This window comes from Lepidochelys kempii, chromosome 2 (assembly GCF_965140265.1).
Source record: "Lepidochelys kempii isolate rLepKem1 chromosome 2, rLepKem1.hap2, whole genome shotgun sequence".
NCBI lineage: Eukaryota > Metazoa > Chordata > Testudines > Cheloniidae > Lepidochelys > Lepidochelys kempii.
Genome location: NC_133257.1, coordinates 134,113,333 through 134,185,421, shown reverse-complemented (window position 1 = coordinate 134,185,421; position 72,089 = coordinate 134,113,333). Strand labels below are relative to the sequence as shown.

The 72,089-nt window shown below is 42.4% G+C and overlaps 1 protein-coding gene across 1 annotated transcript; it reads left to right on the top strand.

The window, feature by feature from the left end:
- The first annotated feature begins 15,004 nt into the window (after nt 1-15,004).
- On the top strand, nt 15,005-62,776 carry LOC140906133 (uncharacterized). Its single transcript, XM_073329638.1, has 4 exons — nt 15,005-15,893; nt 16,470-16,740; nt 62,126-62,233; nt 62,641-62,776. Exons 1-4 carry the CDS (start codon nt 15,311-15,313, stop codon nt 62,774-62,776), a joined length of 1,098 nt encoding a protein of 365 aa, XP_073185739.1. The 5' UTR covers nt 15,005-15,310.
- Nucleotides 62,777-72,089: the final 9,313 nt, after the last annotated feature.

The window sequence follows — 72,089 nt, the reverse complement described above, 5'->3', positions numbered from 1 at the left end:
CCTGCTACCCTCCTTCGTAAATGGCTAGTGGTAAATTAAGGCAACATTTTAACACTATTTCAGATTTTTCATTTCTTGAGACCCTCTAACTTGAGCCAGTGAGGTTTGGATAATGAAATGTGAGGCCTTAAGTCAATGTGAAACCTTTTCTGTCATGGTATAGCCCTGATGTCAGCTGTGAAGACAACCAGTTATCCAGTGTTTTTAAAACATACAGCTAAAACGTTGGGGAACTGCAACATATAACCTGTGAACTGGTAACTGGATAAGGAGACATTTCTTTTTAGTTCCTACCCTGGGCTCCCCATGTCCAAGAGTCATTACTGCTGAAGGCTGTTCAGTAGGTTTGTGAAATGAATTGCTGTTCTTAGATCAATGTAAAGGCTTGACCAAGCCAATGTCAGCCTACGTCAAGAATTATCTGGCCCATGCTCCTTGCGGGCTTGGGGGGTCAATGAAAACTGATACCCTGGGGTTGTAGTCAGAATACAAAGCAAAGGGTTTCTTGCATCTTGAGGTTCAAAACAACCAAAAGGAATGTAGCTTCCTGTGGCCTGAGTCATTTCAGCCCAGAATATAATTTTCTGAAGCCAGAATCTTTGAAGGGAAGAAAATGGAGGGTTTTATCTTGGTCTTGTTTTGTTTTCTCACATTAACCCTTTGTGTATGAGAGAGAATTTCTGAACATTTGCCTTTATATTGGTTTGTGATGAAGAAATTATTCCCAGTTTGTTTGTCTCATTGCCCATGGCTGAGTCACACTACAATGCCTGCTGTTTACAGCAGATATCTGGTGCCCATCCTGTTGGGGACCACTGGATGGGGTACATATGTCCTGATAGTAAGATGTAACTTCACTTCAGGTTATGGTAAATGTATAAGAATGGCCATATTGGGTCAAACCAGTGGTCTTTCTAGCCCAGTATCCTGTCTTCTGACAGTGGCCAATGCCAGGTACTTCAGAGGGAACAAACAGAACAGGGTAATTATCGAGGGATCCATCCCCTGTTGTTCACTCACAGTTTCTGAGAGTCAGAGGCTAGGGACATCCAGAGCATGGGGTGGCTAATAGCCATTGATGGACCTATCCTCCCTAACCTATCTAATTCTTTTTTGAATCCTGTTATAGTTTTGGCCTTCACAACATCCCTTGGCAATGGGTTCCATAGGTTGACTGTGCAGTATGTAAAGAAATACTTCCTTTTGTTTGTTTTAAACCTCTATTAATTTCATTGGGTGAAATGAAATTAATTCGTTCTTATGTTTATGAGAAGGAGTAAATAACACTTCCGTGTTTACTTTCTCCTCTCCAATCATGATTTTTATAGACCTCTATCTTAACGCCCCTTAGTTGTCTCTTTTCCAAGCTGAAAAGTCCCAGTCTTTTTAATCTCTCCTCATATGGAAGCTGTTCCGTACCCTAATCATTTCTGTTGCCTTCTCTATACCGTGTCCAATTCTAATATATCTTTTTTTTTTCTTCAGATGGGGTGACCAAAACTGCACACAGTATTCAAGGTGTGGACATACAATGGATTTATATAATGTCATTATGATATTTACTGTCTTATTATTTATCCCTTTCCTAATGATTCATAACATTCTGTTCTCTTTTTTGACTGCTGGTGCACATTGAGTGGATGTTTTCAGAGAACTATCCACAGTGACTCCAAAGTCTCTTTCTTGAGTGATAACAGCTAATTTAGACCCCATCATTTTGTATGTATAGCTGGGATTATGTTTTCCAATGTGCATTACTTTCAGGGTTGATAAATGCAAACTTAAACACATCGGAAAGGGCAGATCTATGCCAATGCTTAACAACTAAGATTACATATAATTTTAGAATGGCTGGTTCATGCTAAGCCAGTTGATGGCACAATCTGGCTGGCTTGAGTATACAAGATCAAGCTATGTTCAAACATTTTGTAGGTTGCGTGCTGCAGTGAAAATAGGGCCTAACTGGCATCCTTACTGACAGTCTCATTGAGGCCACAAATTAAGGAGACATGGAAACTTTAATTGCCCTTTTGCCCCAGGGACAGTCCATCAAGGTGAGAGTTGAGGCACATTGTTTGAACAATGGAGTGAAGTTTGAGCTGCCCATGCAGTGGATAAATAAGGTTTCTGGTTCCTGTGCTATAAATTTGGTTCATTTCACCACCGATAACGAAAAGGAGGAAGAAAAAGTAATTGCAATGCCAAAGTACTTCATGAATGAAAGACTTTTAAAATAATTGTTGTTCCTTTTTCCTTTGTGCCATGCTTTTTGATACTCTTTGGGGGGAAAGCCATATTTAAAAAGACACTGCTCTCCATATATTAAATAAAGGGAAGTTACATGCTTTATTTTATTAATCAAAGAAATGAGTTTTCTGAGTATAGTAAGCCAAATGCGGAGTTTTAACTCCATATCTTGAGCTAGCATACCTCAGTGACACCCACAACACTCTACTCATGGGCTTGTAGCAAAGAACGCATTCCTTACATAATATTTCCCATACTAAGTAATAGGCTTATGGCTGGTCGGCCCCGTCATGTTGCTATAATTGTTCAGCTATGCTTGCACTCAGATTTCTATCATAATAAGTACAATAATGATAATAATAAAACAACTTGTTGAGGGGGTTTTGTGGGTATGGAGCTACAAAAAAAAAAAAAGAAAGAAAGAAATTGGAGTTGTGTATTGAGTTCTCCTTTCCATGAAGCATATGTGGTCATAGCCAAAAACGGGGGATTATACCCTTGAGAGACAATGTTTCAATTCAAATGGGGATCCAAATAATAATTGCAGCCTGTGGGGGGTGAATCTTTAAAACCTCAAAAAAGCAGCTAGCTGGGCCAGGATTCTCTCTGGAGAAACAGGGAAATTTTACAATGGAGGAAGGATTTATTTATTTATTTATTTTTATTTTTGCCTCTGAAGGAGCTTTAATGTAGCATTCTTAGGAAAAAAAAAAAAGGAACAATATAAGGAGCTTGATGAAGTGCTCTGAAAATGAAACCAGATATAAAATATCAGCATCTGTCTCAGATTACATTCCAACTGAGAGAAGGCCTTTCAAATAAAAACATCAAACAAATAGAAAAACATTTAGAGGCGTTCTTGGCTTCTAGTCAAAGTCACCTTGCAAGAGCAGCAAGATGCTTACTGATTATAGACATTTATTCTACATCACTTCTCACTTTTTCTCTAATGATTTAAATATGTCTATTAACCCTAAAGACTGTTTTGATTTGAATGTCTTTCTACTTAATACAGGGGCAGAATTCAGTGTCTGCCTAAATTGTGACCTTACTTGCACATACAGACTGACCTTTTTTTTTTTTTTTTTTTTAACTACAGATCAAGAATTTAAGATGACCTTCCCTGGTAGTAATTTGCAGATTAAAGTTGTGACACAACAGTTATTTTCTCAGTTAGCTCAAATCCCAATATATCATGCTATGTTGTATTCTGGTAATGGTTGTCCGGATTTTCAAAAGTGATCGGCAATCATTTAGGTTCTGAAGTACATGGCCAGATTATCAGAAGAGTGAAACTGACAAAACCCAGTATGCTGAGCGATGTTGAAAATCTGGCCTTAAGTGTTACAATGGGAGCTTTTGGGTACTAAGTACTTTTAAAAATCTGACTATTTTAAAAGTCTGGTCCCACAAATAGTCCCACTGAGGGCTTGTCTACACAAACACTTAGGCCTGGTCTACACTGGGGGGGCGGGGAATAGATCTAAGTTACACAACTTCAGCTACATGAATAACGTAGCTGAAGTCGATGTATTTAGACCTACTCACCACAGTGTCTTCACTGTGGTGAGTCAGCTGCTGCTGCTCCCCCGTCGACTGCCTGTGCCTCTCATGGCGGTGGAGTACAGGAGTCGACGGGAGAGCGCTCGGGGGTCGATTTATCACGTCTAGACTAGATGCTATAAATTGACCCCACTGAATCGATTGCTGCCCGCCAATCCGGTGGGAAGTATAGACATACCCTTAGTTTATGACAAGCTGGGGTGTGAATCCACCCTGCAGTAGTCTGCTGTGGACTAATTGTCCATATGGACCCCACTGAGGTACATTAACAGTTGTAGTGCATTTTTGTCTAGTCCTCTTAGAAACAGGACTAGATCAAAATGCATTAATGAACTGTTAATGCTTGCCAACAGGATTCACATGAATAGTTAGAGCATGCCAGGCTAGTGCAGGGTAGATTCCCTATCCTAGCTTGTCTCAAACTAAGTGCTTGTTTAGACAAACCCCATGTGATGTTGTTTCAGATCTAAATCTAGGGCTAGATTCACAAAATAATTTATGCACTGCATTATTCAGCAAAATAGACAAGGCAACATCTGGTTTGAGGATCCCCTGGAGCTTTGGTATGATATAGGCACCTGGGTATGTAGATTGATGTGCACGTGCTCGTGGGTAGAAACTCAGGATCCAGAGTTTGGTGGCACCTAGGGTATCTGAGGACCTCAGTGGTGCCTAAATGTTGAAGTTAGGCCTTTTGTGGATCTACCCCTTAGGAATAATTTGCAGGAAAGCTGTACATGGCATTCCTGAGTATTTGCGAGACATCTACATCTCAGGTAAAAATTCCACATTATTTAAAAAATATGGGCCAGATCCTTAGCTGGAGTAAATCAGCATAGCTCTATTGACTGCATCAGTTTTACACCAGCTGAGGATCATCTGGCCTTCTCTATTTTTGTATAGTTGCTATTTTGCAACATGTTCAATATATTTGCAATTTACCTTTAAGACCTGGGATCAAATAATTCAGACCTGGTGTGAGGGGGTCACTATTACAGTGAGTTCAAAAGACTTGCATCCACTTATACTAGGGCCAACTTAGCCCCTTGGTCTGCCTTTGAATTTGTAGAATATAGTTTTCAATTGTTGCTGTCAAAATATTTGTAAACTTTAGGCCCCAATCCTACAGACACATAAGTATTTAACTTTGGCACATCGTTCCATTGAACATGGGGTTGTTTGCCTGGTAGGGAGCTTAGTGTGTAGTTTGTTCGATCTATGGATCTGTAAAAAGTTTGATTAGAATTTGCAAACATTGTCTGAAAAAGGAAGTATTGCCTCCTCCTAGCTGAGTATAGACAAGTAGCTTTCCCTTGCATCGTGGATGCAATTCGTGTAGGATCATATCCCTTCCATCAGTGTTAAAAAGACTCTTTCATGGAATAAAAAAAGCTTAGAAGTTGCCAGCTAACTTTCCAAATCCTCATAACTACATGTATTTACTTGATTCCCAATGGTCTTTTTTTATTTTAAAAGGTACCTGCAAATTGAAGATCTTGGATCAAATTCTTCCCTTAGTAATCAGTGAAATCCCAGTAAAACCAGTTAAATTCCCAGAATCAGTTCACGTGTGAAATGAAAGGCCACAGTGTAATCAGATAAAGATTTTCAAAACTAGGGGTCAGATTGGTTCATGAGTTTAGGTACCTAAAGATGCAGTTAGGCACCTGGTGGGATATTCAAAAGCACTACAGCACCTAACTTTCTTTTCAGGGTTTTTCAAGCAACTTCTTAAAATCACATTCTGGTTCATGTTGTGGTAATAGATAATAAGTCTGATCCTGGTTGTCTTACTCAGCCAAAGTTCCCACTGTAATCAGTGGAAGCCTTGCTTGATCAAGTGGGGGAGGATTGGGTCCACTACCTACCTTGACATTGCAGTACAAGGCTTAGCTAATATTTGCAAAACACGTAGGAAGCACTGGATGAAACAAGTTCAAAGTATTCTTATCAGTTGTGCTGTGGGTACAAACATTTCTGCAGAGCGCTATATGCTACTCAAGGTTATACTACATCACCATGTGCTGGATACACAGATAAAGGGAGTTCCCACTGGTAGAACAAGTAGCATGTATTTATCTCACCTCTGTACATTGCACCTTCACTCGTGCTTGGATAATTATCATATCAAAGATGAAAAGCCAGCAGCCCTGTATTTGCTGTGCATAGAATTTGGTTTCTAAGGTTATTTTTTAATGATAAGGTAGTTTTTTCTTAAAAAAAAACCCAAAAAACCTGGTTCCTAGGCAACTACTATAAATACATCTCCTACTGCTGAGAAAAAGAGAGGATGGAGAAGTCTTTCTCTCAAACGGAATGTAATTTATATCCCTGCAGATGATAGCACAGTGACACAAACCACACACAGTATGTGAAGGCACAAAGAGTATTGTTATCCAGGTTTTCTTAACTGTGGAAGTACATCTGGATTGGCTGCGTTTCCTGCAAAATATTTTAGTGGTTTCTGGCGAGACAGGTATTATAAGTCAAACTCTCGCTGGACTAGCTAAGAGCTGTACTGTGATTTAACTTAAAAGAGCAACTTGTTAGTGAAACTGGAGAGTAAAAATTATATGGTGAAGGCTCCCCAACAGTCTCGGGATATGTTACTTCATTCTCTGTTTAAAAATCTCAATATAGTTTTGTTGTTAAATAGAAGAAAAATAATGAGAATAAATTAAGGAAGAAACTGTATCTAATTATTAACTTTTGACAGAAAATAGTACACCTTTCTCTTCTCCATCCTGCTGTGTGGTCTATCTTTGGCTTCTAATTTTGTGCATGCTGCTGGCATTTTCTTCTCTTCTACTCATGATCTGTGGTGAAGACTCTTGAAGAGTGATTAGCTGATGGTAAGGGCGGGGCACTTCTGATGTCCTTTTGTCAGGGTGGAGGTTTCAGAGCCCCAGGGCTACTATTGTGCAGGCTCTTCCTCTGTCTCCCTCCAGTTTCTACCTGTACCTTTGTTAGGTGCAGTATGCCAGATGATCGTAGTTATTGTGGTTGGTCCCAAAAGGGAAGGTGGCCCTATTTCATTTGGAGATTTTTAGATCAGTAGCAGATTTCAAAGTGGATCAGGTAGTGAATGGGAAGCAGGTTGTGAAGCCCCAGCATGTTATGTTCTCTTTGGCTTATCAGATTATATGAGTTGAATCATGGCCATATGCACTGGCAGTTGCTTGTTTGTGAACTTTTCACTTAGAACAAGGTATAGAGAATTACAGTAGTTCAGTGGAGAGGTGACAAATGCATGCCTCTCCTTGACAGGTTATCCTCCGAGAGGAACAGATGGATTCTTTCTAGATAGAGAAGGTACTTTGGGTGACAGTCATCAGCATGACCCAACGCTTGCACCTTATCTTGATGGAGGAGAGAGTATCCATAGAGCAGGGACAGTGCTCCACATCAGGCAAGATCAGCGTTGGTCTTACTTGGGTCTGGGGTGTGTGTATGTGTGCGCGCGGGTGTGCACATGTATGTGTACGTGTGCATGCCAGCCTCGCTCTCCTGCTTAGCCAAGTAAGACAATGACATGGTCTAACCCTAAATATTTATCAAGTCTGACTGTCCACCTCATGAATAAGTTTCCTGCTATTTTTCTTCCAAACCGGAAGCTTGGATTTTTCTCCATCAATTTTAGTTTGGCTTTGCTGGCTGGGGAAGAGGTGTGGAGAAGACACATACGTGGTCCTGCTCTCACTCCAACCCTGCCTAACCCGTGTGGCATTGCTAGAACAGGAAATGAGGACTGTGACTGGCCCTGCATAGGATCACAATGTGGGAAAAGACTTGTGCTCTCTCTCTCTCTCTCTCTCATTCTTGAACACCTGTAGAGATCCAGTCACAGTCAGGCCCTTCATCTCTAAAAACCTGCCTATGATACCATACTCACACTGAGCAATACCGTTCTCTGCAGGAGATCCTACTGAACTCACTTTATTAACAATGAGGAAGGTACTACTCATTGTTAATAAAAATGTTAGAATTTATCCCTAACTAAAGTGTTCAATTTACCTCTGTCCTCAGGGGGTTTGAGAATATTTATTTTTATCTGTATCCCAGTTATTCCGTAAAGCCTGGCTTTCATTGACTTGGTGAACCATTCTTAAAATATGGCTTAATTCCAGTGTAGACAGGATCTTAGAGGAAAATTGTTCAGGACAGCAGCACTGACTGTAGGTATCTGATTTTCCTGACTCTCTGCTACTATATTATTATTCTTAATTGCATTAAAATAACTCTGAGATGAGATCATTTTAATTCCCTACTATTTTCAGACTTAAAACTAGTGAGGCAGTTTGCTTCTTGAATGACTTTTCTTGATTCCAGTGACCATCTGGTCAAATTCAGAGTCCAGAGAAACAAGAGCCACAGGAGACAGCTTAATTTGTTTTGTTTTTTAAACCTAGTAATTTCTGCTTTTAGCTCATGAGTGCTGCTTTTTGAGCAGAAGACAGCAAATTCTTCCATTGCATCAGTGGTCAGCTTAGCCATCACACTTCTGCTCATAGAGCCTTGGGGGATCTAACTAAACTGTTGTGCAGACAAAGAATCTGCGACATACAAACTATTGACCATATTTTGTTTCCATCTTTGGCATCTCCAGTACAACATGTGGCATTACTCCTCTTTCCCCCTCCAGGGTCTTATTCAATTCCCACTGAAGTCAGAGTATTTCCATTGGCTTCAGTGGGAGCTGGATCAGCCCTGGCATAAGTGGGAAAAATTGCATTGACTTCAGTAGAATTGTGTCTCTTTTCACCAGGACTAAATTTGATCCTAAGAATCTCTTTGACATAAATTAGAAGCCAAAGGAAGAGCAGTCCAAGTTTGTTTAACTGCACAGCTTTGAAAGAAACCTCTTATTTGTTTATTCTTCTCTCCTTGATCCATTTTTAAATCCATTTTTAAAATCATTCATAGGAACTATTGACTCTGGGTTTTTCTTGAATTTAATTTTTTTCATGTGAATTTAGTGCTGCTAAAAGGTGCCATAGTGTAGGGTTACCATACATCCGTATTTTCCCAGACATGTCCGGCTTTTTGGTTCTTAAATTGCCGTCCGGGAGGAATTTTTAAATATCTAAAAACGTCCGGGATTTTGCCATTATTATTTTTTCCCAAAGAAGAGTTGATCATTCAAGAAAGAGAGTGAATGTTGATCACTTGAGAGAGTGCCCGATTTCCACCCCTAGCTCTCAGCGCTTGCGCTGTGAAACAGCTGTTTTGCACGGCTGGGAGGGAGGGGGGAGGAGGGGGAACAGGGCACGCTCAGGGGAGGAGGTGGGGCTGGGGCAGAGATTTGGGGAAGGGGTCCAATGGGGCAGTGAGGGGGTGGAGTTGAGGCGGGGACTTTGGGGAAGGGGTTGGAATGGGGGCAGGGAAGGGGTGGAGTTGTGGCGGGGCCAGGGGTGGGGGGGGGCACGAGAAAATCACCACCCCCGCTCCCGTGGAGTGTCCTCTTTTTTGAATGTTCAAATATGGTAACCCTACCATAGTGACATAAATATAGTTTTACCACAGAATGAGTGCAGCGGTACAAGCTTAACTATTTTGACATGCCAAATGCTTCAGTGCTGATGGGAAAGGATCACCTGTAGGGGTGAGAACAAACACAGTGTGGACAAGATAGTCAATTAATCTCAAATGTGATGGTTTTGTGATATGAACATTTGCCCAAGAGAAAAAAAGAGTGGGAATAACTCATTTCAAATAAGTCACCTAAGGCCCATCAGATGGTATTAAATTTTAGTCTGGTGCCCTCTTGTGGTGTACTGAACCATCAAACTAGTGGTGAAATGCTGTGTATGCAGGTGCCTGTTCTTGGAAGCATCCAGAGCCTAGATCCTTTTTAAAAGCAAGACATATTTTTGGGCTCTACCTAACTTTGCATCCCTCAAGCATCCTCAGTCTGAATGATGCACGTGTCTATTTATTAGTCCGACAAATGAGTTTATTCATTATCTGTGTGACCAGAGAACTATTTTGTGCTATGACTTCTGAGTTCCAGTAACATGCAGGGGCAGAAAAGTTATGGGCTGTCTAGCCTGGAAAATAATTGGATTTAATAAGCAGAGAAGCCTTTTCCTGTACATCATTAAATCTGCCTAAACTATTTTACAAATCTTCTCATCTTCCTAAATCTGAACCACTCAGCCCTTGTAGCTTGGAATACAATAAAAGTTATTTATAAAGGTTATGCTCCTTCAGTGCACACTACGCTTTGCTCTTAAAGGGTTGGGGGAAGCAAAGCCAAGCCCTATCCACCCCACTATATTGGTCTATGCGCTTCTAGTATTTTTCATCTTGCACACTCCCCTTAGGCACAATCCCTACTTGAACTCCCCTTAGGGATGGTGCATTTCCACATTAAACCTTACTCATAGTAGTGCCTACTTGGCAATCTAGTGTGTTCTGTGCTTCCTTCTTCCAAACCCTCGCCAGTAAGGGTCAGTTCTTTTTAACAGTTGGTACGACTTTAATAACGAATGACTAAACATACCTTAGTTTTCCATTCTACTCACTAACACTCTTCCCATCTATGTGCTGAGATTAGTGAGAGGTGTGTGTTGGTTTGATATTATAAAAACTCAGTGCTTGTAATAGATGGAAGTGAGGGGTTTTAACTGGCTGCTTAGAGAACTAGCATCTCTTCCAATCAGTTGGAAGAGTACAAAGACAAGGAGCTCCTTTCTTAAATTTGGGAGGTATAAACAAATGTCAGGTCAACTGCAAGCAACTCTTGGCTACCACCAGCTGGTGCCTCAGCTGGGAAATAGTTAACTCCTGGCACCATGAAGTTAATTCTGTAAAACACTTGGCAATAGATTTGGTGTGGATTTTTAAGAGGAAATGTCTTGTTTGTGAAATTTGCTTGAGTGCCCTAGAGACTGACTTCTTCATGGAACATTGTCATGGGTTTCCTCCACGCTTCCCATCCACACTCCACAATGCTGTCCTGGAGGAACCACTCTTATGGGCTGAAGGTTACTGTAATTCAGTCTTCCCTCTCTTTCACTTCTTGGTGTTTCTGATGGGATTGGTAACAAGGATGCCAGATAGTGTTGGTTGTGATGGTGTTTTCTGGAATGTGAATTGTAAAAGATGATGTGAGCAGGAGGACCTGGGCTAGCTGAGTGCAGTATGCTTGGAGATTGCAAGGAAGAGATCTCCAACCCCAGTGGGGAAGGGTTAGAGGGCAAGAAACACTGTAAATACTTTGCTGCATGAGACTGTACTGGTGTTGGTGATGGGAATATAAATACATTCACATGAAGCTGCCACTTACTGAACAGATTCTGTGTGGTTTCTGGGGCCTCAGGGGATGGGGAGGGAGCACGCCCTGTTACAGGCACTATATCTAATTATAAATCCCCTCACTCCTCCAGTCACCTAGTTTGCATAAAAGATGTTGCACAAAATAAACATGCTTTTGTCTTGTTAGACTCTCCAAGCAACGGACAGTTCTGGAAAAAGCAAAATTTCCATTGAGATTCTAAAGTAATTAATGTTGTAGTAGAGTCCAGAGAACTCTTTCTGCATTTGTGAACCCACACTGTGAAGTTATATTGTATCAATAACTCTTTCTCCACACAGTGTATTATATATGCGGCGTCATCAGAGCAAGTGGCACCATGGGCCGTGGGTATCAAAGGCAGGGGAAGGCCGAGCCTTCCTAAACAAGTTGTGTGGCCCCACCCAAACTTCACCCTCAGGCCCCTTCCTACTTCCCAGCACTGTGTTGTGGGGGTCTGTTCCCCCTGGGGCTGGGGCCCCAGACTGGGACTAATGAGGGCTGGCCTGTGCGCCAGGGCTGGGGGGGGCCGCGCTGCCCACCCTCCTGGTGCTCCGGGGCTGGGGGAGGGGGGCCACGCCACCCTCCCGGCGTGTTGTGGGGGATGGGGGCTGATGGACATGTGAGGGGGCCTCTGGGCTTTGGTGGGAGGGGTGGGGCCTCAGGCAGAAGGTGTGGGCCAGGCCAGGGGCTAGCCTCCCCGAGCCCAGGGCATAGTTGTTGGAACTAGGGGTGCGGAGGTTGCTGCAGCACCCCGAGGATTGAAGTGGTTTCCATTATATACAGGGTTCACAGTTTGAGTCAATGGCTCTCAGCCCCCCCCACTCTAAAATTTGTTCCAGCACCCCTGGCCCAGGGTTCACCTGCTGCCCATGAGCGCCATAATGTATTTCTGTTTTTGTCTCTATCTTTTATTTAGTTTGTGAGGAAAGGAGGGTCTCCACTCCCGACCCCCACCCCTTTTTTTTTTCTGGCACCAGATGTTGAGTAAAAGAATCAAAGCTCACAGCCAGGATTTTTCAGAAATGACTGGTGATTTGGGGTTCTTCAGATTTTGGCTGCCTAACTTGAGACCCCTTAAAAAAGAGACTGCTTGAGGGGCTTTTGGAGGGAACAGTGCTCTGCTCTTTCTAAAAACCAGGCCTCTCTAAATTCTCTCAAGCTAGACAGGCAAAACTGAGGAACCCCAAATCAGCAATAGTTTTTGAATATCATGGCCAAACATTTTTTTTTTTTCATGGAAGGTTCTTTATTTTTAAACCAAACACACAACTACAGTCTGGGTAATCAGGGATAAATGCTTAGACTTAATACTAAGAGCAGCACTCATCTTCTCTCAGATTTTCAGAGTGCAAGAAACAGGGAGATGCTTCCCAGTTTTATTCTTAAGTATCCGAGGAGACAAAAACAAATGGAATCTCCAGAGAAGCCAGAAACGCCAGCCCCCGTCCATGCAAGTGCTCTAATCAGACTGATCCATAATTCCAGAAAACAACCAATCAAAAGGGCCTAATTCTTCCATCTTTTGAATAGTACCACGAACGCGCTCATTGATTTCAGTGGGACTACTTGTGGAATAAGGGACTATATTATGCAAGAGTAAAGGTGGCAGAATGGGCTCAATTTTACATTAGCAAAAGCCAGACTCTTCTTCTTTGCCCCCCTTGTCAAGGTAGCCAAGTTTGTGAAGTTTAAATTGAGACTGTGTGAGCTCTGACAAAAATAATTTGTATAAATACTGTTTTCCCTCCCGGGAATTTTACCCATCAAGTTTAATTAAGATTTTAAAATCAGAGAGAGAGAACTTGCCTGCCAGGGGATGTTTTCAAGTTTTCACAGCTCTATTTTTATTTTTAATTGAAATTTAGTACGTTGATTGATGGCACTGCAATTGAAATGGAAGTCCCCTGTTAATAGAACTAGTGCAGACCACACAGGCAGGGGACGTGCCGCTTCCCAGTACAGCCTTGTGCCTCATCCCTGACCTGGTGGGGTCAGACAGTACCATAATTCACTGTCCCTTTCCAGTCAGTCCTTGGCCTCTCTTCTGAGGCTGTCAAAAAGGGTGCCCATTAGTGCTAATTGTGATGGCGAGTTTCATGATCAGAATGCCTTACCATAATAAAATGGGCTGAGGGAGCCAATGAGTCTTGGTTCCTACTGACCCAGTGCTTTATATTGCTCACAGCTCAAGTTTTAACCTTTCGTAGATTTTATAGCCTTTAAGGCCAGAAGAAATTATTCTGATCAGATAGTCTGATCTCTTACATTGCACCTTCCATGGAATTTCAACAAGTGATTCCTGCATCAAACCCATAGCTTCTGGTTAAGCTAGAGCATATCTTTTAGAAAAACATCCACTCTTGATTTAAAGACTTCAGGTAATGGCAAATCCACCACATGCCTAGGGAGGTTGTTCCCATTGTTAATTACCCTCGCTCTTTCTGTGAGAAATTTCTTTGACTGTCTTCTTGATAAGAGTTTTCTGAAGTGTAATGAGAGGACCTGGATCGCGGGACTGGAAGATTTAACATGCTTACTTGGTTTTCTTGTTGTCAGTCTTTATTTTGGTCAATTAAACTGTGAGAAAAGAGTGTGAGTACCAACCTCAAGACAGACTGACAAACCTAGGGCACAAACCTCAAATTGGTTGTTTTTTCTAAACTGAGATTTCACTCAACCAACTGTGCCAAGTGCAAACTCCTCAGGCACTTTAACAGCCTGGACACAGAGTCACAGACATCCCGTTGGGTACTCTGATCTGTCTTGCCACCCAAGTGATCATATCTCTGTGATAGATGGCCCCTTACATCAAGAATCAAGAGGGTGAGAAAACCTGGATTTGTGCTGGAAATGGCCCACCTGTTGATCACTTTAGATAAGCTATTACCAGCAGGACAGTGGGGTGGGAGGAGGTATTGTTTCATGATTTCTGTGTGTATATAAAGTCTGCTGCAGTTTCCACGGTAAACATCTGATGAAGTGAGCTGTAGCTCACGAAAGCTCATGCTCAAATAAATTGGTTAGTCTCTAAGGTGCCACAAGTACTCCTTTTCTTTTTACCAATATTAATGTTACTACTAATATCAATGGACCAGTCACTTACCCCAGGTGAATTGTGCTTTAGGTCTCACACCAATGACACTTGTAGCCAATCCTATAGTAAACTATATGAAGATTTGTTAAATATGAAAAGGAAATTAGAGAGTTATTTACAAGGTTAAAGTAAGCAAACATAGATACATGAATGAGTCACAGTCTTTGCTTTCAAAAGCAATACAGGCTTCTATAATCCGCAAACTCTATTTGTCCACTAGGGCTAACCCAGGCTAAGCAGCTGGGGATCTCTTGCTTATGCCTAGAAAAACCTTGCTCTCACAGAGTCCAAGCAGCATAGAGAGCCTTAGTTCCTTTGCTTTCGGGTTTTTATCCCTCTCCTGCCATGAGCTCTGAGCTGCAAACTCAGCTGATGGGAGGAGTCCACTTGCATGACATATCTTCACGGGGAAGAGAGCAGAATAATAGTAAGAATCTTTAGTCCCTTTGTTGATGATTCCTCAGGCAAGATGTGGGGAGCTCCATTTGCAAGATCCAACAATCACTCATCTGGTATCAATGGATCTCCTTTTTTGGAAGAGGCATAACAATTTCTGAAGAAGAGCAGCGTTCACGCTAATTAATGTCCCTCTACTATATGGCGATTCATACAGGGATGAATCAAAAAACCATGGCTGGCCTGTGCTAGCCGACTCCTGCCCATGGATCTTGGGCTGTGCAGCTCTTTCATTGCTGTGTAGACTTCAGGGCTCAGGCTGGAGCCCGAGCTTCAGGACCGGAGCCCAAGCTCTAAGCCCTGGTCTACACTAGGACTTTAGGTCGAATTTAGCAGCGTTAAATCGATTTAAACCTGCACCCGTCCACACAGTGAAGCCCTTTATTTCGACTTAAAGGGCTCTTAAAATCGATTTCCTTACTCCACCCCTGACAAGTGGATTAGCACTTAAATCGACGTTCCCAGCTCGAATTTGGGGTACTGTGGACACAATTCGATGGTATTGGCCTCCGGGAGCTATCCCAGAGTGCTCCATTCTGACCGCTCTGGACAGCACTCTCAACTCAGATGCACTGGCCAGGTAGACAGGAAAAGAACCGCGAACTTTTGAATCTCATTTCCTGTTTGGCCAGCGTGGCAAGCTGCAGGTGACCATGCAGAGCTCATCAGCACAGGTGACCATGATGGAGTCCCAGAATCGCAAAAGAGCTCCAGCATGGACCGAACGGGAGGTACGGGATCTGATCGCTGTTTGGGGAGAGGAATCCGTGCTATCAGAACTCCGTTCCAGTTTTCGAAATGCCAAAACCTTTGTGAAAATCTCCCAGGGCATGAAGGACAGAGGCCATAACAGGGACCCGAAGCAGTGCCGCGTGAAACTGAAGGAGCTGAGGCAAGCCTACCAGAAAACCAGAGAGGCGAACAGCCGCTCTGGGTCAGAGCCCCAAACATGCCGCTTCTATGATGAGCTGCATGCCATTTTAGGGGGTTCAGCCACCACTACCCCAGCCGTGTTGTTTGACTCCTTCAATGGAGATGGAGGCAATACGGAAGCAGGTTTTGGGGACGAAGAAGATGAGGAGGAGGAGGAGGTTGTAGATAGCTCACAGCAAGCAAGCGGAGAAACCGGTTTTCCCGACAGCCAGGAACTGTTTCTCACCCTAGACCTGGAGCCAGTACCCCCCGAACCCACCCAAGGCTGCCTCCTGGACCCAGCAGGCGGAGAAGGGACCTCTGGTGAGTGTACCTTTTAAAATGCTATACATGGTTTAAAAGCAAGCATGTGAAAGGATTACTTTGCCCTGGCATTTGCGGTTCTCCTAGATGTAGTCCTAAAGCCTTTGCAAAAGGTTTCTGGGGAGGGCAGCCTTATTTCGTCCTTCATGGTAGGACACTTTTATCACTCCAGGCCAGTAACACATACTCGGGAATCACTGTAGAACAAAGCATTGCAGTGTATGTTTGCTGGCATTCAACCAAAATCCGTTCTTTCTCTCTCTGTGTTATCCTCAGGAGAGTGAGATATAATTCATGGTCACCTGGTTGAAATAGGGTGCTTTTCTTCAGGGACACATTCCTGCTGTGCTGTTTGCCTGTGGCTGAACAGAAATGTTCCCTGCTGTTAGCCACGGGGAGGGGGGAGGGTTGAGGGGGTAGTCACGCGGTGGGAGGAGGCAAAATGCGACCTTGTAACGAAAGCACATGTGCTATGTATGTAATGTTAACAGCAAGGTTTACCCTGAAAGAGTGTAGCGACTGTTTTATAAAATGTGTCTTTTTAAATACCGCTGTCCCTTTTTTTTTCTCCACCAGCTGGATGTGTTTCAATGATCACAGGATCTTCTCCTTCCCAGAGGCTAGTGAAGCTTAGAAAGAAAAAAAAACGCACTCGAGATGAAATGTTCTCCGAGCTAATGCTGTCCTCCCACACTGACAGAGCACAGACAAATGCGTGGAGGCAAATAATGTCAGAGTGCAGGAAAGCACAAAATGACCGGGAGGAGAGGTGGAGGGCTGAAGAGAGTAAGTGGCGGGCAGAAGACAGGGCTGAAGCTCAAATGTGGCGGCAGCATGATGAGAGAAGGCAGGATTCAATGCTGAGGCTGCTGCAGGACCAAACCAGAATGCTCCAGTGTATGGTTGAGCTGCAGCAAAGGCAGCTGGAGCACAGACTGCCACTGCTGCCCCTCTGTAACCAACCGCCCTCCTCCCCAAGTTCCATAGCCTCCACACCCAGACGCCCAAGAACGCGGTGGGGGGGCCTCCGGCCAACCAGCGACTCCACAACAGAGGATTGCCCAAAAAAAAGAAGGCTGTCATTCAATAAATTTTAAAGTTGTAAACTTTTAAAGTGCTGTGCTTAAAGTGCTGTGTGGCATTTTCCTTCCCTCCTCCACCACCCCTCCTGGGATACCTTGGTAGTCATCCCCCTATTTGTGTGATGAATGAATAACGAATGCATGACTGTGAAGCAGCAATGACTTTATTGCCTCTGCAAGAGGTGATTAAAGGGAGGAGGGGAGGGTGGTTAGCTTACAGGGAAGTAGAGTGAACCAAGGGGCGGGGGGTTTCATCAAGGAGAAACAAACAGAACTTTCACACTGTAGCCTGGCCAGTCATGAAACTGGTTTTCAAAGCTTCTCTGATGCGTACCGCGCCCTCCTGAGCTCTTCTAACCGCCCTGGTGTCTGGCTGCGCGTAACCAGCAGCCAGGCGATTTGCCTCAATCTCCCACCCCGCCATAAACGTCTCCCCCTTACTCTCACAGATATTGTGGAGCACACAGCAAGCAGTAATAACAGTGGGAATATTGGTTTCGCTGAGGTCTAAGCGAGTCAGTAAACTGCGCCAGCGCGCCTTTAAACGTCCAAATGCACATTCTACCACCATTCTGCACTTGCTCAGCCTGTAGTTGAACAGCTCCTGACTACTGTCCAGGCTGCCTGTGTACGGCTTCATGAGCCATGGCATTAAGGGGTAGGCTGGGTCCCCAAGGATACATATAGGCATTTCAACATCCCCAACAGTTATTTTCTGGTCTGGGAAGAAAGTCCCTTCCTGCAGCTTTTGAAACAGACCAGAGTTCCTGAAGATGCGAGCGTCATGCACCTTTCCCGGCCATCCCACGTTGATGTTGGTGAAACGTCCCTTGTGATCCACCAGAGCTTGCAGCACTATCGAAAAGTACCCCTTGCGGTTTATGTACTCGCCGGCTTGGTGCTCTGGTGCCAAGATAGGGATATGGGTTCTGTCTATAGCCCCACCACAGTTAGGGAATCCCATTGCAGCAAAGCCATCCACTATGACCTGCACATTTCCCAGGGTCACTACCCTTGATATCAGCAGATCTTTGATTGCGTGAGCTACTTGCATCACAGCAGCCCCCACAGTAGATTTGCCCACTCCAAATTGATTCCCAACTGACTGGTAGCTGTCTGGCGTTGCAAGCTTCCACAGGGCTATCGCCACTCGCTTCTCAACTGTGAGGGCTGCTCTCATCCTGGTATTCATGCGCTTCAGGGCAGGGGAAAGCAAGTCACAAAGTTCCATGAAAGTGCCCTTACGCATGCGAAAGTTTTGCAGCCACTGGGAATCGTCCCAGACCTGCAACACTATGCGGTCCCACCAGTCTGTGCTTGTTTCCCGAGCCCAGAATCGGCGTTCCACAGCATGAACCTGCCCCATTAGCACCATGATGCATGCATTGGCAGGGCCCATGCTTTCAGAGAAATCTGTGTCCATGTCCTGATCACTCACGGGACCGCGCTGACGTCGCCTCCTCGCCCGGTATCGCGTTGCCATGTTCTGGTGCTGCATATACTGCTGGATAATGTGTGTGGTGGTTGATGTGCTCCTAATTGCCAAAATGAGCTCAGCGGCCTCCATGCTTGCCTTGGTATGGCGTCCGCACAGAAAGAAGGCGCGGAACGATTGTCTGCCGTTGCTCTGACGGAGGGAGGGGCGACTGACGACACGGCTTACAGGGTTGGCTTCAGGGAGCTAAAATCAACAAAGGGTGTGCCTGTACATCAAGGAGTATTTCAGGCAGGACTGCACGGAGGGTTCCAATAAGAAATGGTGCACCAAAGTTATCGTTGTTATTGGAACAAGGAGGTTAGCCTGGCCTCTGATTGATACATGGCTAGATTAACCTCGCTGCGCCTTCTCTGTGACTGACTGCAGCGTGATCTAGACAGGGGAGGAGGAAAATGAGTCCAAAACAAATCTGGTCTATGTCTTGTTCTGACCCACTCCATCGATCCTTTACATCTTTGGCTGGCAGCAGACAAAAAAGGCGCGAAATGATTGTCTGCCCTTGCTTTCACGGGGGGAGGGAGGGTGGGAACGGGGTCCTGACGATATGTACCCAGAACCACCCGCGACAATGTTTTAGCCCCATCAGGCATTGGGATATCAACCCAGAATTCCAATGGGCAGCGGAGACTGCGGGAACTGTGGGATAGCTACCCACAGTGCAACGCTCCAGAAGTCGACGCTTGCCTCGGTACTGTGGAAGCGCTCCGTCGAGTTAATGCACTTAGAGCATTTTCTCTGGGGACACACACACTCGAATATATAAAACCGATTTCAAAAAAACCGACTTCTATAAATTCGACCTAATTTCGTAGTGTAGACATACCCTAAGACTCTGCAGAATAGGAGGGTCCCAGAACTCAGGCTGCAGTCTGAGCTCCAAAGTCTACATAGCAATGAAACAGCCCCATGAGCCAAAGTTGGCTGGCATGGGCCAGCTGAGGGTTTTTCTTTGCTGTGTAGACATACCCACAGAGTCAATGAAGCTCACAATGCAACTGCTCAAATAATACATTACAGTATGGAACTCAGACATTACAAGTAAGATTAATACATGCAGCAACTCACAACCACTTGAGAGTGCAAACACTAAACACTTTCTTATAATTCCCATACCCGGTTTATCAATATTAATCCACAATTGAGCCAGATGGATTCCAGCCATGTGTCTGTCTAGTTGAGACATGGGGACCTTGGCATGAGCTGGCTCCTGGTCTGCCAACATCACAAAAACATATATAGTGAGATAGAAAAACTAAGAGCAAAATTAAGAGAGACCCCATGGATTTTGAATGTTGTCTTAGGATAATGGTCTCTGGCTGCAACATGAATATCAAGATGAAGGAAAGACATTTCATAGCCACACAGATTGATCCTTTAACACAGTGGTACACAGAGGTTTTCCAGGGGCTACATCAACTCATCTAGAGATATGCCTAATTTTACAACCAGCTACATAAAAAGCACTAGCCAAGTCAGTACAAACTAAAATGTCACACAGACAATGACTTGTTTATACTGCTCTATACACTCAAATATAAGTACAATATTTATGTTCCAATTGCTTTATTTATAATTATATGGTAGGAATGAGAAAGTAAGCAGTTGTTCAGTAATAGTGTGCTGTGACACTTGGTTTTTTTATGTTTGATTTTGTAAGCAAGTCATTTTTAAGTGAACTTGGGGATATGCAAGACAGATCAGACTCCTGAAAAGGGTACACTAATCTGGAGAGTTTGAGCGCCACTGCTTTAATACATTGTAACGATTTTCATTTGTTATATCAGGGAGATAAAAATAATTTTATCCAATGGATGTTAGTGCAGGAGAGTGAGAGTTTCCTGATGTACTGCTAGCAGCCTATTGCAATCTGTTTGGGTTAGAAAAGCAATGGGCCTCATTCTCTGCTCTCTTGTACCAGTGTAACTCCACTCATTTCAATAGAATTAATTGCAGTTCTCACCAGTGTGAGAGGAGAATGAGGCTCAGTTTATTCTATGATGAAGTCGGGGCCCCATATGCACTGCACACACATACATCGTGAAAGTGCTGGGCCCTGCCTCAAACAATTTACAATCTAAGCATATGATGAGGAGCAACAATTATATTCAACAAATAAATGGGTAGAGAAGGGGGAGGGTGGCAAAGGAACAGTGAAATGATTATATTTAGTATAAGCAGCAGTTACCGCATACCAACTGATATCTACGTGAAATTATGGCACCAATATTCTCATCACAGTTTGCATATATGAATTTATCATCTGTCTGCTCTGAAAATATAAACAAACAGTTCAGCATTTCTCCAAGTCTATTAATTGTTTGTATTTACTAGAGACTGTATGGCTTGGTTGTGATTGGTCAGAGAAGTTACATAATGTTGTTTGTTCTTTGACTGAATGACTGTGCAAGCATTTCTGGTGCCAATTGTTCTTCATGCACCTTTAGATTTCAGTTTCTATGAACAGTCAGATGGGACTATTCACAAACATTTGTACCAGTAAAACTCAATCGCTTCAATAGTCACAGAAAGCTAATGCAAAAGCGGCGTAGTTGTGGTGAGCAAATGACTATCTGTGAGAAATGTTTTGCAGTATTCACCCAAATCTAATTGTGCACTTTGGCCTACTGGAAATCATTCTAGCCACAAAACTGTGTATATGGCCCAATGGTCTTATTTTCAGTGGTGCTGAGAACCAACTGTCATCAATTCAAACCTGGGTGTCTATGGTTAGACACCTAAATTTACTTTTAGACATATATTTAAGTTGCCTAAAGTCCATGAGGATTCGACAGCGGCTGGATCACTTGATGATTACCTGTTCTGTTCATTCCCTCTGAAGTACCTGGCATTGGCCACTGTTGGAAGACAGGACACTGGGCTACATGAATCTTTGGTCTGGCCCAGTATGGCCGTTCTTATGTTCTTATTGCTGTTTATTCCCAGCACCTCTGAAAAATCAAGCCAATTATTTCAGTACCTAACTTTAGGCATCATAGCTCCTGTTCCTATAGGGCATCTCATGCAAGTGCTCAAAGTTCATTGCACTATCAGGGTCTACTTTGTTTTTTGATGGCTGAAGTTTTACTGTTTTTTTATTTTAAATAACCTTTTTTGAGGTGTAGTCTTATGGTCTTTACAAAGGCAAAATTCCCAATGAAATCAATGGGAGGTTGTTTTTTTTTACTAAGCAATGCAGGAAGATGCCTTACATAGTCATTGTGCATTCAGCAGTCTGAGAAGTGTAAATTTACTATATGCACTGAGGTATTTGTTTATTTCTAAGCTGACCATCCCTGTATGCAGTATCTGGGCTTACAGAAAACTAAACAAAAACTGGGCCCAGTGCCCAGAGAAACCAACCAGTCCCTCAACTTCCTGCACAAAAACAATGCGCTGACACTTCATATGCCTGACCTAATACCACTATGCCTCTCCAGCTTGAACACTGTAGAGAAAATGACCCCTTTGGTTCATGCTAATGAGGGTTTCTTTGCAAAATTTGTTTTTTACTTTAATTTCATGCATGATAAGCATTATTATTTATTATTGAAGCATCTTCCAATAGAGTCTGTCTGCTTAGACAGTAAATTGGTATTTCTTATATCAGTAGTGATTTTGTTTTTATTCGTGTGTTCAAACCTGCAAATCCTATACATTTACATCACCTTCTTTACCGAGGCTGGTTTAGAAGGTCTGGCCTTGCACTCCTGAAACGCGGTGGGAATCTTATTTTTGGTCTCATAATTGAGTTAATTGTGGTGCCCTCAGATCAGTCACTGTGGGAGTAGCTGACAGCAGAATTTACAAATTCGATCTCTGCTCAGGAAATCCCCCAAAATAAGCAAGTCTTTTTTTTTTTTTTTTTTGAACAGTAAATCTTCTCTCAGCTCTGCAGAGAGTGGGCCCCAGCAGACGCAGAGGCAACTGGTGAGGCTGTGCAGAAAAGATCATACTATGAGTTTTGTTTAACAAATAATTGTGCTCTTTTTACATGGAGACACTGAAGCCTTTGATCACAAAAAAATGGAGCCTGTGGTTTTCTCTATTCACTGGTGGTTTTTTTCCCTTCTGTTTACAAATGACTGACTCACCACTGTGTGATCCTGAGGGGTGCACAATCTAACAATGGAGTGAATCAGCCAAAACAGAGTTACGTCCTGCTTTAAAAGAGCTGAACGTGCATATTCAGAAGCACCCTAGCTTCAAAAAGCAAAGTGGTAATATTGCTGACAATGAGATCCAAATGCAAAGGAGCTTGTCCTTATGATCAAGAGCTGTTGGTGCTCCCAGTAGGGATTTTGATTCCTGTGCCCCAAGATAGTTGCAAGCCTTTGGGAGGTCTTGCAGGAAGGAGACAGTTCCAGGCACATTTGAATGTCTGGAAAGCTGACATCATGGCTGGCAGGTACCAGGAAATCTGTGACTAAGGCGGATTAAATGGAGTTGCTGAGTTGCATGTGTCACAGTCGGAGGGACTGAAATCTCCATGGTCATGCATTGGCTCTGCCACAGGCATAGAAACACAGAGCTACTTCATTTAAGCAACAGTATATAATATTCTGGTAGGATACAGACATGATAATTAATACACAGCTAGATAATATCATAGGCCGGACTTCCCCACTGCCTAGCACTTTGTCAGTTACTCCTGTGCAAAATGAATACAAAGTGAGTGTAAAATGCTGCCATATCCGAAGGATGATGTTTTATACCCACTTTGCACAGGTATAAATAACTCCACAACGAGTGAGGCACGGGAGAATCAGGTCCAGATTATCAAAGCGCTTTAGACTCACTCCAATTTCTTGTGTCAGTGCTACATATGGCTCCGCTATAATTAATCTAATACTAAAGGGAATGACTGTACACATCGAAGGAAGAACACGCTCCTTTTAAACATGAATAGGAAAACCTGTTGATGCTCTGGGTTTTGTAAAGCCACTTGACTTTCTTCAAGTTCAAGTCCACAGTCCACATTTGTACTTGCAAAATGTGTGGTCATATATGCAATTTTTCATGCACACAGTGGGAGGCTGGGGTTGAAAATGTATCCCTAATACTCCAAGTTAAAATAAAGACCATGTCAAGTTTACTGAATATCTTGCTGGAATCCTTTAGAAAGGACAGGCTGACAAAATATTCACCAGAGACATGTTGGTGAGTCAGTTGTCTTTTCCTACTCAATTACAAACAGATAAAAAATAAATGTTTATATTGCTGTAGCTTTGAACACTGTATATCTGGAAAGAAGTATCAGTGGAGGTTTCAATTACTGTACCCCTTTGTATTGCCTCTCTAGCATTTGGCTCTGAATCTCCTTTGTTGCAGTAAGAGTGAAGGACAGTCATTCAGTGGTAGATTTGAAAGAGGCCAAGGAACTGAAAACACTTAAAATTATTAAAGTGCATTAATGTTTCTTAGACCCTGACACTCTCATGTATACACAATCAACATAATGCAGCCTTGATAACACACCCATTTACTCCTTCTTGGTCACTTGTCAACATTAATTACTCTGAGCTTTCTAGAACTTCATCAACTAATCCTTCAACATGTACTAAGAATTTTTTCTAACAAAGAACATGAAGAACTCACTCCTTCATGTTTTATTAGAAACAGCCCTACAGAATTCAGGGACAAACTGCAAGCAGAGCTGCCTATAGTATTAGTAATTATTTGTATTACGATAACCCCTAGAGGCCCCTATCAGGAACTGAACGCAAACAATTAAAAAGCAGACCCTTGTTTCAAAGATCTTACAATCTTCGCATATAATTAGACATAACAGGTAGATACACCAAACAAATGGGTGAGGAAAAGGGGGGTAGAAGAAACAGGAAAACAGTCATTTTTTACTACAATAAGTCGCAGTCACAGCACACAAACGCCTAGGCCCCGTGAAATTACAGCACCAATTTTCGCTACTTGATTATTTGTATGTGAAAATGTGAGCCATGCTTCGCTGTCAGTCTCTTCAGTGAAATGATGTCCCTTTACAGAGTTGTAGCTGGCATGAAAATCTGGCCTATGAATTTTTAAATTTTCCCCCCTCATTTTGCCAAGCAGGCAGCATTTTTCTAAGTGCTATCTTTGCCACACAAGTGGAGGCTATCAGCTGAATAACACCTCTAACGGAAGCTCCCAGAGGATCCTACCAAGGTTGAATTAAGTATAAAAATTCATATTTATTCTTGTTTGGGGTACACTAGGAACAGTGTTTCTCCCAAGCCAATATTGAAACTTAGGGGCCTAAGTTTGGCTGCTGAATTCCACTTTGGATATTCAAACGGTCATGTATGCACCAAATAGCCATTTAGGCATTGGATTTAGATCCCTTAATTTAAAAGCCTGCATTTTAAAAATTAACTCCCCAGATTTAGTGAAGGGAGAACTCTGCAGTGCTATTGCAGCAGGTTTGGTCCCAGGATATGCGAGCAAGTACTTTCGTTGTATAGCTTCATGCACTTTTATTAGCTGTATTGTTAATGCTCAGTGCCCTTAACTATGTGAGGGGTCCCTGGTTGTGGATCGCCAGCAGAGATAAGCTTTCCCCTACAGCCTGTATTTAGGCACCTATCTCCATGAGAGGATTAGAGCTTAGAATACACACCTCTTGTCAGCATCTCCCATTGCATAGCTTAGGCAGGGAGTCGCCTAGTATTCTGGTTTTTGTTGATCCTATTGTTAGGTGCCTATCTGTCCCCATCCATTGTATTGATCCAGTTCTTCAGGGTGGTGTTTAACTGCCTTAACCACAAGACCATCCTTTCTCTTCCTGCAGTCCCTAGACTCCTTCACTATCTGCCTTCCAACTTCTGTAACAGCAGAGGCAGGGATACCACAGACAATGACGTGCTTTGTTACATAACTATGATTTGTTCCCTGAGCACTATCCTTCCTGTACATTGAGTGAGGCAGGGGATCTAGGGGAGGGGAAATATGTGATCATGTAATTCAAAACTGTATCCTAATGCATATACAGAAGGGGGTTTAATTAAAGTTCCACAAGCAACCTTAATTCTGGCATTTCCCAATTTCAAGTGTCTCTCTTTGCAACCTTAACGTTCTTTAAATGTACACCATATTGAAAACATCTGCATTACATTCAATTGATATAATGCTACCATACCACCTGTTTTTGTCACCATGTTGGGAGACCATTACTCCTTAGGTTTACATACATTTTTAATAGTCAATAGAAATAAGGTGTTATGTGGAGTTCTGTGACACTGGTGACTGGTGTTCAAGATAGAAAGGTGCAAAAAATTATTTTTCTGAAATGGTTTTCAGTTCTATCACAACTGAACAAATGTACACAAATCACAGTAATAATTGTTGATATAGGCAAGTGTTGCATGCCTGTGAAGCCAATGGGGCTCTGTGCAGGCACAGATGTACACTTTTGCACATCTTATTTCAGGACTGGGGCTATAGTTAAGTAGATAACCTCACCAAGTAAATTTTCTTGATAGTCATTTCTTAGAGATAAGTGTCACATTCTGCCTTAAGCTGTCTGTCTGGAAGCAGTAACTTGGGTTTGATCCTCAGTCATTTTTAGTCTTTTCAGCTCTCTCCCCCATTCCTTTACTCAGGAATTATTGATGTCATTTCTCAGTCATCATGCTTCCTCTACTCAAACTCCCTGTGGCTGCTTCTTTCAAACTTCCTCCAGTAGCTTCTTTTATGCTTCCCACCTACATCTTGCAGACTTCAACAGTACAGGCAGAAAAACTAATAGCTGAATGACAAATGACATACATGAAAGAGACAAGGTAGGTGAGGTAATATCTTTTATTGGACCAACTTTTGTTGCTGGAATGTACAAGCTTTCGAGCTACACAGAGCTCTTCTTTGCTGAAAAACTTGAAAAATTTGTATCTCACTTATCTTGTGTTCACATATCCTGGGACTAACACGAACACAACAACACTGCAGATGGCATACATGACAGAGAGTGTGTTTGAAGAAAGAGTGAGAGAGTCTGATAACAATGAATACAAAAGACATTTTTTTCTTGATATGAATGGTAGGCTACAATATTTGTATCTTTCTCCATTGTGAGAGACATTTAGATGGGAAGAGATATACTAATGTTAGCAAAAGATGTGGTTTTAGCTCTGTGCAGTCAAAATTGTATTTTCTTTTCAATACTGTAAGTTGCCCTAAAATACACAACTGCTTCAGATTGAGTCAGTTGCTTTGTACTGAAGCTCTAAAGGGGGCAAAAGAGGAACAGCAGTTGCTTTCATGCTAATGATTGCTCCAGGGACATGCTTAATTTTGCAATTCATAAATATCAGTAGGCTCTACTTTATAAACATGATCCTCTGAAGATATAAAGGGCCCAATCAGACAAAGCCAGTCAGACCTTCTATATGTTTTTTTTTTAATACTTTGTGTCTGTCTGCACATTCTCAATCTTATGGTGGCCATTAGACTCTATTAATGAAAGCACTGCACTGAACCAGTCTCCGCAACTGGCAACTGTACCAGCAAAATGCTCTCCTGAGGAATACTGATTTCCCTTCTTGGCTGTCCTTAAACAAAGCTGGCATCTTAACCTGCGTATGCATTAGTCTCCGGAAGACTGCTCTACTACAGCTTTTTATTTAAGAGAGATGATTATTCTGTGCTTTGGGAGGGGTGCTATCTGAGACATGCATCAAGAGGATAGGCCTTTGTAATAGGCCACTGAACAGTAACTAACATGCAGAGAAATTGAATTAACATTTTCTCAAAAACCTGCACACTTTCCTACACCAGGCTATTTTGATGATTATCTGTTTCTCGCTTAAAAAAACCAAGAAGTGGTGGGGAAGCAGGGGGAGGGCACAGGATGTCATACTAAATTCCCTGGGGGTGGCAGTGGAAATCTGGCTAATTTCCCAATTCTATTAAAATATACGTTGAGCTTCAGCAAGAGCCCTGCAACAACTGCTTGGAATCCTCAGTGCTCACAGCTTTCAGGATGGGAGAGACGACTGGTGCCGGTGCCTCTGGTAAAGCTCACAGGAGAGCTGGGCAAATACACAAAAAATTATTCACAACTATTCTTAAAAACAAAACCCATGAATTTGCTTTGCTGATATTTGTGACACTCCCCGCCCTTCCCCCACACCCAATATGCACTTGAAGTGTGAGCGTACAAGGTTGTATTTACAAACCGGATCATGGGACTCAAAGGTGTTGTGACTGCTAGGATGAATAAACATTTGCTGCTGAAGTGTGTACACCTGCACTGGCATTTAAAAAAATAAATGACTGAGACTAGATGTAAGAATGCATTAGTCCTCAGCTGTGGTGAGATAGGAAACAGGTTGACAGGATAGTTGTATGTTTGCATGGCCATTTTGAAAAGTATGTCTGGGGATTTAGCAGCATGAGGATGAAGTTTCTTGCAGAGAATAATGAACAAACCCACTAAATAAAATGGGCAGCAGTAATCAGGTGGAAGAGGGGTGCAACCATAACCAGGAGAGGCTTTAAGTCATGGCAGCACTTCAGGCATGGTGTGGTGCACCCTAGTCATCCCGCTGTGTGCCTGGAGCATATCCAGGCTGTGAGAAGGTGGAACAACGAGACCCCCTGCAACCAATTTTTAGAAGTTGCATTCAGAGGCTTATGCTGCATTACATCCAACCGGAGGAGTCACTGCTCTCCATGCCACAAGCACTGCTTGAGCTTCCAGGCACCAGGGTTGAACAACAGAGGGAATGCTAACAGGACCACCACTGCCAGAGGATGAAGACTGCTGTAGCATCAGGCATACTGGTGATCGAGAAGGACCTGTGACTTGGACCTCAGGTGCAGAGAGAAGGTAATTGAAGAGCTTTGTAAATTCTGGCAGCATGGGATCAGGCAGAGAACTGTGATTGCTGGCAGTGCAGAAGCATATTTTGCAGAAGGGCCAGTGTCTGCTCAGGGAGCAGCAGGAGGAGGCTGGGGGTAGGGTAGGCTTTGTTGAGATGGTGGGTCTGAGTCTCTTCTTGTGCTGTGCGGGATTCTGTGCCAGTTTACCATGCTAGTTGGTGATTCATGTATTGAACAATACAGATCCTACTACTGTCTGCCTCCCCACTAAAGTGGGGTAGATGACTTGGTATGGAACATATAGGGTCTTCTTCCAATGCAAGCTTCCCTCTCCCCATCTCCTATGCACAGTCTGTCTACAACTGCAGTCCTTCCACTAACCATGACCTTTGTATTAAGTTTCAGGTTTTGGTTTGAAATGGCTTCAATTTTGGGACATCTGGATTCAAGGTTCTGGTCTTGGCCAGTCTATCCTTTTTTATTGGTCTGCTCCAAAGCCCATAAAAGTCAATAGACTCCAAATGACTTCAGTGAGCTTTGGATCTGTTTGTAAGAGAATATTATTTTGTAAATTTAAACAACAAAATGCAGTGTGTTGCTATTTTACAGGTGATGTTTTTTATTAGAAATTAAAATAATAGCTGTGAATTTAGACGTCAGCTATGGGAGATTCAGCTCACATGGTGTCAGGGCTGGGTCATAAGCAGCCAGTCCTAGTGGTCAGAGCCAGAGTCTACAGTCAGGAGTCAAGAGTAAGGAATCCAGGGTAAGAATACCAGCAGGTCAGAAGCAGGAGACAACCTGGAGATCACAACCACAATTGGAGGTCCGGAGCCAAGCCAGGTCGGGCTGCCAGGAAGTCAAGCTACGGGAGCAGGGAGCACAAGGTACACAGTTCAAACTAAGTGTTGTTTGGACAGCTTCCTGGCTTAAGTTGGGCCAGTGGACCAATCAGCTGCTCTGGCACTCTGCCAATGGGACTTCAGGGGCAGAGTCTCAAATGGGGGCTGGGCATGAATTCCAAACATGGCATGACATGTACTTCTTAGCTGACTTACTCAACAAACATCTTCAGAATAAAAACACTGTCACCAAGCTGATACAGTACATACCATAAAAATGAACCAGCTAGTGTGTATAGTGACCACCGGCTGGGGTCAGGATTGCTCAGGCCACATATTGCCAAAAGCTAATGAAGATTCTCTTGTAGCTCAAGCAGCAGAGGGCTCTGCTTTTGGAGAAAGAGGATATAAATTCTGTCCCTGATGTTGCTAAGAAGTGATGTGCAGCAATGACAACTGTGGCACCGTAGATGACTAATGATTTGTTACAATATCTATCAATTTTTGGCTCATCTGCACTTTCTGGTTCCAACCAGGATCAAAATGGGAAGGGCCAAAATACTAAGCAAAAAGCTGTTTGAATTTGTATTTCCAGTGTGAGGTGAAGCAGAAACTCCCAGAAATATTATGGAAACTTGTTCCCCCCAAATTTCCAACTCAGTGTTTTAGACTCAAGAAGTTTGAATGAGGTTCAGATGATCTTATCTGAACCAAGCCAAACCTCCAAATCTTTTCTATGTTTCCCACATTACCATAATCAAGATGATCTTTGAAAATGTGTGTGATGGGTTGGGTCACAGAAACCCCTTTGGGACTGTGATGTGCCTACACTACCTCTGAGCCTATTTTCCCTGCCAGCTTGGGACTTCAGTACCTTGCCATGTTTGAGCTAGTCATGCTTGCCTGCTGCAAACACAGATCTAAGTTTGAACCACGTCCCCCACAAGCTGCTGGCTTAACTGAAAACAGTTTAAGAAGTGCTCTGTCTCCAGCACACAGATACCCAGCTCCCAATGGGGTCCAAATCCCAAATAAATCCGTTTTACCCTGTATAACGTTTACACAGGGTAAACTCAAAAATTGTTCGACCTCTATAACACTGATAGAGAGATATGCACAGCTGTTTGCTCCCCTAGGTATTAATACTTACTCTGGATTAATTAATAAGAAAAAAATGATTTTATTAAATACAAAAAGTAGGATTTAAGTGGTTCCAAGTAATAACAGACAGAACAAAGTAAATTACCAAACAAAATAAAATAAAACACGCAAGTCTAAGCCTAATACAATAGGAAGCTAAATGCAGGTAAATCTCACCTCACCCTTTCCAATAAGCTTCTTTGACAGACTGGCCTCCTTCTAGTCTGGGCCCAATCCTTTCCCTGGTACAGTTCTTGTTCCAGCTCAGGTGGTAGCTAGGGGATTTCTCATGACTGCAGCCTCCTTTATTCTGTTCCCGCACTTATATATCTTTTGCAAAAGGCAGGAATCCTTTGTCCCTCTCTGGGTTCCCACCCCTCCTTCTAAATGGAAAAGCACCAGGTTTAAGATGGATTCCAGTACCAGATGACATTGTCACATGTCCTGTGAGACCCCAAGCCTTCATTCTTCCCGGCCTGTCTCACAGGAAGGTTTGCAAGTAAACAGAGCCATCTACAGTCAATTGTCCTGGTTAACGGGAGCCATCAAGATTCCAAACCACCATTAATGGCCCACACTTTGCATAATTACAATAGGACCTCAGAGTTATAGTTCATATTTCTAGTTTCAGATACAAGAATGATACATTCATACAAATAAGATGAATACATGCAGAAGAACATAACCTTTGCACAGATATATTACATGGCATATCTAGAATAAAACATTCTAATTATGTCATATTTACATTCATAAGCATATTTCTATAAAGTATTATGGGGTGCAATGTCACAATGTACTCTATAAACAGCCTCTGAATTAGGGTAATCTGAAATTGTTGCTGGGTGTGTCAGAAGTTAAACTCAGGACATCCCAGGAAAGATTTTTTTTTTGCACCCATGTTAAATTGTATGCTTTTTTCATAACACAACCATGCCCGCTGAGTCGTTTTTGGCAGGAAATCAATACTTTTCACTGAAGAGGATTTATTGATTCACTTTGTGCAGAAGCTACATTGATATAGGCATTGCAATTGTAAATGATGAATATAAAACTGTATTGATGCATCTTTTCAAATCTTTGCAAATGTAATTTGCAAGCCACAAGAGTGGCTACATTATAGTTACAAGACTGAATTCTAATGCTATCAATCATATATACAAAAACATTCATGTTTGTTTTCAGTTTTACCTTTTCAACACTTAATCTTTTGCCAAACTATGCAGCAGAATATTTAAGCATTTTCTATGGAAGACATAACAAAAATAGTACAATACTCTTATTTTCAGGAATGTTTCCTGCCGCTCCAGGAGAAGTCCTGGAGGACAGCATACTCGGACCACACATTGATCAGATCTTTGTATTTAGGAGCATATAACTGATGGTTCTGCACATCCAGATCAGCTGAGATTAACAGTATAAACTCTGAAGTAACTCTCATTGACTTGCTTTACCTTTTTTAAAAAGTGTGAATGTATTCCTCATGAAAGGTTGAAGACCGAAGTCCTCTGTTTATGTTCATAATCACGTCTCCTGTATCTGCAGGAGACTTACTTTCTCCCATCTACCCTGTCTCATCACTTCCTTGTCCTCCATTCCAAAAGTAGACAGTCTGCTCTGGATTAATCTCAACTATCCAAGTCATTAAGTTTTTGGGTTTTTTTAAAGTATGTATATCTATACCTAGAAGTTGATATTTGTGTTTTAGATACATAGTAATTTCCAGACTGGTTCAGACCTGAGATCCATGTAGCACAGTATCTTGTTTTCAACAGCTTCCAACACCAGATGCTTCAGTCGAAGGTGTAAGAACCCTGCAGTTGACAGATGTTGGATAATCTGTCCCCCACATTAGGTCTCATCCTAAACTATAATTAGAGATTGGCCTAAACCCTGAACTATAAATTTACTATCCTTTTCTATCACTTATTCTCCTAGTCAAAACTTCAAGACTTGCACATGTAGCATGTATGACAAATAACTACGTCATTTCTTATGCTGCTTCTCAGCCCTGGTTTTATTTATTCATTATGTGTTGTCTAAACTTCAGATTGGAGGGTCACTGGGGCATGGAATGCTTCCCCAACTTTTAGAAACTCAGTGAATAAACAATAATTAGTGTTTGCGTCAGTGAGAAACAAACTTTACTCACAAAATGTTAGAATAATATCGAACCCTTTGGGGATTTTGGTGCTCATTTTCTCTTGTTCAGGCAACTCTTTCACAACAGGGTCTAAATAGGCAAACTCATACATACTTAACTTTATTCGTGTGTGTAGTCCAGCTGAAGTTAATGGGAAGATTCATATGATTAAATTAAGCATGTGGATAAGTATTTGCATGATTGAGGCTTTAGTAGTCCAAGAAATAGGCTGGAGGATATTTTTTTTTATATATAGTTTGCAAAATTAAGAATTGATTCAACTCATTGAAGTTAATGATAGTGTTCTCATTGATTTCATTGATGACTGGGTCATACCCTATATGCATGAGGTTTAGTGACTTTTTTTAATGCTGTTTGCAGTACCATTTCCTTAATATTGCAGAGTTAGAGGGGGTTCAGAGAAGGGCAGAGAATGATTAGGGGAATAGAAATACTCTCATGAAAAGAGATTGAAAATATTGGGAGCTTTCTTCAAAAAGGACATAAGAGGCTGCATGGTAGCAGTATACAAAATAATGAATAGGATAGAGAAGGTAGAGCTGTAGTTTCTGTTCTCTGTCTCTCGTAATATAGGGCCAAGGGGATACACAATGAAATGGTAAGGCAGCAAATTCAAAACTTGGTAAAAGGAAACACTATTTCACAGAATGTGATTTAAAGTGTGGAACTTATTGCCATGTGTTACTGGTGCAAGAACACAGCAAGACTCAAAGAGGATTGGACACATATATGGGTAACAAGAATAGATAGAATTATAATAGTTAAAGCTAAGAAGTTTGGGAAAGGCTATAAACCCTCATGTTTGAGGGTTTAAAACAATCTCTAAATAGGGATTAGGATGAGAAATTCATGGGTGGGGGGCAGTTTATCCTACATCTGTCAAGCGTGGGGCTTCTTGTACCTTTCTCTGAAGTAGCTAGTGCTGGCAACTATCAAAGACAGGGTGCTGGAGTAGATGGATCATGATTCTGATGCAGTATGGAAATTCCTATGTAATAACATCCTAAATTGATCTCTTTTTTGTATGACTGGGTTACAGTATTCAACATTTGTTTTCTATGTTAACTGGTGCATTATAGTAGTTTAGGCTGGAAATGTATCTAAATGAAATGTTTTTCCTGTGACTGTCTATCTTGTCCTCACCTGGTAGGGAACTGTAACTAAGGGAGTTCATAATGAGAAATCGGCAAAGAGTTCTGTGGCACTTTATAGACTAACAGATGTATTGGCGCATAAGCTTTTGTGAGTGAATACCTACTTCGTCGGATGCATGTAGTGGAAATTTCCAGAGGCAGGTATAAATATGCAAGCAAGAATCAGGCTAGGGATAACGAGGTTAGTTCAATCAGAGAGGATGAGGTCCTCTTCTAGCAGTTGGGGTGAGAAAGTGTACCTGAGGGTCTCTCTCCTTCTGTTTCTCACATATACAAACTCCAGATAAGTGTTTGGAGTGTTGCACTTCAGGCTCAAGCTCTCCTTAGAGTAGTTAAGTTTGCTACTATACTCTTTTTTCCTCTTTGCAAATGGAGATATAGGAATATATATATATATATATATATATCTGTGGGGTGGCTATAGGCAACCCATTTTTTCTGTTGTATTGTTTTAGGTGTAATCCGTCTGTTAGATTACAAGGGGACTACAGGGCTACTGAGTTCTTGACAATAAAGCTACCAGTCTTTAAATACATCCCTGTGCTTTAAGTTTTTTTCTGCTTTCCCTCCAGTTACGTATCTTGGATCTCCTCCTTCTCTGTGTCTAATGTTCCTTTCTTTTTTTCCATCCCTCATTCTCTTCTCTCCCATTTGGCTCTGTACTTCTTCCCACTCTAATTTCTCCCTTGCCTTCCTGCACTTGTAAAAATGTCCTCTAATTCCCCATTACCACCCCTCTTTCCATCCCTTCTCTTTATACAACAGTGAGGGATTTCATCATCTGCATTATACACTTCCAGTACCAGGCTATTATTCACTCCATCACTGACACCAGGCCTTACTACATCTACTCTATGTGACTGTTTGTCAAACTGAGTTGGGAAATTTAGCTGTTGTATTTCCCCCTCCTCCAATACCAGTTGTACCCTAGTTTCCTTTCCTTCTCCAGGTCTGACTGCTGCCTAGTTAGGAAGTGCTCACAGGACTAGCTCCCAGTGCATTCTCTGGAGCCTGTAATCATGGTTACTGCCAGAAAACAGTGCTGTGTGGCGTTAAGCTTGTGACTTCTTTTGCTCCTCCTTGCTCATCAAGAAAAGGAGAGAAGAGCTGAAATCGGGATGACTTCTGATTCCAGCCTCTTTCCTTCTCTGTTCAATGGAATGGAAGGGAGTCATGTAAATGAGGAGTTACAAGTAGCCAGAGCTGTGTGGAGCTCAGTCACAGGAGTATAGAGGCAGTGGTAATGCTGTAGATCCCTAGGGAAGCCCTTTCAGACTCTACAGAGGATGTGGCACACAGACGGAAACCCGTGCTTTAGAACAGTGGCTCTCAACCTTTCCAGACTACTGCTCCCCTTTCAGGAGTCTGATTTGTCTTGCATACCCCCAAGTTACACCTCACTTAAAAACTACTTGCTTACAAAATCAGGCATAAAAATACAAAAGTCTCACAGCACTCTTTTCAGAGTAACAGCTGTGTTAGTCTGAGCACTCTATTACTGAAAAATTGCTTACTTTCCCATTTTTACCATATAATTATAAAATAAATCAATTGGAATATAAATATTGTCCTTACATTTCAGTGTATAGTATATAGAGCAGTATAAACAAGTATATTGTCTGAATGACATTTTAGTTTGTACTGACTTCGCAGGTGCTTTTCATGTAGTCTGTTGTAAAACTAAGCAAATATCTAGATGAGTTGATGCACTCAGTGGAAAGACCTCTGCATACCCCTGGTAGAGAACCACTGCTTTAGAATATCCGACATGATTCCAGACTTGTTTTAAACTTCCTTATCTTGAAATTGGGCAGGAACTCTCACGCAATTTCTAATTAAATCCTCCAATTTCCCGATTTGACTCCAACAACCTGGGTGTATCCCTTTTGAACTCCTCACCAAGACTTTGGAACAAAAGATGGTATTCCTTCCAGAGAATCCAATACAGGTTGTAATACTATTGGAAGTACAAGCTATTTGTAATAGTCCCATCCCAGATTTTACAGAGTTCAATGCATGTGGGGACATAACTTTGGGAGTATAGTCAGTGCTGCATGGATACTCTGTACCTCAAAGTTTATACTGAGTACCTTTATCAAGAGATTGTGCTTTGATATAAAGAGCTCCATAGTAAACTGGAGCACTATAATGTCCAGAGGATAATCCTATTTGGAGAGTCTTACTTGCAGCATTTTGATATTTTTGTTTCTGGATGAAGTTTTTTGAGTTAAAGTTCAGCCTGGTACTTTAGTTTAGCAGAACTGTTTCATTCACCCCTACTCAATGCTTTTCTGACCACATATTACATGGGCTCTCATTATTCTCGGTACAATTTAGCATATGCTTTTCTTCTGGCAACTGGATATTAGATCTCAGAAGGTATACATCAGCGTAGCTCCTTTGAAGCCAATCAAGCTATTCCAGTTTATACCAGCTGAGGATCTGATGCCCTGTTTTTAGGAGGTGGAGATATCAGTTCTCTAGCCCTTGTTGTCATGTAACAATGGTGAATCTATAGAAATGAGTAAAATTAAACTGTAAAAGACAAGAGTCCACTAAGAATGCACTAACATGTTCTAAGTGTAACAAGTTGTACATGAGAACTTGCACAACTTACATGGGGCTTATAAATCTTTCTGTTGTTTTTTAGGGTGCCTTGAATATTTTGTCCACAGATAGTTTATAAGATGTAGAGAAGAGTTGTTTTCAGATTATGTACTTAACAGTGGACTCATTAGTAGACTTGCAAGATTTTTATTTACTCAAGACTAAGGTCATCTTGGATCTTTTCCCCCCTTCCTTTTTAAAGACTTAGGGGAAAGAGTCCTGTCCTTACTTTGATAAATCTCAGTCCAATAGTAGAAGTGAAGTAGTCCTGTGCACCTGTCAAGAGCCATCCTGCCAATGCAGAACCAGACAGTTCAGGTTAGTGAGCAGGAAGGGGAAATGTGCTGCTTGGCATGTTTTTCAGTCACTCAGACTAGTGCAGGGATCAGCAATCTTTGGCCCGCGGCCTGCCAGGGAAAGCCCCTGGCGGGCTGGGCCAGTTTGTTTACCTGCAGCGTCTGCAGGTTCGGCCGATCCCAGCTCCCACTGGTCACGGTTCGCTGTCCCAGGCCAATGGGGCTGCGGGAAGGGCAGCCAGCACATCCCTCTGCCTGCACTGCTTTCCACAGCCCCCATTGGCCTGGGACAATGAACTGCGGCCAGTGGGAGCTGCGATCAGCCAAACCTGTGGACTCTGAAGGTAAACAAACCTGCCTGGCCCGCCCAGGGCTTTCCTTGGCGGGCCCCATGCCAAAGGTTGCCGATCCCTGGACTAGTGCATATTGCTCTCCACAAGAGCTGGTAAGAAAAACTTTGATGGAACTATTTTCCATCAGAAAATGCATTCCATCGACAGCTATATGCTTCATGAAATTACCAAAATATTTCAGTTCAGAAGCTTTACCGCATTGCCTCATGGGAGTTGTAGTTCAGGTGCCTGATACCTCTCTTCTCCCCTATGGGCCAGGTTGCCTGTTCAGGCTCCATCTTCCCTGATTCACAGCAGCCAGGAACTCCCATGATGAAATGTGGTGGCTCAGGAAGAGCGTGGACTGTGGTGAATCATGAGACGTAATCTGGCTAGAGAGCCCAGCCCTAGAGGAGAATGAGGGCATGAGGCTCCCAAACTATGACTCCCATGAAGCACAGTGACACCATTTCCAAATCAAGTTTTTGCCTTTCATCTGAAAGTTCTTGTCCCAAAGTGTTCATTTTGTAGTTTTTTTTATGGGTAAAACCTCATTTTCCAATGAGCTGTTGTTCAGACCCTGCAGTGTTAGTGAAAAGGCAGGACCTAAGCTTCTTTTACAATGCCTTTTTCAATATAAAGAAAGCCATTGAGACTGGAAAGAGAACTTTAATCTAATAGCAGCCTAACCTTCACTTCCTTTTCCATCCCCCTGTCCAAGAGCTAATTGATTGGAAAAACAAATAAAGAAGAGCAAAGGGGAGACAAGCCAATGGCTTGGTGATTGTAGTGTTCTTGGCACAAGTAGAGTGGATCATTCGATTATCTACAGAGAATTGGTCTGTATAGAGCTCTTGAATGATAAAGCTACAAGAAAAGGCAAAGCCCTCTGATTAGGGGAGGGAAAAGATAGATAGAACAGGATGTACAAAAACATGCTTTGTTCTGTGTTTTTTTACTGTCTCTTGCTCATTTTGAAGAATAGTTAATGCTGTTGATATGGCATTGCTAGTGTTTTGGGGACCTTCATCTTGTGCATCAGAAACAAACTGTTCTTAAAGTTGACCTGCCTAATAGATTTAAAATATTGGGTTTGTGCCCTTTTTTGCTTTAATATTTATTCTTTAATAACCTAACATTTGGGTAGAGCTTGTTAAATTTTACAGATGTGGCTTGCAAATAGTTTCACATATAAACATGGTGAGCTCACTGTGATTTGTGGGATTTTATTTGTTGTTCATGAGTATTTGGAGGCTTGCCAGTTATTTCATGAAAATATTTGCAAGTCCTGAAAGTGTTTTATACTTTGTAGCAAGTGTGGTTCTTAGTCTTAAATTCATGGTGGAAGTGCATTCTTTGCTAGCCATACTTCATTATTCTCTTGTTTTACAAGCTTTAGTCCTCTGATCAGAGAGGAGAAACAACATTATGTGACTAATCACAGATCATAAATAACCAGTAGTTGAAATAACAGTTTGCAGACAACCCAATAGCTGAAGTTTCTTCTCACAAGGTATTTGGTGACTACTTGAGATTAACAAATAGAGATGCAGAAATCAGTTTGAAGTTTATCTGAGTTATATGCTATGGATAAACTGTACATTTTAGGATGGGCTTCCCTTGTTTTTCTTGGATTCAATCTTAAAACTGATTATAATTGAGTCTGAAACAAAGTGTCCCTTATCTGAAGTTTTCCTTGGAAGTGGTATCTCTTTAGATAACTGCCTCTAGCCTTGGAAAACACAACTTGTGTAAAAGGATCTTGGACTTGATCTCAATGGCCATGTCTACACTAGCATTTTTCTTGAAGTTTTCCACTCTTCACTACCACATGTGCAGCTCTTTTGTTTGTGAACAGAATGCTAAGGGCAACCAGTGTTTTAGTCATGCTGTTTTGATTTGCTGTGAGCACAGCTAAACCCCAGTGGCTGGTCTACATTGGTACTCCCAGTGTTGCTAGCAGCAGTAGAGCTGTATTGGTCGTAGTTCAACAGTGCAAGGGAAATCGCTGAATCTACGCTAACAATGTGTCAGGAGCGAAACAAACATCTCTTTACATGGGGGCAGTGACTAGAACAAGAGTTATTGGGTTTGTTGACACAATATTTACAGAAGTACAACACATGCTATTTCTCTTTTCCTGTTACACTACTTCTTGTTTTCCTTTAAAATGTTTTCCTTTTTAATATCTGCCTTCTTTGCATAATTTCAAACATATGTTTCAAAGCACACAAAGTTTGGTCCCTGTTATCTAGTTAATTATCTTTAACATTTTCTGTGTGCTTCAGGCACAGTGAAAAAGTTGATTGACATTAAGGGCCTGATTGTCATTTACACTCAGACTCCTTTATGTGGCCAGATTAGTGTAGACAAAAATCAGGTTTTACATAAAGGGCGAGTGAAATATTTAAGGCAAATACAAGGTTAGAGAACAATCAGTGTAATCCCTTTGAGAATCATCTCTACAGAGATCAAAAATTCAACAAGCTGGGCACAGCCAATGGTATTTTCACTTGTAGAAGAGCGGGGAAAATTAATGAATTTGCTATTGGGTTTATCTCTTAAAAGAAGAATGAGTAATATGTAATTGGACTTTAAGATACCAGTGCTGTGCAGGTAAAATGTTCATTCCCACATGAATGTATTATTTCATTTTCTACCACTCTTCCAGATATTTTGGGAAATATGATACAAGCCTTTGCTACTTCTATAATGTTTTCTCAATGTGCCCATTGTCCTTTGCCTTACTCAGGATGAAATGGTGTGGACAAAGAGAGAACCCTGAAACATACAACAAAATGTCAAGATAGGCCAACTGTAAGAGGAGCACATTTGTAATGGCATAATTCATTTGTGAAGGATGAAAGGCTTTTTGTGACATTGTTTTGTAAGAATAAGAATGATAGGTTCGTGATAACAATTCATGATCTTTTAAACTATTTCTTTGGCCTCTGAAATGAACCAAAAATGAAAGGAGAACTGTTTAGGGTCAGCACTGAAACCAATGTCTGTTAGCAGTAGCATTTTTTATTAGTTTAAAAGGTATTTTAATGCATTCATCCCTAATAACTGAGTATCTCACATACATTAATGTCACATTTGCCAACAAGTACATTTTTATTGATGTTTTCCTCTTGTCTTTGCTGGCTAACATGCCAAATTTTCCTGTGTTATCTTGGTGGATCTATAAGTGTTTTAAATGTGCCAAGATTTTTACATCAGTTAAAACACTTCTGTTTTTCAGCAGTTTCCCCTGGCGCTAATTCTCTGCACCTGTGTCACCAATATGAACACTGGATAGCAGATTTGGTTAAAACCAATTATATAGGGCTACCATTACTTGTGTGAATAGTCCCATTGGATTCAATTTGATTAATCACAACAGTAAGGACTGTAGATCCAGGCTTTATGTAGTGCTTATATTTGTCTGTATCTTCACATTGTATTTAATTCAGAACTCTTGTTCCTAAATTTGAGCTAAAGCTGCTCCATAATCTCCTCTGTTAGAATTTGATCACCAAAGTGTTTTTGGAATAGGAATGTCCCCATAGCCTTCTGTAGAGGAGCCACAAGATTCACTGGATGTTTCCACCACTTCATCCTGTTTAATTGCCCTCTTGGTGGTGTAAAGGGCATGTAGTTACACAATCTTCTTCATCCCATCTATTGAAATAACTTTTTCTCCCCTTGGTATCAGTCACTACAATTTGTTCTTATAATATCCCAGTTTTGCACTTTTATTGCTGATTTACTACTTGGGTAAATTTTTAAATGCCTGAATGACTTAGGAATCTAAATACTATTTTCAAAAGTGACCCAGGAACCTTATGAAGCTATATTGTAGATTAAAATTAGACCTTTTAATTGGGTCACTTTAATTCCCTAGCCACTGGATATTTCACTAGGGATGGGGGAATGAATATGCAGAGTACCATCAATGTTCTCAAGAAACAGTTCCAGTTCCAAATGTTTTCTAATTTATTAAATAGCTTAACACTTCAGCTATCAAACGGATTCTGTTCAAGTCAATACATGAGGCACAAGGTTCATGTGTGCTGCTCACATTCTTCCCTTGGGGCTCACCTTCCAACACAGTAATTGCGTTCTTAAGAAATATCTCTACTTACTCAGATATGTTTGGTAATGATGTTATATAGCATTTTCCAACAAAATCTGTCCCCAAATGTTTTACAAACTCTTACCGATTTCTGAGGCTATATACATTAAACACGTTGCTCACTTCTGAATAGCCGCCACTTCTGGGGGAAACATGGCAACTGTTAATAGCCCACAGTGGTTTAGGACAGGAAATGAGACCATATCTGCTGGGAATTCCAGAGGGGGGATGCATGTTTTCAGTAACATTCTGCAAGTGTCTTTCTGTGGGCACTTAGTGGCATCATTTCTCATATAAGTCAGTGGGAGGGGGAGAATGCTCAGTATCTCTAAAAAGTCATTTAGCACATTGCAGACACAGGCCCTGATATAATTTTAAAATGCATCTAACAGGATCAGGCCTGTCATTATTTTTACATGCCTGCATCTTACAACTCCTGATCCTAAACGTTACAGAAGCAAGATACCTCAAGAAAGGCTGCGCTCATATTTGTGGTCCAAAATAAGCAGAAAGGGCCATAAATCTAGCAATAAGCCTGCTCTTGTGAGATTTCCAGCCCAGTTTTGCAAACTCAAGAGGTTTAATGGCTCTGATAAGATTCAGATTAACATCTAAACTTTAAGTGCTTATCTAACCAATCTTGAATTTTACCCGTTGTTAGTGACAGATACTGAGGAGCAAATCCTGTGAGTATTTACTACTTGGTGTTCTCCTATTAATGAGAGAGACCTTACACTTTATTTGAAGAACTTAATAGCGAAATCAGAGGAAAGAGGGTTGATAAAATTAGAACTACTTCAGTAGATAGGCCGACTATAAATCAAATTGTTCAGAGCCAAAGAATGGAAATCAATACATTTCATTTTATTGGAGCTCTGAGCAATTTGATTTGTAATCAATAAATTTAAATTCCAGAAGTATCAATGCTGAAAATACCGAAAGAATGATCTGAATGTTTTAATATTTTTAGCAAATATTTCATCCATAGATGTTGCTTTCCAATCTTTTTCTATAACTTCAGCAGGACCCTTTTGTGAATGGTCTTGTAATATCCTTCATTACAGCATGCCATGCAGGAAAACATATAGAAATTCCTTTTAGTTAAGCCAATACAACAGTTTTAGCCAAATTGCCTGCTCCTTTGCCTCTGGGTTTGGTCATGCTAATCTAAAGATACCTGTTTTCCTATTTTATACTCAACTCCTAGTCTAAATATTGTGTTCCTTGTACCTATAAATTCATGCAATTTACAGCCACCCTGGGGGTAGAATTTCAACAGTGGCTGGAGTGACTTAAAGCCCTGAACTTGCTTTCATGGAAGCAAATGGCAGAACTCACTGACCTCAACAGGAGCAAGATTAATCAAATCTAAGCGACCATTATGATCTAGTCTTGCCTCCTGTATCTTGCAGGCCAAAGAATTTGGCCCAATAATGCATGCATCAAGTCCATTCCTTGTGGTTGAGCTAGAACATATTTTGTAGCCAGCCATTCAATCTCAATTTAAAGACTTCAGGATGGAGAATTAACCATATCCTTTAAGTTGATGCTATGTTTAATTTCCCTCACTGTTTAAAAACTTATACTTTATCTCTAATTTAGCAGACACAGGCATTACAAGACCCAATGGCTGGAAGATAAAGCCAGATGTCCCTCTTTAATAATCTGAGTCCTTGAGGTTTAAGAGGAAGAGAGTCCAAATAGGAAACTTGATAATAGAAAACCGCCAAGAGGAATGAATAAACAAAGTATACATGCAAGTGTGATACTCCCGAGGGGTACCCAGGTTTTGAGGCACCTCACCACCATGTGCACTTAGCGTGAGGAAATCTTGTCTGTGTCTGCTGTGGATCAGCTCCCTGAATTCTCCAGTCTCTGACAACAAATGCATTGCCTCTCTTTCTCTGTACAGGTAGCGAGTCCTTGGAGCATTCCCTGTAGTGTCCAGCCATTTATCCCCCTTCCTACCATGGTTATGAATAACCTCAACTCTACATATCCTTCCACACCTTTAGTATTTCTTCAACCTCAGTCCACTCTGCCTGCTTTGACCAGCGAAACTTAGATACATCTTGACGTCCCTTCAGCTAAATGTCTCAGTGCCAGGTTTACAAAGGTATTTAAGTATTGAAAGATGCAGACAGGCAGCTAGTGGGATTTTCAAAAATGCCTAAGCTGGTTGTTTAAGCAAGTATCTAAGTCTCAGGCCTCTAACCTGCCTAGGCATGTCTGTAAATCCCACTAGGCACCTATTTGCATCTTTGACCCTTAAAAACTGAAGATGCTCCTCTTCTATTAAGCTCCACACATCACACCATCTCTCTATAAAAAAGTAGTATTCTCATTTATTCTCCATGGTCCATAATTAAATAAAGGTCCAAGCTTTCCAGACTCTAGGAAATGCAGAATGCTTCTGCCATTATCGCATCAAATGTACAACCAAAAATGAGTATGATACCCTCACCCTTAGTTATGCTAGCGTGCTATTCATTTCAGGACCCAGTTCACACTTAAAGGTTTAATGTTGACTTTTTGCCTTGGCTTACCTCATGGGTCTCCTTCCCTCTTTTCTGTCCCTTAACATTTGTTTCCTCTAAGGCTTCCTGCAGTTGGAGGTAGAGAGAGAAATTTTCTTCCCTGTAGCTCCTGTCTTCTTGAGCAGTTTTCTTATATCTCTTGGTCTCACTGACTCCATCTTTTTTCCGGATTCTCTCTTTTTCTCCCTACCCAAACCATCTTAGTGGAGATTTTCAAAGTAGTGCGGGGGGGACGGGACGTGTTAGCTACATCTTTCACAGAAATTAACAGAAAAGGAATATTGCTAATTCCCCTGCACTACTTTGAACAGTCTCCACCCTTATTTTCCATTCCTCTGCTGTTAGGCTCTAATGGATTGTATTTACATTTGCTTTGTAAAGCATTTTGAGAGTCTCAGTGACAGAATAGGAAATAAACTTTCAGCTTCATTGGACATAAAACACAGATCTTCTTTCAAACATGCAATATACTATTGCTGATTTTAGATCTTAAATGGGCTTTAAAGGATTGCCACACACGCGCCTGCTTTAAATTAGCCTTGCAATGGAGGGTTATTTGCATTTTTTAAATACTGGAATAAAAATGTTTTGTTAAGCATTCCTACAAATGTCTTTGCAAGCTGGTAGTTTAGTTCCTGGGTAAATGCACTGGATTTATTTTTTTTAATTTCCAGTGTGTGATTAGCCTTAGGCTCAAGTGTTAGGCGTATGAAATAAATCATATGGCCAAAAGAGCAAGAATTTACAACTCAAGCTGAAACATTTGCTGCTGTTCTTACATTATGCTCATAAACCCATGTGGATTCTAATGCAAAACTGCAGCTATGATATGAGTGCTAAATTGATGTTAGGATGCAGAGGGAGATCTATTGAGAAGGAGAGAGTGACAATTTGTAACAGCAGAAGATTTTCCAGATTGTTGCAAAAAATCAGATGACCTGTCTAGACTTTACCATATGTAATTTTACTATGTAGCCCCTCCTATACACATCTTCAAAATGCTATAATCTATTCGACCTGATCCCCCTCATCCTTAATAAGAATTGGATTTTCATTGATCTCAGTCATGTCTGAGAAGGACTGCAGGATCAGGGCTATCTACTAAGTAGAGCTTGATCCTGTCACCCATCCTTGTGTGACCTTTCCAATTCAGTGTAAGGAAAGGCTCCAGATCAGACCTGTAATGTTGTGATCTTCACTGTTCCAGGGATCAGGCAACCTAGGCAAATGCCATTTTCAGGCGACTGGCATCCCCCGTCCCTCACTGATACATTGTTTTATATGCCGAAAAGCCTGAATGTTCTAAAGGAGAGTCTAAAGTGTCACGTGATGTTTTGGTAGCTAGTCAGGAGCACTAGGAATACTGGTAGGCTAAATCACAGCTTCATATGACACAATATCAGGGCAAATGAAAGGCCCACATTCACACTGCTGAACCTCCCCCTCCTACTTGCATAAAGCTTCTTATCAGGTTTTATTCAGGGGACATGAATTTCACTCCAGTTGCTCAACTATTGCCACCACCTTCTCCTCCTTAGCTGAAGTAAGCTTAAGCTAGAGGTGAAACAGAATGTAGCTTCAGAGTATTGAGCGATGGCTCTTGCCTGGGTCTCGAAGGTCACAGTTAGATAAAATTATATCCCACCAGCTTTCAAAGTTATGAATTGTGACACGTTTGTCACTTATGCCAGGCTTATAGTGTCGGTCAAATCCTGCAGCCAGCGACGGTAGTAATTATGTTGTCCAGTCCTGTCCTATCTAATTATTTTAAGGGACATTTCCAGAGCACAAGACACATAATATTTTAACTGCAGCTGCATGGAAACAATCAACGTATTCATTTAACAATAAAATAGTCGTAAAATACTGCCTATTTGTTCATGGCATATTCAATTATACTACTCATAAACTGATACCACTGACTACTAATGCACACACTTGTCTGCCATTACCACCTCCTCCACTACTTCTTCCTAATTGTTCCCCTTCCCCACCCCCGATCTCTTGTGTATTGTCCAAATGCTGAATCAAGTTTTGGGACAGAGACTGTCTGCATTATGTTTGTACAGTTCCCCTAATGCCTGTTTGGTGTCCTTAGGTATTACTACAGCAGAAATAAATATTAGAATGTAGATAGGACTTGAAGGCAAGAATCAAAATATCTCCATTTCTGCACAAAAGCCTGATCATGTTTTAAACTTAATATGCTAATATCCAGTCTAGCTTTTTGCATGCTGTATACTATGTCCATGACACTCCATGGCTAGGTCCTCCCACTAGTTACATTCCACTGGAAAAATGAAACTGATGACCTAAAGGGATTTTAGTTCTGTTCTTATTTATTATTTTTTAAATACAGTATTTAAATTGTCTTAGGAGTGTGAGCCAGCAATGGGGAATCAGAGATGAGGTATGATGAAGGCACTGCAGGAGAAGTGTGAAGCTTGTATAGTATATGGGATCAAGGAGGTTGCTCTAGATGTGGGAGAAATGTGGGCACCAGTGGGAGATAGATGCAAAGGAACAGTGACAAGAAGCAGAACTGGGACAGAAACAGGGCCTGAGTGTAGGTGTGGCTGGAGATGCAGAGAAAGTCAGCTCTATGTAGTGCCTTGAAGACAAGGAAAGTAAGTTTCCATTTGATGTGGAGGCAGTGAAGAAGTTTGAAAATGGGATGAGGTCAGACCAGGCAAAGAATAGTGCTTAGATGGGTGGGGTGCGAGGCAAGTTCACATAGGCTAGAGAGATGGAATTTGCAGTAGCTCATGAGGGAAGATTACCAAGGCATGGACAACTGATTTGGTGGTAATGATGGAGAGGAGGGGACAGATCTGGTAAATGCTGTGGAAGAAATAAGATTAGCCAATGGCCTAGATGTGAGAGGTAAATGGGAGGAATTGAGGATGAAGGGAGGTTGCATGCCAGGGAAACCAGGACCCTGGTGGTGTTTTCTACCATGAGAAAGAAGTTAGGAAGGACATAGGGGGAGCGCATATGTTGAGTTTGTGATGCTAGCAGTGAATTCAGGGAGAGAGACATTTTACTCCTGGGGGAATTCTGTGCCACTGTGCGTGTCCAGAATTCATGTCCCCTGCAGATTTCTTTGCTTCCCCACAGAAAAATAATTTTCTGACAGGGAAGCAAAGTGAAGCTGTAAGAGCAGCCACTCATCACTCCCTAGCAGTGCAGGTACATTGTTTCAGGCACTCAGCGCAGCCAGCAGAAAAGTAAATCTCCTCGGGGCTGGGGACATGCCAGCCAGTGGCTCCTACCCTGAACTGCTAGTCCCGGCTGGGCTGGAGGCAGGAGAGAACAGGACTTCCTCTTCCTCTGTGAGGAGTTGCCATGGCTGTGTCAGATCCACCCCCAGAAAGCTCCCCCAGCTGCAGGAAGCTCAGCATTCTCCCTGACTTCCTCCCCCCATTGCTCCTCAGCTGTGGGGGGATGGGTCACTGTATGGGGACCTGCTCCACCATCCACCCAATCCTTGTTCATCCAGACCTCCCAAACCCAGATACCCCTACCTAGCCTCACCGGGTACATCCAGAACCCCCCTAGCCCTCCATACCCAAACCCCACCCCACTGAACCTCAACCCCTCCATCTGGAGCCCCCATGCACCCAGACCCCCTGTCTCTGGGCCCCCCACCCCTGCACCCAGACCACCCCTCACTGAGCTCCCTGCCCTCAAACCCCCACCTTGATGCCCCACCCCCTGTACCACCCAGAGCCCTCACATCCAGACCCCCATGCCACTGACCGCCAACTAGCTGCACCCAGACTCCCCCAGCCACCCAGACCCCTCTGCTGAGCTGCAACCACCTTCACCTGGAAGCTCCTGCAAAGTCCCATTTTCACTGCACCTGGAACCCCTCCAACAAGCATCTGTGCATCCAGAAACCCCCCCCCCCCACACACACCGAGATCCTCCACTGAGCTGCCTGCACTCAGATTGTCCCACACAGAATCTTACCACACATCCTTAATCCCCCCACACTGAGCCCCTCCATACTTGGATCCTGCCTGGTTGAGCCTGCCTGCCGCACACCTGGTGTGCCTGGTGCAGAGGGGCAGGGCCTCAGGGTGTTTCTAGGGCAGGCCCAGGCCTTGTGCTGTGTCAGGGTAGGATGCAGCCTGACTGCTAAGCCTGTGTCCCCGGGGTGGGGGGACTGCACGATGATCTCCCACCTTTGTGCAGCCAGTGGCCTGTGCTCCCCAGTGCCATGCTGGAGCCTCTACATTTATTTATTGACAAATAAAACTTGCAGAATTTTGCAGATTTTTAAAATATTGTGCGCAGAATTTTTAATTTTTTGGCACAGAATTTTTATTTTTTTCATGCAGAATGCCCTCAGGAGTAACATTTGCAGATGTGAGACTCAGAGTGCAAAAGTTAAGAGTAAAGAAGGAGACTGTGGAGCAGCTGCTGTTGTCTAAGGGTGTGGAAAGCAGCTGGGGCATTCAGAGGGTCACAATTCATATAGCAATGCGGGGATCTGTAAATGTGGATGTAAAGTTAAATAAGATTTTATTCTTAACAAGCACCTCTTTTGTTAATGAGATATGAGAGTCAGTTACAAATAGGTTTAGGTTGTTTTCAAGGGACTGGATTGTTGCTGAATATTGTATATCCTGTCTGTGAATGGAGTGTCTATTGGTGTTTGGTCCTTATGATCACTCAGCTGTCAGTTAATGTTACTGGAGGATGTTAAAGCTAATATGAACAGTTTTGACTCAGCAACTTATTAGAGAAGTCAGCACAGGACATATTTAGAGCAATGTGATTGGATGAAGAAATCCAGGGATAAGCTGTAGAGAAAGAAATCACAGACGGAACACTGAAGGGCACTGACAATGTGGGAGGTGGGAAAAGGGAAATCAGAGGATATTCACTCCTGCTGCAAACCTCAGATACATTGTTTTATATGGGGGATTTACGTAGTATGCTCATTTTGTATGAATGTATTTTCCCTTTAGTGGCACTCCCATTCCCACAAGGAGGTCTGTAGCTCAACAGACAGAGGTCTGAGTTTGGCGTTCATGGAGCAGGGTTCTCCTCGCACCTCTGTGTGTGTTTCTTTACGTAGTAACGGTTGGACTGCAGTACGTAAATTTGCTGAACTCCTTACTTCCATCACACCTTGTATTCTTCCCCTCTCTCTGGCCCATTCCCTGATCTCATGTGGCTCTTTTGTTCTGCATCCCCTGACACCTGGTTCTGATCTCATGTGGCTCTTTTGTTCTGCATCCCCTGACACCCTGAAATCTCCCATAATCTTTTTTTTTTTTATACTAAGGAGCCCTCTTGACCTCTCCGGCTGGTCTACCAGCAGCAGCATCTTTCTTTCACATTCAAACTCCTTGACTGAACTGTCTGTTCCCAGTGCCTTGACTTCCTGTGAACTTCCCTGTGCAGTCTGGTTTGCCCCCTTCTCTCCACTAAGACTGTCTTACTGGGGCCACTAATAACCTCCTGGCAGGCAACTTCTCTACCAAGGGACCATAGCTGTCTTCCCTTCATGCCAGGATCAGCAAGATGGTAGGGTAAGGTGAGTGTCTCCCAGTCTTCTTCAAATGGAAGTAGAGAGAGAGAAGCTCTGGATGGAAGCAAAGGCCACTTGGGCTGTGAGCCTTGAACTGGAGTATGCCCATGCACTCCCTGGTAGGCTGAGATACATCTAGTGCTTTTTCTCTTCTTGTACCCCTCTTTGGAGAAGTTTGGTTAGTTTAAAGGGGCAGGATGCTATTTTGATTTTTGTTGATTGACAGGAGAGCAATTGAAAATCTTTGTCCAGTTTTATATTTGTTTTTCAGATTTAGTAAAGCATCTACTTCCTAATGCATATGGTTTACATACAGATATTTCAAAATTTAGCCAATTTTCAGTTGTCTCTGTGATTTAAAGTGTGTGTAACACAAATCTCCCTCTGGTCACATCATCCCAAACCTCTAGATGATGTCTGAGTTCATCCACCAGGGATAGAGCATCAATTACATGATTATATAAATAATTCAAAAATGACTGAAGGATTTTTCCTCAAACCTTCAAAAAACAAACCACACCAACCACCAAATTTCACCTTTGGTCACAGATTAAACACAGAATCGAAAATTGGCATCCAAAAAAGGGAATGTGTCAGGAAGTGGAGTGTGAAAACATGATGGTGTTACAGGAAATGTTTTTGCAACCTTAAATGTAGTGATCAATACAAACAGCATCGCAATACTGTACACTATTTAATTCCATTACCATTTCTCTCTAGAGCATTAGGTTTAATAAAATTTCTCCTCAGAACTGAATTGCTGAAATCTAGATAGTGCCTGGTCTTTAGTTTAAGCTGCAAATAAACAAAATAAGCACAAATAGGCTTTTCAAATCTTTAAAGGCCAAACCAGCCCAATCTTTGTGCTACTATGGAAGAAAATATATTTCTGGCATTGCTAATGACAACAGAAAGCATTAATTTATTTGAATAGCATTAGAATACAGGACTCCTGCAGTGCTCACCAGTGACCTGCTCGGCACAGCTGCCTTCTCAGCTGAGTGTTCTGAATCAGCTCTGAGAACAGAGAGAAATGACCATCATGCATTTGTTCATTACAGCAATTTCCCTCACAGTGATGGAAAGGTACTGTTCAATTAATATCCTTGCCTTCTGTTTTCCAACAGACTCGCTCCCATTTTTTTTTCCATTCACTGTATAAATTTAGTCAACTGAAAATGTCTTGGTGCTTGTAATGATGGTACTAGGGAGCTGATCTTTAAATAGGTCTACTGAAAACAAAGAACAGAGCTAGCAATCATGAGACATACATATTTTATATTTATTATTTAGTGGTAAGTGTGTATAATAGATGTACAAATATTTGCACCTATGCAGGTCTCTCTCTACAAACACACACTGTACTTAATCCTTTGGTCTGCTGAATTCTACTCCATGCAGAAACTAAGTTGAGGGCAAAAGTGGGTTTACGTGAACTTCATGTTACACCTGATCACCCCAGGTCTGATCAAGGATGTTACACTGACTGAGGGACACAGTACAGCAGCACTCCTGCTACAACTGCCCCCTGGCCATGCCCCCTATACCCAGGGGATGTGAAAGGGAGGGCTTAAATTAGCTGCACTGGCTGTATTACTTGGGGCTTTCTCCCTGCTGGGGGAGTCCTTAACATCTTAATGGTAACATTTTACACTCACTTTGCACTAGTGTAAATAACTAAACAAGGTGCAAGGCAGTGGAAAATCAGGTCCTTCGATTCTACATCTATTCCAAAATACACAATTCCAGCAGCAGCAGCAGTGTCCCCTACTGCCATTGTAGGGCAATGGTTTAGTATAGGTTAGAGTGGGAGGGGATGAGAAGAGTACCATCAACTGAATCCCCAGTTCAGTTGCAACACCCATTCAGAAGGGTGTATTTAGCATATTTTTTAAAAGCTAAGACACTCAACTGACAGAAGATATACGTGGTTTGCATAAATGCCTTTGACTTTATGCTTATGAAAGTCATGGATTAAAAGGCACTGGATGAGTTCATTAGATATGCTAGGGTGTTTTGATTTCTGTGTGTATATGTATGTGTTTGTATATATGAAACTGAGATTTAAGTTTCAAAATGCATCAGCCACAAATGAACACCAGCTATTTTTTAGTGGTTTATATGCATTGCTTTCCACATTACATTGCAGATGCTGCATTATAACTGAGGTGCTGTATAGATTGGATGCATGCATACACAAATCCCATGTATTTCAAAGAGACATTGCCTACTAAGATTTGCTTTGTAACAGATATTCAGAAGCCATTTACAGTGTCAATATTTTGCTGGGATTTTGCATGATATGGATGGCACATTATTCCACTGGTATTCTTGGTGGGAACAGTGCACAACTGAAGGAATCCCCATTAGCATTTCATTGGATTAAACAGAATTTTGTATCCAACAGTGTCAGTGGTAGAAGTGGCCAGCTCCTATTGGTTTCTGTGAGAGAGCAAAGGGAGTAAGAAGGTATGAGGGAGCAGCCTTCAAGAGACTTGAAGCCTAGAGCAGGCTTGCTAAATGAGCTAACCAGAGACACCTGGTGCAGGTAGGGAATTGCAAGTAGCTAGTTCCTTATAAGAGAGCTGAGCAATTGTTTGTGGGAGTCAACTCTGGGAAGTCAGCTCTGAGCAGGACAGCTACAAGCCAAACCCAGGCTCTCAGCTAAGAGTCATGCCTGGGAACAGATTTGTGGACATATGAGCTTTTGGCCTTTGAGTTATTGTCTGAATAAACCCAGACCTGTAGCAGGGTGGTGATTGGATAAGCAAGTGAGTGGAATCTCTGTAAAGGAAAGGGGCCTAGAAGTGGGAGAAGAGAGGGCATGGTAGAGCTGAAGCACCCTGGGCACAAGGGGCTAGGCAACTCCTCTACAGTTTCAAAATATCATCTGTGGAAATGCTGCCTGAGCAAGGACTGCAGGGGCTGGCTACTATAATGCCAATGGGAAACATCTTTATAGTTGTGCTCTGATGATAGATGAAACTATTACAAAGGTAAACAAAGTGCAGTGAGATATGTGAGAGGTAGTGATTAGGGTGCTTAGGTCTTGGGAGAACTGGGTTCAGTTCCCAGCTTTGTCTCAGACTTCCTGTGTGATGAGTGGGGGTTTTTGTTTTCTGTTTTGGACAGGTCACTTAGTCAGTCTGCCCCAGTTCTCCACTTGTAAAATAGGGATAATAGGAGAGTACTGTCTCATAGGGCTGTCATGAGGATATCATTAAAGACTGTAAGGTGCTCAGATACTACTGTGATGGGGAGCATATAAATACTGAAGACAAATAGCCATGTCAGATAAGGTAAGAACTAATCCAAACACCTGAGGTTCAAAGAGATTTTTCTTTATATTTTCTGTACCTCTTTGGTCCTGGGTCACAGTGTTTTTTGACATATATTCACCTCATGTTATGCTGAACACAGTAGCCAAATTCATCTCTGGTGTAACTAGACTGGCTTCAAAGGCATGATGTAACTATCACTGATTCCAGAGTCCCCCGCAGGAGTTGCTGCTGCTGCAGAGAGATTCAGGCTCCAAAGGATGCCTCTACAAATGTCTAAAGTGTGATGAGGAAGGTATGGGGGGCAGAGCAGGTTCAACAGATGGCACAGCTAAGAGGGAAGAGAACTGCCAAGTTTCCATTTTCCCTGAAGATGCTCCATTTGCTGCTAGGGAGTTGGGAGAAGTGACTGGCAAGTACTTGAAAGTTGTCCACCTAGCCATCTGCCAACTGGCTCCACTTGCATCAACGAGCACCCTTTGGAGCTGCGGGAGTAGCACAAGGAGTTGTTGCTCAACAGAAGTATAGCAGAGAGCTGCAGCCCCTCTTGCTGGCCACCAGTAGATGTGGATATGCAGAGAGAGGGAAGAGAGGAGCCATACCGCTGCAGGCTTGTGATGGAGGTGGTGAGTTGAGGACCCAACACAGTATAAGTAGGACTATTTTAGGAGAAGGTTATGGGGTGGGCCACTTTAATTCTGAGCTTGGGAACCCACCCAAACGTTGTTATGCCCCTGTTCAATGGCATTGTGCCAGAGAAGTTTGGTTACGGCTTTTGTCTGAAACTAAAAATTGACACACAAAGTACATTTTAAAAACTTGGACCACGTTCACTCAAAATTTATATGAACCTCAGTGGAAGTTTTTTGGCAAACCTAGCCCAAGTTTCACTTGATTTGGAGTTTTGTCAAGAGTTTAATACAGCTTTATTCTCTAGAGTTTTTCAGTCAGGTTTGGAACCTGATGGACTAACAGTGTAAGAAGCTATTCTCATGATAGTCTCATCTAATCCAAAACAAGGAGACACTAGAATTTTCATATCAATATTAGGATGCCTAGTAAGATTTCAGTTCTGAACCTTTTTAAAGCATCTTAAGGTTTATCCGTTGAAAAGAAAGGCACTGACTATGTCCTTTTTCCATAGGCCTCAATTTTTAACTGGACTACACATTGAAACAGGGGAATATGAGCCCTCCTTAACCCCTACCCAAACTTATCAGTTTCTAATCACTCACTTATTCCTTCCTGGAAGCAGGTGCGTGGGGAGGGAAGACAATGACGTGCTGGCTAGTGTAATTGAGCTCATATGTGGTAAAGGTTGGAATTTACTGCTGGTATAGGCTAGCAGTAAATTCCATCTGTATAGGGGCAAGGAGGGAAGAACTGTTACTCAATGTGTGTTCAGGTCACAGTAGCTCCTGGGTCAGCATGTCTTGCTCAGGCTGTGCTGAGAGTCACAATCTAGCCCACAGTGGGGGTTTTTTGTATTAATTATATTAATGAAAGTTTTAGAAAATTAAGATCTCAGTACTGAGAGAGTAGCATAAATCAAATCTTGGACCAAACAATTTGTCTTTGCTCTGCACATAGTATCTTCGTATGTGGGGGTTCTGAGTTCACTTGCTTGGCTTCTCCCAGGATGGGTTTAAGCAAACCTGGACTCCCCTGCCAACTAAAAGATTGGGACCCTGGGATAAAAGCATGTGATTTTTTTTTTAATCCCACCTGCCCCAAATTCCTATGCCACAATGCTGGAGCAGAACCCCCCACAACAGGAGTAAGGAGAATAGAAAATGTGTCCAGATCTGCTCTGACAGTTTGATATTCATTAGAAAAAATGGCTGGAGGTCTCCTTTAAACCAAAGGAGAGGAAAAAAGCTGGTGATGTGTCCTAGAAAGGGTCATGAAAGAGGAGAACTTGAGCACCTTGGGGGATTAGCACAACACCACAACAGATCATGCTGTCAGCATGAAGCAGCACATCATGTGGCAGTGGGGCTGGAGCAGTAAACATCACGCTAGTTTTTTCAACCTGTCCCTGCTGGCAGGAGGTCCCACCCATCAATGACTGCAGATTTGGCAGTGTTTGTCTGAACCAGCCCTGATTTCTCCCCTGCTCTGTCTGCTGTTGCAGTGGAAATGCAGAATTTCCATTGCTGTTGGGTCTTCTGTGCCCTTGTGACTCAGATACTATTTACTTTTTTTCAAAATGCATTGCTGAAAGAAGAGCATTGGTGTACAAGTGTACATCATAGAGTAAATTTTGTGTCTACAGTTTTATGTATTTGTATCTATATATGTGTGTAATATTTTGAGGCTGTCTAGCATACTAATTTAGCCACCTGTTCTAGCCTCTCTCCGCTGCACAAATTAGATTGTCTCAAGGGAGACTATGCAGTTGATTGGGTCTGCCTTGTTACTAAGGCAACCGTTTTTCTTTCTGCTATATGATTTAGACAGTGCTCATAACTCAGATTCACCAGGCAAGAAATACAAGGGAAAAAATTGGTCCAGACCCTGGGGATATCAGTACTTAATAGATGCTCTTAGCAGACTTATTTAATCAGACAAGAATACATTTCCTAAATGTTGTTAAAGTATTGAAGCAAGCAAAGTCAAATATAACAGCACATGGTGATGGTGATAAAGACCAAATTAAAGGTGGCGAATAATTTCTACTGCAAATAGAGTATGAATCTTAAGGGAAACAGTTATTCAATATACTGTACATATTTCATGTGACACTGTCATTAGACATACCAGCAGTTGTTCCTATCAAGGACAGTGATGTCCAGGGACAAATATGTATGCAAGGAAAATCCAATAATTTAGGGCAAAATTCTCCAGCCATATCCACAGGGTGGATGTGATGTGCAGCAGAATGGTGGTTTGTTAATCTCAAAATGGAAATTGCTCTTCACTGGCTGCTTCTACCCTTTTTCAATAGGGATTTGGGTTGATTCAGAACACTGCAGATGAGGGGTGCAAATTCTCTAAAATGTGAGGTGGGTTAGCTACAAAAGGCATCTTAGAGTCCAATAACAATCCTATCCAAAATGAAGCCAAGTCATGTAAAGGACAAGTAGCTGGTGTGCAGCACTAAATGCAGAGGGGGAGCTACAACAGATACTGATGGACTTATTGGCACTGTGGGTCAGATTTTTTTAAAATAAAAAGCTTGAGGTGAACCTGTGAAAGCCAGTATAAATTTGCACAAACAATTGCATAAACATATCCAGCATCTAGACATAGTCTGATTTACATGGAAAACCACCCATAAACAGAATTCCCTCTATAATTTTGTATTTGGTGTGATCAAATTAAATTATGTTTGACGTCTTTTAGTGTTTGTGCCCACTGTGCAAAGCAGGCACAAACTTGTGGGTATACTTATTCACAGATGCAATACTGCACTTATGAAAGTAGAGACCAAGCTGAAATTCAGGGCCCAAATGAGTTGTGTATGCAACTGTAATTGCTCACATAAATGTAGGTGGACAGCACGAGTGCCCTTTCTTGTGTCTGGATCTCTTAATTAATTTGAATCTGGGTGTTGCTGTTTGTATTTGGGCTGGATGTGGAGATGCTGGGTGAAGTGCCAGCTGTAGAATCTTCCACAGATCTGATTAGGGGAGAAGGAAAGGGGAGCACCACTGTGATAGGTTTGGGGGGGAGGGAGCAAAGGCATGGTAGTAATGGTAAGATGAGAGCGGAGTACATTCTCCTAACGTTCATGGAGACCTAGAAGCTGTAAAATTCTACCCATTTCTCTTTCCCCACACCGTGCCCCCCCCCCCTTATGGCCAGGTATGACTCAGTGGGTAGCTACTTAGGATTCATTTTTAGCTTAGCCTCCAAAGGTTCAGAAACACGACTGCATACAGTTTCTGATGATGGAACTAAACTTTGATTGTCAAGCTTTCATTGAAAGTCTGTCTCCTACAGCCCATAAATATTGGCTGACAAGTTGTGATGGACATGATCAGGTTACCATGTCTCGCAGGATTTAACACATAGAATCAGAATATTGATCCATCAAGGCCAATTTGTCAGTAGCAGTACTCAATATATAACGCTTCAGAGGAGTCCTCCCTCTACCCCCATATCTAATGCAACTATCCTGGTCGGCACCAATATACAAAAATTCCTTCCTTGAAACATGAGATTTGGTAACCCTTACATTATTTGCAGTAGGACCAGTGTTACTTATCATAAAATGAGCCAGGTCTTGTTAAAATATAGCCAAAGTATATGACTCAATGACCTTCCCTCTACAATGTATGAAGAACAAATATAAAATTGTTCCTAAAGCTCTTACCTTTCCAGGTCAAATGACCCCTTGGTCTCATTAGGAGAAATGGTAAAAATATAAAGGTGGGTTTATTTCCACAACACTTCACAAATTTTAAATTCCTAAATCAATTGCCAGCCAGCACTTGACTCTTCCTGAAAAATACGGAAGGCTGGATTCTCTTCTCCTAATTTTATAATAATGTAACTTTGGCTTCTGGGAAATTATTCCTGATTTGTAACCATGTTTAGTGAGAGGAGAATCCGACTCAGAATTGATTAGTTTCTGCAATCTGTCAGACTTGGTTTCCACTAACAATCTTTGTTTTCTGTGTACTTTTAAAATCTGACCTAGATCTGAGAAGTTGAAAAAGTGGAACATGAACAGTGCACTGAATGTTGGCAAATTCCCTTCCCCTTTGATGTAAAGGGAATTATTTTGTATCCCACCTAGAATGCTCTCACTCATCCAGCTTGCGTTATTAAACTACTGCTGCACATTAGGTTGACATCTTCATTCAGCTGTCCAAAACTGCTCCTGTGTATTTTCTCCCCACTGAGAGAATCCTATAATTTCTCAGACCATTGGTGTGTTTGAGAATTTAGGCTATTTTTGCCAGTGCATGTTACCTCACATTGATCAAATTACATATGCTGTTGTGCGCACAACCTAATGCATTAAAATCCATCTGCAGTTTCTCACAATCCTCCAGATTGTTACTATCTGAAATAACTTGCCCAGTGGCATTATCAACAAGCTTCAACAGCGCATCCAATCTCTCCTCCAAAACATTAATACAGGCAATAGCCTTACTCACCAAGCGCCGCTTTCCTAGTGATTGACAGTTTTTAAATTCCACACTTTGTTTTTTTACCCTATATGTATTTATTTAAAGCTGTAATTGTGCAAAAACTAGGGCTTAATTTGACATTGACTTTGAAGAAGCAGGCTGTATGTGAACTGGCTGTCTCCACTCCTCGTGGAAGTAGTGCTCTCCAGGTCCCTACTTCAACATGGCACGTACTTAAGTCCATCCCTATTGAGCACAGTGCCTAAACACATGCTTAACTCCAACTGTAGTCAATGGGCTTTAAGAACATGCTGAAGTGCTGTGCTGAATAAGAACAGACTGCTTGATTAGAATCCAGGCTCATAAATATTTTATATTTAATTTGTTTCCATTTTTATTGAAGAGAATAGATGGATTAAGATAAAACTTGCTCAGTGTTGTATAATTCCATTTCCTCCCTCTCCCCGAATTTCTTGTAAATATTTAAACACACTAATTATCTATTTTTGACTTCCTGTCAGTTCATTCTAGCATTAACTCCCTATAGGTCCATTAATTGAACAGACATACCAGTACCACAATTGGAATAAGCTCTGTTTACTATAGAAATAGTGTGGCACCAGGAGAAAGTCAATGTGTATGGCCAAACACCACTTAGGTCTCCAGTCCCAGGGGGCCTGGCTACATAAGGGGGGGGGGAGGAGATCATAGTGCTGACACATAGGACATGATGCCAAACCTATTGTAAGTACCAATAGGTTAGGGTCAACCATACTAAAACCTGAAATAGAACCAAGAAATTTGAGGGTGCTGCATAGCTTACTACAAGAATGGCCTGAGATTTAATCAGGCTGTATATGGACTTGTCTTTGTAGGTTCAGCACCATGTGATATTTTCTTTGCTAATGGGTTATAACCTGTAGGCAGCAATTCCATATCTAAATAAAATGGTCAGATTCAAGCAGAACAGCCATCGAAACATACTGTTGTTGGTATGATCAGCTATCGAAACATACATTTTTTTCACCTGACAATAAGCATTTCTCTAAGATCTAGTTGGTATACACTTAGTCTTGCATTTTCTGCTTATTTATCTGCAATACTGGCAACTGGAGATTCTTACTAAGGTTACACTGTAGGTGGATGAGGGCTGAAGCAGGACCGAGACCTCTGGTTGTCTTGGACTTTCCTGCCACTGGATCCAGGACTCCTTCCTGTCACATTTCATGGGGTTGCCACCTGCACACTAGCTCCCCCACGTTAAAAAATTTAACTTGTATGACTCTGTTAGTGGGAGATGTTAACACCCTTGGCAAAGTCCTGGAGTGATGGAGAAGTGGTGGTGGGAACAGGAGCACTGATCTCTCAGGGTATGGCTACACTACCCGCCGATCGATCCAGCTGGGTCGATTTATCACGTTGAGACTAGATGCGATAAATCAACCCCAGAGCGCTCTCCCATCGACTCTTGTACTCAACCGGCATGAGAGGCGCGGGCAGAGTCAACAGGGGAGCAGCAGCAGTCAACTCACGGTGGTGAAGACACCACGGTAAGTTGATCTAAGCACGTTGACTTCAGCTATGTTCATGTCGCTGAAGTTGCGTAACCTAGATCAATTCTAGGTTTTTTAGATGGGGTAAGATCCAAGTTACCCGGGAAAGAATTTTCTGTAGTATCTGGCTGATGAATCTTGCCCATATGCTCAGGGTTTAGCTGATCGCCATATTTGGGGTCGGGAAGGAATTTTCCTCCAGGGCAGATTGGAAGGCCCTGGAGGTTTTTCGCCTTCCTCTGTAGCATGGGGCACGGGTCACTTGCTGGAGGATTCTCTGCTCCTTGAGGTCTTCAAACTACAATTTGAGGACTTCAATAGCACAGATATAGGTGTGAGGTCTTTTTTAGGAGTGGTGGGTGAAATTCTGTGGCCTGCATTGTGCAGGAGGTCGGACTGGATGATCATAATGGTCCCTTCTGACCTAAATGTCTATGAGTCTATGAGTCTATAATTCTCCCCCCCCCCCCCCAGTGTAGACCAGGGCTGAGAGTCCCTAGTCACAAATCTGTACACATGCTGCAGCGGTGTCATCTTGTGCTTGGATGAATGAGACAGAAGTGCAATTTGGCAGCTGTGGCTGCAACTGAGCAGTCCTTTTTAGGATTCCATCTGCTTACCCTGAATGAGAAAGGAGCCTATGTATAGGGCACCTTTTCTAGCCATCTCAAAACCGCCTCCCCAACCCCAGCTAGATGGCTGTGTCCAGGGGGCTCACTTTACATCTCGTCAGAACACACGAAGCAAAGTAATGCCGTTCGCCACTTGGAATGTTCACACTTTCATGGATTCCCTGAGCAGGGGCTGTCTTGAAAGAAATAGTGCCACAATAGCAAGATATGACATTGATATTCCTACACTAAATGAGACCCATCAGGCAAATAAAGACCAACTGGAAAGGAAAGCTACCTGAAGAGAGGCTGTCAAGGCTGATTCCCCACTCTGGCATTTCAAGTACAGAAGGTGGGGTCCCACAAGGATTTTCAAAATTAATATTGGTTGCTCTAGGCTTGCATTAAATTCTCAAGGTTACAGCTTCTCTCTGACCTTGGAAGGGTAGATGCTGCCACCACCCAAGTGCAAAAAAACCCCTTTGAAACCAGAAAGGCACACTTGGGAATTCCTTTCTGTGGGATACCCTCAAGCCCTTTCACTCCCCGCCCCCCGGGGAAGAGCTGAAAAAGAATAACAAAGGAAATCAGCTGTTGCCACCAGCTTATTAAACAACATATGCACAAACCCAATCCTGTTCTTAAAGGTAAATTTTATTAAAAACAAAAAGAAAGAAAATACATCTAACTTAGGCTTTTGGTAGATTTTAAAAAACCCACTTACAAAAATTAAACAAAGAATAACCTTCTTGAGGTCCAGTTTAAAGGTTACAAGCAAAACAAAAGCATTTGGGGTTAGCACAGAGGAGTCCACAAGCCAATAAGAAATAAACAGAAATACAATTAGGTTTATCTTCCAAGACATTCCCTAATTTAATTACATATCTGGCATGCAGATAAGCAATCTTTAGGTATGATCTGATGGTTTTTCATACCTGGCTTTCAGCTTCTCACAGCATAACTGCTCCCTGTTCCCCTCTTTCCCGGAGAAGCACAACACAGAAAAAGGGAAGCTTTTTTCCAATTTTAAAAAGTTTGAGCCCTCCCATTGGCTCTTTTGCTCAGGTATCCACTCCTTTCCTTTTACCTGTGGGCTTGTTAACCCTTTTACAGGTAAAACAAGTAGAGAACAACCACCAAGAGGGATTCCATAGCCAACTGGCTGGCTGGGTGCCCACAAAAGGGAGCAATCCCCCCTCTCATTATCACAGAGGCGTATTCCTGGGATTGGTTTTGCCATCAAGAACAAGATTACCAGACCGCTTTTAGAACTCCGTATGGGTATTAACTTTATCTTAAGCTTAGTAACAACCAGTATGACACAGTCACTAGATGGTGATGACAACAGGGAGCAGTTCTACGGTGCTCTTGATGGAGTTCTCACTGCCACAGACAAGGAAGACAAGCTTATCCTAGGGTTACTTCAGTGCAAGAGTAGGGAAACACCCCAAACTCTGGATAGGCATCACTGGGAAAGTAGGGGTGAAGGAAGTCAACTCTAATAGCATTTTCCTCTGCAAATGTGTAGTGCATGATTTGTTTATCACAAATACCATCTTTAGACAGAGGGACAAATCTAAGATCACTTGGAAACATCCACATTCTGAACACTGACATCTTCTTGACTATGTTCTTGTCAGAGCCTGTGATGATACTGATGTGCATATTACTTGAGCCATGAGAGGTACAGATGACTGCTGGACAGACCATTGTTTGGTCAGATCAATCATGAACATGTGGCTTGCACCACAACACCATAAACAACCAAAAGAAATGCAGAAGAGATTTACTATCAAGGCACTTCAAAATCACACTAGTTGATACTCTTCAACACCTCAGTGAGAAGCTCTCTAATCTACCTGACAACATCAGTGACATCCAAGAACATTGGGAGGCATTCAAGACCATTATTCACAAGTCATGTGCTGAACTGATTGGATATTCCACTCATCACCATCAGGATTGGTTTGAGAACAATGAGGAAATCCTGGCACATATTCATCAGAAGAGAAGCACATTTTGCACTTGGCAAAGTGAACCCTCTAACCAGCAAAAACAAGAGATTTATCAGCTTAATGCTACAGTTCAAAGGCGGCTGCATGACATCAAGAATAGTGATGGCAAGCAAAGCCCATGGAGATCCAGAGTTTTGCTGATCAATATGGCATGAGAAGCTTTTTTTTTTTCCAAGCAACAAAAGCCATTTACAGGCCAAGCTCACGTGGCACAACTCCTCTGAGATCCCAGGACCGCTCCATCATTCTTCAGGACAATGTAGCCTTCAAACAATGTTGGAAGGAGCATTTTGAGATTTTTATTGAACAGAGAATCAGAAGTCCCAGCTACCACCACTAAGTCCATTCCTCAGCATTCTGTAATAGAACCTCTTGCTGACTCCCCATCTGCTGAGTAAGTTTGAGCCATCACTCAGACTAGAAAAAACAAAGGCGCCAGGCTCAGATAGCATTCCCTTGGAGGTCTTCAAGCTGGTGGAATAGCACTCATGCAAAAAATTCAACTTGTTATAATTTACGTTAATGAGGAAATTCCACCTGACCTAAAGAATGCCAATACTGTGTCCTCTTTAGGAAAGAGGACAAGTCAATGTGCAGGAATTACCAAGGCATTGCTCTCCTCTCCATTGCTGGGAAGATCCTTGCTCGCATCCTTCAGAACAGTCTCCTCCTTGTTGTCAAGTATGTTCTCCCAGAATCCTAGTGTGGTTTCTGCCCATCTCTGGGCACCACTGTTTTTGGCTTTTTTTTTCTCTGTTGCATGACAGATCTAAAGTGTAGAGAACAATACCAGTCATTGTTTCTGGCATTTATTGACCTAACTAAGGCCTTTGATTCCATCAGTGATGAAGAATTATGGAAGGTGCTCTCTAGGTTTGGTTGTCCACTGAAGTTCATTTGTGTTCTCAGGCTATTTTATGATGGGATAACCATCACCATCCTCTAATGTGTGGAGATGGACCCATTCATCATGTGTACTGGTATTAAGCAGGACTGTATTGTTCCAACCCTTTCCCCCCCACCCCCCTGCATCTACCTTGCCGTAATCTTGATTCTTATGTGTGACTGCCTTTTTTTTCTGGAATTAGGATTGAGTATCGCTTAGATGGCCAGCACTTCAATCTGTGGCATCTTCAGTCTAAAACTAAAGTCACCAGGACTGTTATTACCAACCTTCAGTATGCTGATGACTGTGATATCCACGTGCACACAGAGGCTGACTAACAATTCACCATATATCTTTTCTCAGGTGCCTCTCAGAGCCTGAGACTTTCCCTCAACATCTGGTAGACTAAGGTGCTGCACCAGCCTGTTCCAGCACAAGTTGCCCCTGTTCTCCCACAAACTGTCATCAGTGGTGAACCCCTGGAAAACATCGAGCATTTCCCCTACCTCGGTAGTCACCTCTCCCAGACAGCCAATCTTGATGTACAGATTGAACATAGGATCCGTTTTGCCTTCAGAAAGTTGCTTAATCATGTCTTTGACAGAGATCTGCAGATGGAAACTAAGATCCTGGTCTACAATGCAATAGTCATCCCCTCTCCTTTTTATTGGTGTGAGACATGGGTGACATATTGAAGCCATCTTAAGCATCTGGAGTGGTACCAACAGCCCTGCCTTAGGAAGATTCTCTGTAATTAGATGGGAAGATCATCACACCAATATCAGTGTTCTCTCTGCAGCTAAAACTTTTTTTTTCTCCACTTAATCACAATAAGAGGACCCGTAGGGGACAGAGGAAATGCTAAAAGGACACACTGAAAGTAGATCTTAAGAAGGGAGGCACTGACCCCATGAACTGGGAAGAGCTGGCTGGCAATAGACTGCAATGGCGTCATCACATACATCAAGCCTCAGCCTGATTTTGAAGAGAATCGCCTTGCTCAAGAGGCTGGGAAATGGCAGAGGAGGAGGGAAAGGGTGCAGCATCCTGGCCAGCAGTGATGCTCTCTCCAAGCAACCACAAGCCTCATGTGGAAATACCTGTAAAGCATGGATTGGACACCTCAGCCGTCAAAGTCTGACTCTTTTTTTCCCCCCCCAGCAGACATCCTCATACTGAGGGACAGCCACAACCCACAACATTGTAGGAGCTACAACATTAAGCATCACCTTATACAGTAAAAACAGTAATAACACTCCATGTTATGTGGATATTTAATTGTATGCACTTTAAGTCTTGGAGACACTTTGCTCTTGAGAACCTTGTACTTTACAAAATGCCTTTCAACATTTGCAATGTACTACACATTGATATCCATGTGACAAATTTCTCATGTGACAAGGTTTATTTATCAGGCATTGTAGATATCCTCACTTGCATTCTGCTTAATAATCCAACCTCCCAGGTTCAAAACCCTTATGCAGCTTCAAGCAGCTCCCATTGTTTTGTGAAATTTTGTTACATTAGAGCAATATTTTATTCTCCTTCCACACTCAAATTACAGTAGACAGAGCCCAGGAAAGGTAATACTGTCCTGTACCAGTGACAGATTTCATGTCTGCTCTCTCAGGACCCAAAAGGGCTAGAAATGCAGGTTGAGATTTTTAAAGACATCTAGAATATTTAAGACACAACTCCAGTGAATATTAATCTGCTTTGAAACTTTCAACCAGTAGCTTGATACTATTGGAAAGAAGAGCTTCCCAATGGGCTATATAGCATTGGCTTCCAGCCCTGGAAATTCATAATCTTGTACATTCAAATTATCTTTTAGATGTCAGTTAACTTTTCTGTGCCCTGTATATTTGCACTCATGATACTAGGGGATCTGCAATGAGGCTAAATTGCTTTGGGATTTGCCATGATAACTAAGGAAGCCTGTTTTTTTCAGAATAAATGTAGTAAAGTACCAATAGAGTTTAGAACTTCTAATATATTTACAAAATATTTTGCTGTCAAATGTTATACAGGAGGCTTGATATCCCCTACTACCCTTTTTGTCCTCTCTTTTGAGAGCCATGCATGCATGGAGTGGTCTCCTTTAGCTGAGCTCTTTACTAGTTAGCAAGATACCAAATCTACTGTGTATGCTGAATGTGATATTTTGTAAAGTTCAAACTGTCATATGAAAACCAATACTCACTGCAATACTTAAAAGTCATCAATGTAGAAAACCGCAGTTTCCAAGCCAAATCTCAACTTTCTACCTCTGGCCATTTTGCCAGGAGAGCTGTTTAAAACAAGGTCACTCTTTTAAAGGATAGTGCAGATATTTAATTCAATCTGCTACTGAACCGTGTTTTGGTGGGTGTTTGGTTTTTGTTTTTGTTTTTCTTTCCCCTCTCAAATTTTCCAAAAACATTTCTTTGTTTGGAGAAAAAGACATCCCGCAGATAGCTGTGGAAAGTTACAAGTGACTGAACTACAGTTGTGGTTTAGGATTGAAACCGTGATGCATTCTTAACAATAGTGGCAGATGCTACTCCGATTGTGTAAATATATATGATCTCCAATTAATTTTTATGTAACTTATTTATCGTCTAAACTCTTAATTTCATAGAAAAGTTTGCAAAATGTTTCCTCAAACATTTCCATGAAAGCAATGGCCCATTGCACAGTATCCTGGAAGATCTGTGTACAGGGCAGTCGTTAATTATATAAGCAAAGTGTTAAAATATACCTTAGACCATTTGTAAAATAGGAGTTTGGATTTTGGTATGCCAGGTCATCCCTTATGTGACCATGTGGTGGGCAGAGGACATGGTATTGAGTCTCTGCCTTGCATCTTGTAAAATTATTTACATTTGGGTAAAATGGGTGTACCTCTAGCATTCTGATGTGATATACTTTTACGGAGTGGGTGTGAAATTCTAAATGACTACCCAAGATGCAAGTATGCAGTGTTGCTGAAGCCATATCAGTCCCAGGATATTAGAGAAACAAGATGGGTGAGGTGATAGCTCTTATTGAACCAACTTCTGTTGGTAAGAGAGCAGCTTTCAAGATTCCCAGAGCTCTTCAAGTCTGGGAAAAGTACTCTGAGCATCACAGCCAAATAGAAGATTGAACTGGGGCATGCGCAACCTCTTTTGGAGAGGCACAGAAGCTCACTGCCCCTTCTCGTTCCCCCAGGAAGCTTGCTGCTCCTCCCTCCCTGGCCCTGGCCTGAGCCCGATCTTCCACCCTGCTCTGGGCAGGAGCTTGATCTTCCCTCCACACTGCCCAGCAGGAGCTCAATCTTTTCTGCCTCTGTAGCTCCAGGGACAGAAGTTCTGTGCCCCGGATGATTATTGGGAGTGGGGGCACACCTGCTTGACCCACCCCACTTGTGCACACTCCTGGATCAAACAGATAGTTTGGCAGAAGTAGTTAGCATTCCACTTCAGCTTGAATGGTCCTGTAGAATGTGCTAACACCCACGTAGACACTCATGTAGACAGGACAAAAAGGGAGATTAGTGAGTAACAAATTATTTGTAAAAAGCCATAAATATTGTCTGAAGACCATGATTTTCAGTGTCTAGCAAAACTATGAAATTTGAGTCCCCAGGCTCCTCTTTTGAAGGTATTGTGTAGGTTTCTTTTTGCAGGATGAGGACTGATACCTCCGATATAGAGTGCAAACACTACACAAGATACAAAGCATTGAGAATCAGGTCCTTGTGTTTTTTCCAAGTGCTTATGAAAAAGGGTCACAATTTAAGTTACTAGGGAAGACTTAGTTATGATAGCTATGTCTTTATACATTTAGGAACAAAGATTGCACACCATACCTATAGAGTTGGTGGGAAGGAGCAGAATCCTAGAAAGAGTGATTCTGGAAAAGATTGGTGGCCAAGCAACTAAACATGAGCTTCCCATGCAATACTTCAAATCCTTGGATGTATAAACAATAGAGAAGAAGGGAGGTGATTTTTACCTGTATATGGCATGGGTGAGACTGATAATGCAATATTGTGTACAGTTCTGGTGTTTACATTTTTAAAAGGATGATGGAAAAATGGGAGAGGATGCAAAAAAGTCACAAAAGTGATACAAAAAGAAAAAGAGTACTTTTGCGAATACAAACTAACACAGCTGCTACTCTGAAAAGTGATACAATGGCTGAAGAAAACACCTTACGATGAGAGACTTAGTTATATTTGTCCATCGGGCCACACTGAGAATGCTCAATCAGGGCCAAGGCCAAAGAATGGGGCAAACAATCACCAAAATTGGTGGTTTATTATAATTAGATTAACCAAGCCAGTCACAAAACAGCTTCTGTAATACCTTACTGGTTACAAAAGCCAAAAATATAGTTCCCCTTAAGCAATCCAGTTATTGGCTCCCAACCAGACAGCCAAGTCAAATGTAGTGAGGATTACTTAAAATAACACACAAACAGTTCTATCAATCCCAAGAGATCGAACACATTGCCACCAGGTCAATGACTATTTCAGGTTTTACCCAAATACATGCTGATAGCCAATTCTTATTAACTAATCTAAGATTGATTAAAGAAAAAGCTACTGTGGTTAAAAGATTATACATACAAATATGAATGAAGTTCTTAAGTCAATTTCATAGTAGAGATGGTGAGGATGCTGATTTATAAGTCCTTCCAGAATCAATTCAGTGGGTTATAGTCCAATAGGCAATCAATGTGTAGAGTTTGCTCAAATTCTTTCATGAGAATTTCAAGGGATATTCCAGCATAGGCCTGGAGACCTCAGTCTTGCAGCTTGAACTTCTTCTGACAAAGTTTAAGAAGAGCTGAGATTGTGAGGATCAGGCCTGAAGCTTCCTTTATAGGTCTCTAGAGGGCTAATAGCCTCTTGACAGTAGACATCACATCAGGGGCCTTCCAGGATGAAGAATAGACAGTGTATATTGTTTTGAAACTAAACTTCTATTTCCTATATATACACAGGTAACAAGTTGTGTTGATTAGCATAAGGCAATTAACCATTCAAGCAGTTCATAGACACTTCAAAGAGACAATTATTGCACCACTGGTTTCACCTAAATGTTAATATCCCTTTTGATATCTGAATCAATATAATATAGTAATGAAACAGACAAAAGAAGGTTAGTGTCTACAAACTAATTAGATCAGTGTTAACCTCTAACAAGATAGAGATAAACCCAGACAGATACAATTGGTATCTATTCATAATACTCTAACAATGCAGGTTTACATAACATGGCTTTGATAACTATATACAAGAAATTACCCTGTTTACCATTTCAATACTTCTCTAATATGTCCTTAAAGGTTGTGGGGGGTCACTTAGCCTGCTGGTTGTTTAACCCTTGCTGGCTCAGTGTCAGAGGCATCAGCCACCAGCCTAGGACTTACTGTAGACAGCCGTAATTAACACTAGACTGTTCGAAATACCACCATCCATTTCTAAGCAAGTGTCAGTCTCCAGCACAGCTTTTTAGCAGACAGTATTCTAATTCTTTTGGAGTATGGCCTTGTCTTCACAGGGGAGGAAAAAAGGGTGTGTTGCTAACATGTTTAAATCCTAGCATATACAAGGCAGTTTTAGTGTTAGCACATCTTAGCTGGTTAAGATAAAGTCAAAGTAAAACCTGTTAGCTGGTCATGGAGGGGGGAGGGAACCAAACCACACACTGTTTTTGCCTAGTATAGACATGACTTACCAGGTCATAGACAACAGTTGTTGGTCCTGTGGATGACTTCTTTCTTCTTATAGACAAGGAAATTAAATTCATACTTTTGCTGCTGGACCTTACTGCCGCACATTAGTATTGATCAAACACTTTTGTTTTGCCTCCAAGAAACTGAAGGGATGACCTTAAACGCCCTAAAATGGTTCAAATCCTTCCTAGAAGAAACCCAGAATATATAAGGGGCAACTGTTCTTGCTTTTACACAGTACCAGATTTACCATGGCACCAGGACCACGGTCCAAAGGAGGCCCGGCCCAGCTGGCTCTTCTTCACCTGCCCCCTTATGGGGACAGAAATTTGGTGCTTCCGGCTCCTGCTGCAGCAGGGCAGCCTCCGCCAGCAGCCAAGCTCCTCCCCCACACCTGTTTCGCCAGCGTGCTACGTTTCCCACCCTCCCCCTGCTGCCAATCAGCTGTTTGCCGGCAGGAAGGAGGGGGAAGAGTGGAGCCTCAGTGTGCTCACCGCTCCAAGGAGAAGAGGTGGGGGAGGGGCCTTGCCCCCTCCAGCCCCCTGCCATGAGCACCCCCATGACCCCAGCCCACACCCCCAGCTCCCTGACCTGACCCCTCCACCCTGACCCCTGTACCCCCTCACACACACCTCCAGCACCCTGCCCTGACTCCTGCACCCCCCCCACATCTGCACCCCCCCAACCTTATTCCCACCTGCACCCCTTGCACCAAACAGGAGCTGCCCCAGGTAAGCGCACTACACTCCAACCTCCTGCCCTCACCCCAATGTTTTTTTACAATATTTGGAAAGATTATTAAGTGGTCCATTGAGACCCTCTGATTGTTCTTTTAGTGCAACTTATTTTTCCCACAGACCACTTGAAAAATCAAGGTACCTCACTTTATTTTCATTTACTTGTTATTACTTATAAGAGTCAGAGTAGCAGCTGTGTTAGTCTGTGTCCATAAAAAGAAAAAGGAGTACATGTGGCACCAAATTTGTTAGTCTCTAAGGTGCCACAAGTACTCCTTTTTCTTTTTACTTATAAGAGGAGGATAAAGAATGTTATTTTTCTTGGCTGGGTCCCAAGGAGGGGCCCCAAAAATGAAGCTGAGCACAGGGCTGGGGGACCCCACTAACTCTCTAAATCCACTACTGGCTGTCATGTCACCTGGACTGGGGATACTGTGTCAGCTGATTTCCCCCCCCCCCCAGTCTCCAACCTACCTGGGCCGTACAGCAGACATGGCCCTGCCCATTAGCTCCTCTCCACTTCCTAGCCTGCCCACCCACACCTTGCTTCTCACTGCTTAAAGCTTAACCCTCTCACTTTTAAAAAATGACTGCTTGCCCCTCCTCCCCCACTCAGGCTTCTGTGACACCCCTGTTGCCAGGTATCCAGTTTTAGACTAGAAACTCCAGTAGAAAATGGGACCTGAGTGTCTGGTTAGCAGTGCTGACTGCAAACGAAAAGTTCAGTTATAGGAGTAACCACATTAGCCTCCGCTCCTCCCACTCCCAACACCCACCCCACAGGGTTGGAAGAGAACTGTCCTGCTGCTGCTGGATGTCATGGAGTGTGGGGGAGTCAGGGTCCTGCACCCCCCACTTCCTGCGATTCACTGTGACTCTCAGCCAGCCAGTAAAACAGAAGGTTTATTAGACAACAGGAACACAGTCAAAGCAGAGCTTGTAGGTATGGAAAACAGGACCCCTCAGTCAGGTCCGTCTTGGGGGGTAGGGAGCCTAGACACCAGTGCTGGACCTCCCTCCATTTCCCCAGCCAGCTCCAAACTACAACCCCCTCCAGCTCCTCCTCTGTCCCTTTCCCAGGCCAGGAGGCCACCTGATCTTTGTTCTCCAACACCTTCAGTTGGCATCTTGCAGGGGAGGGGCCCAGGCTAGCAGTTGCCAGGAGACAGGGTGTCAGCCATTCTCTGTGCAGACTGCATCACACCTGCCTAGGGCTCTGCAACAATCACCCCCCCCATCCCACCACCTAGATCCTTAAGAAATTCATAGGGGAAACTGAGGCACCCACACAGTATTCAGAGAAAACCTTAAGAACATTCCCACTTTGTCACACTGGAGGAGGGGCAACTCAGTGCAGAGAGAGACTAAGAGAATGGGCTAGAATCAGGGAGAAGGTAGGTATCCACCCTGTGGGCAGGGGTTGGGGGGAATCCTGTTTACCCCCACCCCAGCCCTGCTGCGCTTGCAGTTTACCCTTGCCCCTCCCTTACTCCAGGGACCAACTCTAACTCCCACCCCACTGTGCTCTTGCCTCCAGCCTCTTTTACAATCATTCCTTGGGGGGTAGGCCCACAAATACATTTGGTGCTGGGCCCACAAAAAGCTAATCCAGCCCAGCTTTTACAGATCTATCACTTGAAATCACACAGCCCTGATTTTTCTCTTGATCACACATGCAGTCATTCGGAAAGCTCTGTGCACTGGCTCCCTATTAAATACAAAGTCCAATCTGAGTGCTGTGGTGACATTCAAAGTCTTCCATGGGATCAGCCCTAGCTACCTAGGAAATTGCTTCTCTCATCATGATCATATCCTTCCAGAACAGCTGTAATACACTGGAACCATGAACCTATGGCTAATAGGGGAGACTCACTAACAAGGTAGACAGAATACTCTCAGGAGCTGGGCCCTAAACTAGGGAATTCACTCCCACAAGAGATAAAAATGATGCCACGACTGAGTTCAGAAAGAAATTCAAAACTCATATTTGAGTTGACTTAGAGAGAGAGAGCTATATGAAATGTGTACTGGTCATGATTTACACTGACCCTTAACAGGCCAGATTATATTTGTAACTAGTGATTTACTAAATGGTAAATCAGTACTAATACTGTGGTAAAAATGCATAACATTATATTGAATATAAATTGTGCAAGAAGGGAAGAAACAATTACCAGTAGCCCCCACTAAATAATAAGCTGGCACCACCAGTATTTGCTTTCCGAGGATGTCACTGAAAACACTTGAGTGAGAGTAGATTTCATTTTGTTGCCAAGCAGCTATAGAAAAGGTAGCATTAGGCTCAGCAGGGAGTATCTCCTCTGCAATTCCTGCATGCTGGCAGAGCTGTTCCTCAGAAGCCCTTGTGAGTGAATGTCTTTGCTGCTTAATATCTGTCACTACTCAAAACTGCAATCTGCAGGAGGTGTAAATATTGTAACTAAACAAAGTCTAAGCTTGTGTCTGTGACCATTTTTTGCTTTCCTAGAGACAAAATAATCCCCTCCCAATGTCCAAAGCTTCCTGACCATGTAGGAGCGGTAACAGTACTCTAGGCAGTGGGGCACTGCTATCTTTCTCAGAAGCCATATATGCACTTACCTGTCAAACACACTTTCTTCTCCTCAGATACTGTTGCTAAGGAAACCATTTCCTTTATGTGTTCAAAGTAGCAGACTCATTTTGGAGCGTGAGTCTGGGATTCTAGCCAGACACACAATTCCCAAATTCAAGACTACTGCAGCTTACTTAACCTCTGCAGGGGCCAGAGTTACATTACTAGCTCTTCTTCCCCCCACCCCCCCCCACCCCCCCAGCAGGAAAACAGATTACCAGGTCTGAGCTAGGGGCATGGAGGAATCTCTTCCAGTTTAACTGTAAAGAAGGCTAGTGATTCAAGTCACTGCTTCCAGTATTTCAAAAGGAGGATAAAGTCCATTTTGAAAATCTTTAATGCTGCTACAATAATGTAGTGTAAAGAGAAGCAAATGTTAACCATGAAACCATACCAGGATAGGTTTCAGAGTAGTAGTCGTGTTAGCCTGTAGCCGCAAAAAGAACAGGAGTATTTGTGGCACCTTAGTCTAAACAAATTTATTTGAGCATAAGCTTTCGTGGGCTAAAACCCACTTCATCAGATTCAAACAGTGGAAAACACAGTAGGAAGATTTTATATACACAGAGAACATGAAACAATGAGTGTTACACT

Excerpts from the sequence above, each read along its gene's own strand:
- LOC140906133 (XM_073329638.1), top strand. The coding sequence starts at position 15,311 with ATGCAGAGCTCATCAGCACAGGTGACCATGATGGAGTCCCAGAATCGC. Across the intron at positions 15,894-16,469 it reads AGGCGGAGAAGGGACCTCTG|CTGGATGTGTTTCAATGATC; the intron begins GTGAGTGTACCT and ends TTTCTCCACCAG. Across the intron at positions 16,741-62,125 it reads CGGCAGCATGATGAGAGAAG|GAAAGAGGACAAGTCAATGT; the intron begins GCAGGATTCAAT and ends TGTCCTCTTTAG.